Source organism: Spinacia oleracea, chromosome 1, assembly GCF_020520425.1.
Source record: "Spinacia oleracea cultivar Varoflay chromosome 1, BTI_SOV_V1, whole genome shotgun sequence".
NCBI lineage: Eukaryota > Viridiplantae > Streptophyta > Magnoliopsida > Caryophyllales > Amaranthaceae > Spinacia > Spinacia oleracea.
In genome coordinates this window covers 28,025,248-28,079,666 of record NC_079487.1, presented here as the reverse complement: position 1 = coordinate 28,079,666, position 54,419 = coordinate 28,025,248, and the positions used below count along the sequence as shown (strand labels likewise).

The window sequence follows — 54,419 nt, the reverse complement described above, 5'->3', positions numbered from 1 at the left end:
AGTCATCTTTGTGCCTTTTTAGGTACTTCAGAATGTTCTTGGCAGCAGTCCAATGCGCCTCTCCTGGGTCTGACTGGTATCTGCTCGTAGCACTGAGTGCGTACGCAACATCCGGGCGTGTACATATCATAGCATACATTATTGAACCAATCAATGATGCATATGGAATCCCACTCATTCGTCTACGCTCATCAAGTGTTTTTGGGCACTGAGTCTTGCTTAGAGTCATTCCATGAGACATGGGTAGGTAGCCTCGCTTGGAGTCCGCCATCTTGAACCTATCAAGCACCTTATTGATATAAGTGCTTTGACTAAGTCCAATCATCCTTTTAGATCTATCTCTGTAAATCTTGATGCCCAATATGTACTGTGCTTCTCCTAGATCCTTCATCGAAAAACATTTCCCAAGCCAAATCTTGACAGAGTTCAACATAGGAATGTCATTTCCGATAAGTAATATGTCGTCGACATATAATACTAGGAAAGCAATTTTGCTCCCACTGACCTTCTTGTATACACAAGATTCGTCTGCGTTCTTGATGAAACCAAAGTCACTGACTGCTTCATCAAAACGTATATTCCAGCTCCTGGATGCCTGCTTCAATCCGTAGATTGACTTCTTTAGCTTGCATACCTTTTTAGCATTCTTTGGATCCTCAAAACCTTCAGGCTGTGTCATAAACACAGTTTCTGTTAAAACGCCGTTTAAGAAAGCAGTTTTGACATCCATCTGCCATATTTCGTAATCGTAATATGCAGCGATTGCTAACATTATCCGAATAGACTTTAGCATTGCGACTGGTGAAAAAGTTTCATCGTAATCCACACCTTGGACTTGCCTGTAACCTTTTGCAACCAATCTAGCTTTGAAAACTTCAAGTTTCCCATCCTTGTCCTTTTTCAGTTTGAAAACCCATTTGCTTCCAATGGCTTGGTAGCCATCTGGCAAATCGACCAAATCCCATACTTGGTTTTCAGACATGGAGTCCAATTCAGATTGCATGGCTTCTTGCCATTGCTTGGAGCTAGGGCTCGTCATAGCTTGTTTGTAAGTCGCAGGTTCATCACTTTCAAGTAATAGAACGTCATAGCTCTCGTTCGTCAAAATACCTAAGTACCTTTCCGGTTGAGATCTATATCTTTGCGATCTACGCGGGGTAACATTTCTAGATTGACCATGATTCTCACCAGATTCTTCTAAAGATCTCTGAGTTTCATCCTGAATGTCTACTTGAGCATTCTCTAGAGTTTGTTGTTCGACTCGAATTTCTTCGAGGTCTACTTTTCTCCCACTTGTCATTTTGGAAATGTGATCTTTCTCCAAAAAGACACCATCTCGAGCAACAAACACCTTGTTCTCAGATGTATTGTAGAAGTAATACCCCTTTGTTTCCTTTGGATAGCCCACAAGGATACATTTGTCAGATTTTGGATGAAGTTTGTCTGAAATTAATCGTTTGACGTATACTTCACATCCCCAAATCTTAAGAAAAGACACATTTGGAGGCTTTCCAAACCATAATTCGTATGGAGTCTTTTCGACAGCTTTAGACGGAGCTCTATTTATAGTGAGTGCAGCTGTATTTAGTGCATGTCCCCAAAATTCTAATGGAAGTTCGGCCTGACCCATCATTGACCTGACCATGTCTAGCAAGGTTCTGTTCCTCCGTTCCGACACACCATTCCATTGTGGTGTTCCAGGAGGAGTCAATTCTGATAGAATTCCACATTCTTTCAGATGGTCATCAAATTCATAGCTCAGATATTCACCGCCTCTATCAGACCGCAATGCCTTAATCTTCTTGCCTAATTGATTCTCTACTTCACTCTGAAATTCCTTGAATTTGTCAAAGGATTCAGACTTATGCTTCATTAGGTAGACATAACCATACCTACTAGCTGAAGTCATCAGTGAAAGTGATAAAGTAGCTGAAACCACCTCTAGCATTTGTACTCATTGGTCCACATACATCTGTATGGATTAAACCCAATAGTTCATTTTCTCTTTCTCCAACTTTAGAGAAAGGTTGCTTTGTCATTTTGCCAAGTAAACATGATTCGCATTTACCATAATCCTCTAAGTCAAATGGTTCTAGAATTCCTTCCTTTTGAAGTCTTTCTAAGCGTTTCAAGTTTATATGGCCTAATCGACAATGCCACGGATAGGTGAGATCTGAATCATCCTTTTTGGCCTTTTTGGTATTTATGTTATATACTTGTTTGTCGTGATCTAATAAATAAAGTCCATTGACTAATCTAGCAGATCCATAAAACATCTCTTTAAAATAAAACGAACAACTATTGTCTTTTATTAAAAAGGAAAATCCCTTAGCATCTAAGCAAGAAACTGAAATGATGTTTTTAGTAAGACTTGGAACATGGAAACATTCTTCCAGTTCCAAAACTAGCCCGGAGGGCAACGACAAATAGTAAGTTCCTACAGCTAATGCAGCAATCCGTGCTCCATTTCCCACTCGTAGGTCGACTTCACCCTTGCTTAACTTTCTACTTCTTCTTAGTCCCTGTGGATTGGAACATAAGTGTGAGCCACAACCTGTATCTAATACCCAAGAAGTTGAATTAACAAGTATATAGTCTATAACGAAAATACCTGAAGATGGAACGACTGTTCCGTTCTTCTGATCTTCCTTTAGCTTTGGACATTCTCTTTTGTAATGGCCTATTCCATCACAATAAAGACAGCTTGATGTGGACTTGTCCTGCTTTGATTTAGCATTGCCCTTGGACTTTCCACCTTTCTTGAACGGTCTCTTTCTAGCCTTGAGTAAATCTTTGGCTTCACAGTCCAGTATTATTTCAGCCTTTCTGACAAGGTGAACAAATTCTGCAACTGTTTCTTCTCTTGGTTCACTTAGGTATAGTTGCTTGAAGCGACCAAACCCACTGTGTAGTGAATTGAGCAAGACAGAGACTGCCATCCTTTCGCTTATTGGTGTTCCTAGTAGACTTAGGCGATCAAAGTATGAACACATAAGATCCACATGGAACCTCAGTGGGACGCCTACCCTCCGTTTAGTGCGAAGGAGCTGAACATGTGTTTCTTGGACCTCCATCCTATAACACCTGTTGGGAGAACTAACCTTTAGACAAAGACATTGATTCAATCAACTCATGGACGTTCAGGTCCCTGTCCTCCGTACTTCCACGACAGATATCCCTCAGATTCTTGATGAGCGTAAAAGGTTCATAGGCTACAAACCTTTTAGCCCAATCATCAGGGATATTGTTCAGCATGAGACTCATAACCTTTTTGAGATCCGCATCCCAGGCGTAAAATCTCTCAGGGGTCATGTCTCTGGCATAGTAGCTTGGCATGGGATGTGAGAGTACATACTCAAGTCCATTGAGTTTGACTATTTCAACTAGCTTAGCTTCCCATTCAAGAAAATTTGTCAGGTTCAGCTTGACCATAAGCTCATAACCCATGATGATGTTTTGATTGTTGTTTGCCATATTAAAACTACAATTGAAAAGAATAAACAAATAAATAACCATTCACAGTTTCTCTTAATAAACTTAAATTCTAGCATACATGCATAATTCAATGTTTATTAAGCATTTTATTCAAGTTATGTGTTCCGGCAGGTGTGAATAAAATGATTCCAAGATCCTAAAATCATTGAAGAACTAAGCACAGTTTGTCGACTTAATCCTAGAACATCTTAGGTAAGCAAAAGCCTTTTGCTAATAGTCTAGAAACTATTCTTGGTTGATAGGTACGTCTAAGAACTTATTAGGTAAACCTATCGATTTTGCCACGACATAAAAGGACTCCTTACTTATATCGTTGAGTTTCACCAAAACTAACATGTACTCACAATTGTTTGTGTACCTTGCCCCTTTAGGACCAATAAGTAACACCTCGCTGAGCGAAAACTATTACTAGATTGATGTAAAGGATATCCAAGCAAGTGTATATTTTGGCATGGCACCTTTTAACTCAATTTTTAAGTTTGGAACTTAAGGCTCTTACTATGTTGGTTAGATTTTAAGTGAACTAAAATCCTTAATCATGCAACATAATCAAGCTTTTGATCTCATGCATTTTAAGACATATTTAAAAGCAATAAATAACTTAAAACATGCATAAGATTAAATGTGATCTAGTATGGCCCGACTTCATCTTGAAGCTTTGACTTCAAAGTCCGTCTTGAAAATCTCCGTGGGAGGCACCATTTTCTTCAAATAGGATAATCTATAACTAATTACAACTATTTGATGGTTCGCAGACCATATTTGAATTGAAAAATAACTTTGGTACTTTAGACCAATTACATTCAAATTAATGGTACGCAGACCATATTTTCTATCCTATTTGGGCCATACTAGTCACTTCATAACCTGCAAAACAGTACATATACAACATATATACCATTCACCCATTCATTATCATGAATGACCCACATAGCTGGTTAGTAAAACACATTATGCATCACGTAAACATTTGCAGCAATTAATCAAGGGCACCAATAATCTACCAATTATTCAGTCCTTATTAATTCTAATCAAGTTGTTTTAACCTTAAGGATTTGTAGACCTAATCAAGAGTTTATGACTAAAAAGCGCTCCCACTTAAACCAATAAATTCATATGCTTTACTAATTTTAAACATAAAAATGTATTTCTAGTCTAACCGGAAACATACAAATTTAATTAAAAATTAAAGCTCATATAAATTTATAATTGAATCCAAAAAGTTTAATTTAATTTCAGTCGTTATTTAAACTTATTCATGATTTTAATTTTAGTAAAATAATTAGAATAAATAAAATTTATTATAATTACAATATTCAAAATTAAAATCCAAGAAAATAATTTAAATTATTAATTTTAAAATTAATTAAAATTACGTGAACTGAAATTTTCAAATTAAGCATTCAAAACGATCTAATCGTAACGCAAACACCCTACGCATTGCACGCCCATGGGCCGCACGCACACAGCCATTGCTGGCCATGTGCGCGCAGCCCATGCGCTCGTCGCATAGCTGCTGCATCTCCCATCGCAAGCCATCGCACGCTGTGGTGCTCGCTGCGCGCGCCAGCGCTCATCGCACGCGAGCCATCGCTCGCAGTGCGCGCTCGCCAGCGCTCGCTGCGCGCGCTCCGTAGCTCGCTGTGCGCGCGAGCCATTGCTCGTTGTGCGCGCGAGCCATCGCTCGCTTTGCGCGCGACATCGCTCGCTGTGCGCGCGAGCAACGCTGGGCGCAGCGCTCGTGGCACGCGAGCTTGCGCTCGCTGCGCGCGAGGCTGCGCGCTCTTGCGCGAGGCAGTGCGCGTTGTGGCGCAGCTCGCTTGCTGCCCACACGCGACTGCCTTGGCTTGCCTTTCGCCCATGCCCATTTGTTCATAGCTCGTGGCCCACGACACAAGGCAGGGCTGCTGCCTTGTGCTCGTGCACCACGCCCTTGCTCACTGCATTCGTGCCGCACGGGCGACGAGCTCCCTTGCTCGTCGTCGCATGCCCGCACTATACAACACCCCTTAAGGGTAACACGAAGCGTCCATTGCTTTGTGCGTGCAAGTTATATGAACGAATCGCATAAAATTTTAAAATTTATATTTAAAATTAATGACAAATTAATAAATAATATTAATTTCATAATTTTAGGGCGAAAAAATCGAAAATTTATTATTCAATTGATTTCCGATTGTTATGGATTCAAGTCTAGGTCATAAAAATTTAAAATTTATCATAAATTTACAATTTTTATGGTGGTTTTTAATCATAGGTTTCTAATTAAATTATAATTAATTATGAAAATCAAATTAATTCTAAATTATTCTAATTTTCAACAAATTAATCATAATTACAAATTAGATTGCATAATTAACAAGGCTAGGCATTCAAACTTGTTAAACATATACAGTAGGTCAATCAAAAATTCAAGATTTATCAACAAGAATCGCAAATATTTAATTTAACATCTTAAATTTACGAAATTTTGCATTCGAAAAACTAAAACCTTCGAAAAGTCATAGTTAGGCTTCGAATTTGAGAATTCTGGGTTCGGCAGAAAAATACTAATTTTGTCAAAATTTTAGAATGCCTTTTACATGCGGAATTGACACAAATATCACTCGATTTGGATGAGTAACGAAGAAACTGCCGAAAAACTGCGTACGTATAATTAAATAAACGCAATTTGCAATTAATTAACAATTACGAAAATTAATCACCCCTTTTAATTCTTGCAAATTTGTAAAATTTAACCATGTTCATGCAAATTAGATTATGAAAATAATAAGGGGCTCGTGATACCACTGTTAGGTTATGATACATATGATATTACATAAATCATGCGGAAACAACCATTAACCCAGGAATACATATTATTTGAACATAATCATATAGCATAATTTAGATGCATACTCTTTGTTGCGTGCCTTCCCTAGCTGCGCCCGAACCGAACAAGAACAAGTCTCTAGGACTCCAAGTGTCGTCCCTCCGTAGATAGTCCACAGCACGTCCGGATCCGCCTTAAGATTGACCAACTAGAATCGCCCTTAAGGTACTAGAATTTTCGGCACTTTTGAGCAAGATGTGTGACTGAATTTTTCTCTCAAAAACTCACTTTGAATACTTTAAAACTCGTTATAAATTGTGAACCCAGGCCACATATTTATAGGGGTATGGAAAGAGAATTGGAATCCTATTAGGATACGAATTAATTAATCTTAGAATCCTACAAGAACTCTAATTAATTAATTTATCAAATAGAATTAGGAATTTAATCATTAACCGAACTCTGCACGTTTTAGGAATCGTGCATGAACACAAACACTTACGCACACACACACGGCAGCCACGATGGGCCGCCCATGCGCGTGCGTGCGAGCAGCAGCCCACGCAGCGAGGCCCACGCAGCCGCGGCCTTGGCGCGCGCTGGGCGTGCCTTGTGGTAGGCCTGGGCGCTGCCTTGGCTGGGCTTGTGGCGCGCGTTTGGCTTGCTGGGCGATGGCCTGGCTTCGAGCTGGGCCCTCGTCCGGCAGGCCTCGTCCGATGCTTATTCGTACGATACGCTTCCGATTAAATTTCCGATTCCGGAATTCATTTCCGATACGAACAATATTCAACATTTCCGATTCCGGAATTAATTTCCGTTTCGAACAAATATTTAATATTTCCGTTTCCGGAATTATTTTCCGATTGCGATAATATTTCCGATTCTGACAATATTTCCGTTTCCGGCAATATTTCCGATTCTGGCAATATTTCCATTTCCGATAATATTTTCCGATACGTACCATGTTTCCGTTTCCGGCAACATCTACGACTTGGATAATATTTATATTTCCGATACGATCCATATTTCCGTTTCCGGCAATATCATCGTTTCCGGAGTATTCATTTCTTGCCTGTGACGATCTCAGCTCCCACTGAAACCAAGATCCGTCGATTCCGAATATTCATAGATGGAGTATTTAATGCCATTAAATACTTGATCCGTTTACGCACTATTTGTGTGACCCTACGGGTTCAGTCAAGAGTAAGCTGTGGATTAATATCATTAATTCCACTTGAACTGAAGCGGCCTCTAGCTAGGCATTCAGCTCACTTGATCTCACTGAATTATTAACTTGTTAATTAATACTGAACCGCATTTATTAGACTTATCATAGAATGCATACTTGGACCAAGGGCATTATTTCCTTCAGTAAGCATTATTATAATCTTAAAAAATAAAAAAAATTAAAGAAAAAACAAACAAACAATATAAAAGAAGAAGATTTATGTTTTCCACCATAAAAATCAGTCTCAAAATTCGCTAATGGAGAATAGGGTTTGAGAAAGGGAGAAGGGGGAGGAGAGAGCAACCGTCTTTAATGGTGCGTATTAGTAACTGAATGTTTATCTCCTACCATTTTAAATAATTCCTTTTATCATAAAGTGAAATAAAAGACCAGATTAGCTAGTTGGTTTACCATTAACTAGTCTTATATACACGTGATGCGTGCTAGATTATATGAAAACTAAGCATTGATTACTCTTTTGGAATTTTGACGTTCCTTTTGTTCCGGGATGAGTGATTTTCATTTTAATATTATTTTATCCCTCATTTGCAACCTTTTGTCTTATGTACATTGATCTTCGTTTGCGTCCATCAGAAAACTCTAAAACTACACATACGTTGTATTGATTTACTGACATTATTGTAACTTCTTTTTAGAGAAATACCGTTATAACCTTATTAATATAATTTCACAAATTATTCATAAAACAAAATTTCTCTTCATACTAATATCTATTATTTTTTGGTGAGAATAAAAATATTTATTTTAGAATTCTAGGAAAAATAAGCCAAAAAACTAAAAGACCATCCTGGAATATTTCCCTTTTACTCAAATTATTAAAACGTTATTGGTAAATTAGTTTCAGTTTTTCTGGTTATTGATTTCTTATGCTACAACATTTTCATGTAATTTCAAGGTATTCAACCTCTTTAATTATTTTAAAAAAATTTACACGTTGTTTTCTTATTTTATTAATTATTGTTTTTATAGTTCTTTCCTAAAAAGTTAATCCCACATATTACGTGATTTCACTTTTTGGTGACCTAAGTACCAATTTTGCCTTTTCATTTTATTTTAAGCTAAAGTTAATATAAGTTAGTGGGGGAGTTTTATACTATTCTATAGGGGACACAAAAATGTTATTTACGATAATGACCCCATGAGTTCCCTTATAGAATAGAGAATAAATGATGACGGGGAGGAGTTGGGTGTTATAAAATAGAACATAGAAGTGTTATTATTAGTTAAAAATTACGGAGTAATTAGCATGAATTATTGGTTAATTGGTATTATTTCCAATTTTTTAGCTTAGTTATCAATTGAATAATGATCATTGACAATTATGGACATACTTGTTTTTTATAAGATTAAAAATACGTTTTTTTCATGAAATTCTACTGAGGTTTGCAAAAACGCACCAAATACCCTCGCGTTTTTTGAATCACATAATATACCCCTAAATATCCGTACTGTTCATGAGATGCACCTTGAGTTAACGGACGTTAGTCTGCCGTTAGTCGCCTTTTACTATTTTGCCCTTAATTTTGTTATGGCGTCATTTGATTCTCACCCCTTGACAAAAACTCAAAAAAAAAAATATTCTCATCTTCTTTTCTTTCTCTCTCCTCTCCCTGTTCTTCTTCAAGCTTCAACTCTACTCGAAACCTAGTAATTCTGGGTAGATCTTCATTGTTCTTGTGAAATTTTCTACGCACCTTAAAGGCGAGTTCGTGGGTGTGATTTTGGTTCATTCGCGACAAAAAAGGGAGAAAATTGAGGCGATTTACAGCGCGAGTTACTGTCATAGAGGAAGCGCCATTTTTGAAGTAGGATAATCTACTTCCAAGTAATAATCTCTTCATTGCCGTATTTTTTTGTTTGTAAAGTAGTATTTTTTCACGAAATTGATTAGGGTTAGGGATTGTGAAATTGTCAGTTATTTTTTTTGAAATTGCGCAAATCTGTTATTAGTGTTAGTGATTGTTAGTGTTTGTTTTTCCTAGAAACGTATTGTTTATTGATGAACTTGATTATTCGATTGGTTATTGATTAATTGTGGTTGTTGGAATGAAAACTCATGTTTTTTTTCTTTATTTTTTCCTTTAGGATGACTTCTATTTGGTTGTTACTGCATTATGGATCACATAGCTTTGATATTAGAGTTACAGACATGGAAAAATAAAATATCGTTTGTTGAAGTTATTTCTGGATATGTTTGAAGAATCAGTTAAGCAATATGGTTTTTTCCTAGTACCTTTACCTTGTTTATTGAGTCTCCTTGTGGTAAGGTTGATATGAATGATGATAAGACTTTAAAGCTTCTGTGGGGATGGAATTGGGGTAAAGACACTGCTGAAATTTGGGTTGAGGGAACATATAATCCTGGGTTGGTGTTTAGGACTGCTGTTGCCACAATTGAGAATCATAGGAAGGAAAAAGAGAGGAAGCTTCAGAAGAGACAAGAGGAACTGTTGAGGGCTCAAAGAGAGGAGGAAGAGGAAATGAGGAAAAAATAGGAAAGGGAGGACATTTTGAAGGAAATACATGAACAAATGGAGTTCACTGTGGCTACGGAGGTCCATGTGGTTGATTGTGAGGACTTGACCACAGAGTATGTGAGAATCATTAGCAAAGATGATACTGATGAGGTGTTTCCAGGTGCGTTTAAACCACAACCAACACAAGATTCCCCACCCCCAAAGAAAAAACATGTTGCTTCAAGGTCAAAAGCCAAGGCTAAGCCTGCTACTAAGAAACTGGCCCCAAAAAGGAGGTCATCTACATCAGCTAAACCAGCCACTCCACCACCTCACTCCACCACCACAGAAACAACCCACCCCACCACCATAACAACACACCAAACAACCCACCCCAACACCACAGAAACAACCCAAACAACCCACCCCACCACCACAACAACCCACACCACCTTACTCTTTTCATCAGTGATAGCATGAAGGTATGTACTCATCTTTACTAATTTCTTATTTTTATGCTTTATTATTCCCGAGTCGGACAATTAAAGACGTACTTGAGTAATATTAATTTACATGTTAGCATGTGTTCTGTGTAGGGAGTTGAATTGGCAGTTAGAGAAACTTTTCCTAGAGAAATTAGGAGAGTTTGACATGAACTGTAAGAACAATGGCTTCAGTGGATCTGCATGCCACAAGTTATTTTGGATAGCTGCTGATGCATACAATGAGTATGTGTATGGTAAGGCAATGGAGAATATCACTGAGTGTAATGCAAATGCAGTTGCATACTTGGACAGCTGCACTGAGCAATGGTCTAGGCATAAGTTTGATCCTACTGTTTGTTGTGATCACAACACAACAAACTTTGTGGATTCATTCAATGCATGCACAAAGCCATTCAGAGACATGCATGTCGTCTCATTATTGGAAGGTATAACTCCTCAAATCACAGTCATGCATTCCCCTGTTTTGTGTTGTTTATTGTTGTGTTGTGTTTAATGTTACTCCCTCCGTCCCACATTAGTTGTTACACTTTTCTTTTTTGTCCGTCCCAAATTAGTTGTTACACTTCTAAATAAGGAATGACCCCACAATTATTATATTGTCTCTCTCTTCCCACTAAACATTTTTTGTCCCCACCCCTCTCTCATTCAATTAAAAAAAATACCCCACTAACTCCTATCACATCCACTTTTTCAATAAAATAACAATTGATTACCAAACAACCACTTATCCCCTAAAACATTGTGCAAAGATAAGTGTAACGACTATTATGGGACGGAGGGAGTATTTTTGTTGGTATACAACAATCAGAAGTTGGTGTATACAGAGGGTAGGGGCTAGATTTGACAAGGCAGTTGACATGGAGGATGGTCAGCTCACTGCATATGCAGTAAAAGAGTTGGAGGAAAGAACAGTTGAGTCTAGGTTATGTTATGCCACACAGCCTGTGGAGGGGGTGAATTTGAGGTTAGGGATGGACATGTCAACTTCCCAACCAGGCTTGCAACAAGAAGTTGTGCATGTGGGAAGTGGCAAATCTGTGAAATCCTCTGCAAGCATGCACTGAGGGTGATATATGACCAAAGGCTGAACCCCCATGATTATATCTCTCCATGGTTCAAGGCTGCTGCATACAAGCTCACCTATGCAGAACACATTCATCCCATGACAGATCCAACTCTGTGGCCTAACTTTGGCCTCCCTACCATTCAGCCTTCAATCATCAAAAGACCAGCTGGCAGACCTGCTAAGAAAAGAAAGAGAGGGGCAAATGAACCCAGGAAGGGAAGAGGAACACCAATGTCAAATTTGGAAAGTGCAGAGAGTTTGGTCACAACTCAAGAACATGTGGAAAGTGCAGAGAGTTTGGCCACTGGATCAAGCACTTCAAAGAGGGGTGCAGTAGGTGCAGTACATCAAAGGGGGGACCAAACACATGGAAGTGGTCAAAGACAGCTGCTTGACCATCCTGAGAACATTTTTTTGTGAATTGTAGGTGCACAAAGTTAAACTAACTTGGTTAATTTAGTTAAGATTTAGTTAGATGCAGTTTTTGGAAAAAGTTCAATGCTTAGACAACCTGTTTTTGTGCAGTTTCAGTGGTGTTTGTCCACTTAGAGATCATTTTTTGGAAACAGTGAAATGCTTAGAACACCTGTTTTTGTGCAGTTTCAGTGGTGTTTGTCCACTTAAAGATCAATTTTTGTAAAGCTAATATGCTTGAACAAGTATTTATGGAACAAAGTCTCTCTTTATTTCATGAAATTTGTTACTCCCTCCGTCCCAGAATAGTTGTTACACTCTCCTGGGCACATAGTTTAATACAATAAGTAGTACTGTAGTTATTAATTGTTATTCTATTGAAAAAGTAAATGTGATAGGAGTTAGTGGGGTATTTTTTTAATTGAATGAGAGAGGGTGTGGGGAAAAAAAATAGTGGGAAGAGAGAGACAATATAATAATTGTGGGATTATTCCTAATCTAGAAGTGTAACAACTAATCGTAATTGGACGGACGAAAAAGGAAAGTGTAATAACTAATCTGGGACGGAGGGAGTACTACTCTACTTCATTTCTATCCAAATCAGAAATGCAAACATTAATACACCAATTTCAATTGCAAAATTGATCTGATGTTTCTGTTGTTTAATATTCTTCTTCAATAGCTTCAACTCTTCATGTATTCCCCCACTTTCTTCTTGCATTCCCCTGCTTTCATCAGCTCTGATTCCCTTGCTCTGAACTTCATCAAGTGTTTGCTCAAGAAAACCTTTGCACCACTTGAAATTGTCACAAGGATCACACTTGTAGTAAAGCTTTTGCGGATTTTTTGTCGTTTTCGAGCTTCCAATGGCAAATATGCTCCCGCAAGAGAAATTTTTATTTGGAACTCTAATATATGCTAAATTTGGGATGGAAGAAGATTCAGTTTTTTAATGAGAGCTCATTGCTAATTAGGAACACTAGTAGAGGGGAAAGTATGCAAGTGAAGTGAGCACTAGTAGCATTTATAGGCAGCAAGAACATAACGGCTATATTTTGCTCCCTAGGTTTAATCAAACTAGTCGTTAAATTCAAATTCCTGCAAGTTGGGTATCTGGTGCAACACTTAGTTTCAAAATAGGTGTATATTGTGCAATACGTTTGTAAATAGGGGTATTTTGTGAATTATAAACACGACTTAACGGAGGACTAACGGAAGGTCGGTTTAGGGGTATTTGGTGCAAACTTCGGAAAAAATAGGGGTATATTATGTGATTCAAAAGACGCGGGGGTATTTGGTGCGTTTTTGCAACCTCAAGGGCATTTCATGAAAAAACCGTAAAAAATAATTAGAAAGGAAGATATATTTGGACCTTGAAAATCGAACGGTATAAGTTGTGCATATATATAATTGAAAAAAGAAATTAAGTACTATAGTATTGCCGTTTAGGGTTATGGGCTTAACCAACATAGAGTTGGCTCAAGTGGTAAGCAGCTTGATGCCGCTTAAGGGAGGTCTCGGGTTCGAGCCTCGCCGTATGCAGAAACTCTTGTTGGGAGACTCACCCACCATAAGCAAGGTGTGCGATCCGGGTCGGATTCGGATGTAGTCGGAGCTAAGCTCCGGTGAACCGGGTGTGCTATGCGTAAAAAAAGGGTTATGGGCTTGAAATTAAATTTCATTTGATGAAAATATATGACACATTAGTCACATATGAATGTGTTGTTATTAAGTTTCTTCAAAAGTCACATATTATTTTGTTATTATTTATTTAGTACAAAGAGAAAATATTGAATATTCAGAATAGTAGGAATTAAAATTAAAAATAGTCGTTTTTGTAAAAGATGTACTCCCTCCGAATCTAAATGTTATTTCCGTTTCCTTTTTTAGTGTCCCAAAATAATCTTCTCATTTCTTTTATTTCCTTTTTAATCTCTTCTTTGTAATTTTAACTTTGTAATTCTATTGATTTATCAATAAAAAACCTTGTAGTCTCATTGATTGGTTTAAGTTTGGATGGATTAATGAGTTGACAATTTTATTCCTTAAATTCTATTGGTTCAACTATTTTGTTTTCTTGTGAAAATGATATCAAAAATCAACAATTCCCCATAAAACTATATTAATAATAGTTAATCTTATAATGTTTCTTTTTCCTTAATAACCGCGTAAAATGACAAACGGGAATAATATTTAGATTCGGAGGGAGTACATAATACCGGCAAATTGAACAGCATACCACACGTTGTCCACTCCAAAATGAGCATACCATGATTTGGCTCACTCCTGTGCTCTCACCGATGTAGGCAAAAATCAGTTTGCATACTTTTCTACTCCCATTCGGTTACGTCGTTGGAACAAGTCTTTCCAAATCCACACCGTGAAGTCGACAGTTCATAAAATCAACACCGTCGGACGCAAGTAATGCGACAAAGAAATTGGAGCCAATTTTACGGTCTACCAAATATGAAGAGGGATAAATACGGGATGACGGTCAAGTAGTCAAACTATGATCGATCTAAAACCACACCATATGCGTTGTATAAATTAATTTTTTCTAGTGGTAGTTATCAATATTAATCAAGAAATTATACTAACTGAGCCTATATATTAGTCTTATATGCACGCAATGCATACCAAGCTAAATAGAAAACAAACTAGTATATTACCCGTGCATCGCGCTGATGCACGGTTTACATATTTTAACTTTAAGTGTAAAGGTAAATTAATTTTGAAAAGAAACATAGAAAAATTCGTAGATTATTTTATTCCTTTTCATGCATCACCCATAATTTCATGTTTGGTATAAAAATCAGTTATCATCATATACTATGAGAATGCCAATCCTCAACTTGAACAGTTGAACCCGCTGGGTTGGTCCGATCATTTATAACACGAACCGTTAATAATCCGCAAGCTGGAACCCAAAACCCAATCTGAATATATTCAACCCAAACCGATTTACTTTATCCATACCCTACAAAATTGGTATGGGTAACACAATAAAAAAAATGAGATGGTATTTTACTTTATGCAGCTAGAGATGCCTTTGAGACGCGACAGGGGTATAAAAGAAAATGCATCTCCTCTCCATTACTCATTCGTGTATCCACACCCGCATCAAACCCACCCTTAGACCTAACTCTTGTTTTTTTTTTATTCTGATTTGAGTAAATAACAAAACATTATAATAGGTAGATTAGTAGTAAAATAATTGTTGATATACTACTCATAATCAATTAGATGAAAGATAAGTGGGGTGAGCGGGTACAATCTAAAATGTCATCATCGACCCGTCGCCCGCGACGAATACATTTTTTAACCCCATCACTTGCCAAACTTTCCTCCACCTCACTCACTTGGGCGGATTTGCAGGGGGATCTCCCAAAAAACCGCCCAATGACAATCTGACATAGATCCCTATATTCGGTGAAGAATTCGTTTTGCCTTTCATCCAACTTTTGAATATATTAACATAAGATTATTGCTAAAATTCATTGTATTAGCTAAATAATGTTGATAAAAATATATATAGTGACGTACATAATTAGGATTGAGTGGGTGTTCCCAAATCAAATAAATCCAAATCCGCCTCATCACGAAGGTGAGTACATGTTATCCTTATACAGTTATATCCGCTCACCAACACCAAATCTCTATTTATTAGTCAATATTAGTCAATCATTTATGTTTATCTTCGTTGTCAGCCCAATATAAAATATAAACTCGCCCATCATCAATGTGATGCACGGTTCACATATCAAAATGCAGATTCCAAAGTTCTCTAAGATACACTTCTTCCGTTTTTTACTTCACCATTTATCTTTTATAAAAGTTGCATAATAGTTGCACCATTTCCTATTATGGTATGTTTTCACATGCTTTTGTGTGTGTTCACACTCTAAATACCCATTTTACTCTTACTCACATTTCACATTTACCATTATTAGTTTTCATCCCTTTTGTTTGCTATCCTATATGAAATTTTGATACTTACACTTTTTCCTATTATTTATGCCCAATCCAAATCGTGCAAGTAAAAAAAAAGGGAGGAAACATGTATGTATACGCTCATCTCTAACCCTTGTCATGTCTATTTTTATATTATAAGATTTTGATTTTTATTACACATTTAAAAAAAAACAATATTAGTAAAAAAATTATAAATTCAATCTTTATCATTCTCATCCATCATTTAAGTAGCCATACCTACTTAATACTCGTTTTATGTGTCTCGGCTAATATCTCTTATCAACTGCTATCCTATATGAAATTTTGATACTTACACTTTTTCCTATTATTTATGCCCAATTCAAATCGTGCAAGTAAAAAAAAGGGAGGAAACATGTATGTATACGCTCATCTCTAACCCTTGTCATGTCTATTTTCATATTATAAGATTTTGATTTTTATTACACATTTAAAAAAAAACAATATTAGTAAAAAAAATTATAAATTCAATCTTTATCATTCTCATCCATCATTTAAGTAGCCATACCTACTTAATACTCGTTTTATGTGTCTCGGCTAATATCTCTTATCAACTGTGATTCTTTTCATAATTGTATAATAACATTCTTTTTAGTGTGTTGCCAGTGATATAAATTAAGTTTTTAATGAATGTAAATATATAACTTGCATGTGATATTAGTTGTCAAAATGGTTGATGGTCACCATATATTTGTCAAAATTATAATTTTCTAATACATGCAAAAAATCTATAAAGTATGTCATAATATTTCGATTTTATAGGCTTTGAAGTTTTGGAAATATGTATAATATACTTGATTACACTAATTAGAAAATAAAAAATCATACTACGTACGTACAATCGTACAATACAAATATTTATATACATAAAAAAAACATACTTCCTCCGTTTCATAATCATGTTTCAGTTTGTTTTTTTTCCATGTTTGACAATGCACATTTTATCTCTAGTTATACATTAGTGAAATTATAAATTGACTAATACATGGTGTAATATTTGTAATTAGTGATAATTTGTAAGATCCTATGATTCTAAATTTGACTATTGTACGGTAAATATTAACATATACCATAATAGACTATAAAAATGTACAGCTCGAGATAGTAAGTCTTTTATTTGGCTTGATGACAGTACAATTTATTTGGAATGATATTTAAGGTATTTTTATTGGACCATGGAATAAAAATGAGATATCTTAATCAGTAATAGTGAATAGTAAAATATTACTCTTGAATAACAACGGCGAGATCTAAAATAACCTTATATAATGATATTATAAATCGTGTATAAAAATCTTGAACTATATATAATACATTATCATAAAGACTAATTTTAATACTTAGTGCTTTGTAGTTATTAGTTAAGTACTCCCTCCAAAATGGAGAGGCGAATGGTTCTCATTTGTCAAAAGAGAGTCGAATGTATTGTTTGCTCCTCTAATATTTTATACCTCATATATTTTAGAAGGTGAATTTGAAAACTGCACAAATATCATATACGGAGTAAGTTTCATCTCTAAAATACAAATTGCTGACAGAATTAAATATGTGATATTTTAATTATTCTTATTTTAAGTTTAATTTATTTATATTAAAAGAGAGGTCAATCAATGAGTGACATTTGTCATCACCTCATTGATTTCCTCTCTTTTAGTATAATATATATATATATATATATATATATATAATATAATATTAATATATATATATATATATATATATATATATATATATATATATATATATATATATACACTACTAGAATTTCCGTGTTATGGCAACGCCTTTTGAGCTGATTAGCGACGCCTAAAGGCGTCGAGATAAAAGGCCTCGACGCCTGCCATCCGCGTCGAGGAATCGTTAGTCGAGAATTGGCGACACCTTATGGCGTCGAGAATGGGGACGCTCTCCGCTGTCCAGGTCATGAGTAAGGCGTCCAGAATTGCTACGCCTTACAACGTCTACTGTGTAGCGCAGCGTCGATAATGGCGACGCCTTTAGGTGTCCAGAAAATGAGAGGTGCGTCGTGATTCTCGACGCCTTAAATCGTTGTAATGGTTTTTTAGGCGTCGAGAAACATAAATTAAACCTAGATTGAAAAAATTTGTCGACGCCCTTTTGGGTCCTTATTCTAGACATCATTTGTCATCCACATTGTTCTTGACGCTTTTCTGCGACATCACAAAGAGTTATGGCGGGAAATTTAAAACATAAATAATGTAAAACAATCACAACGACATCATAACGTGTCCACAATTTTTTTGTAAGCTTTTTTCACCTGTACACATATATATATATATATATATATATATATATATATATATTGATCTTCACTTCATCGAACAATGTACGTAACATATTTTTTTGGCAAATAATAAAATTTTATTAATCACCAATATAATAAGCTAATTAAGTACGTAGTTAATATTAAAATCCATACTATATCTAGAATGTATAAATAAGTACGTTACAAATCCATAGTACGTACATTGATATTACTAATTAAGTCTAGAAAAACTAAAATTCATGGTAATTAAAAGGAAAAAAAAGCCTAAAATAACTAACTAGGATTGTTCCTAGACGATGGTTCATAGTACAGTAGATAATAAAGACTAAAATAACTAGCTAGCTATACAGACGATTGTTCGTAGTAGCTAATATGAAGCTCAAGTGTCTCAGGCTGGTTCATTCTTTTGTTGCTCCTTTATCACGTTGGACAACCTTCAAAACAAAATAAAGAATAATAATAAGTAAAAATAAAATATACCAAAGCTCATATGAGGCCCCTCCGCCCCAAATAAAGTTACAACATAATTATTAACTATAAACATATTATTTATTTATTTATTTGGTAATAAGACATACTCCGTGTTTTTATTACACATAAGCAAACGCAAAACACTAGCCAAACAACACAAAGGCAGTTAAACTGCAGTGGACACAACAGAGTACAGCAGGAGAGCACGCAGCAGAGCACATTAGTAGAGCACGCAGCAGAACACGCAGCAGGGGCTGAAGAATACAAGGCTGAAGATGATGGAAGTTCAGAACACAATGCATCTGATGACGGTTATGACGACTACTGGTAGCTAGGAAACTTGAGATTGTTAATGATTAAAAGATAATTTCAATTGTTACTGAGTCTCCTAAGTTAGAGGCCGGGGAAGTTGAAGATCTGGAATGCATTTGTTAAATTCTGTTTTTTTAGATCAATATTTATAGGTATTTTGAGATATGCTGATGTTTTCAGACTATTTAAGCTTACAATGCAGCAGATAAGCAGACACAATGCAGCAGATAAGCAAGCAGCAATGTGGATTAAGCAGTCAGCAGAGCAAGAATTTTGTTAGTAGTAGAGCACAGCAACAACAAAGATACAATGCAGCAAATAAGCAGACACAATGCAACAACTGCACTACAGGCAGAACTGCAGACCTGCAGTAAGCCCTGGCAGCTTGCACAGCAGGTACATATATGCACAAGGCGTCGAGACAACATCAAACTTTCTTGTGACTGAATGTACTCTGGATACAAATAACAATATATCTTTATGATGCAGGACAAATGCAGATGGATGCAGCCAACTTCATGACTGAATGAATGCGCGCAGGGACAAATTTTGTGCAGACTGAATGTTTGTGCATCCAAATAATTGTCTTGCCAAGCAACATATAACATGTTAAAAGAGTTCAAATGATAAGAGATTAGAATATATACCCTTTGGTGTGCCATGCCCAAGACTTGCTGTGCTAAACTTAGAGCTTCTGTAGAAGCAGTTCCTGTACGAACTTGACCTACGAATTGAGAAAATTGTCCAATAAAAGTTGTAAGCAGAAAATTATTCTCTTTCACTTGGGCTTGCAGCTTTTCATTTTCCTTCTCAAGCTTTTCATTTTTCTTGCTGAGAGCTGACACTTCTTCTTTCACACTTTCCATCACCACGGTCCTCTCTCGAACTTTCCCATACCCTTTATTCCTTAGCACACCATGCACCCCATAAACGTCGCTCTTTCGAACTCCAAGTCCGTACCCTACAGGGCGTTCGGGTATCTTTCCACCATGCATAGTGTCCTCAAAAGCTGCATTTTCAAGTTCTTGTTCAGATTTAGAAGGATCTACTGTCCTCAACGTTTCCATCTTAGCCTTTGCATCATCCTATACAACAATTTAGGATAACAGTATAAACAAATTAAGAAGCAGACCCATATTGGTTTATCAATCACCTATCTTTTTCATAACAAAAGTAGCTTAATTAATCTATTAAATTTGAATGTTTATACCACAAAATCTTCAGTGACTGTGCCTGGAAGAAAGGTCCCGTCCTTGCCGCGATGAGACTTTACCCAAAGGGCTAATAAGCTCATTTTTTTTCCATGCTCATCTTCCTATATATGAATAGCAATGTAAAAAGTATTAAAGAAAATCTGAAAAGATGTGATGCATATATTTAACCAACACAAAATATGTGAGAAGCAAAAGCATATAAGTCCATTCATACATAATCAGCTTGTTGGTTCGCATAGCTGTCAGAACCCGATCTATGAAATTGATTTTGAGATGCCCGTGCAGCTTTTCCACATTCTGATGCTCTCTGCAGTCATATTCAAAGAGATATATTAAGAAATAATCAAGTTCCAGGATCTGTAGTGCTTGTATTTTGTTGGGTTTCAAATTTGTTCTGTTACCATTGAAATCTTCTCACTCTGTACAGTATGATATTGGCTATCTTCTCAAGTGTTTTTGTTGGATTGTATGGTTCAATCGTTGTCTATCAGGTATATCAACTATACTACCAAAGTAATTTCTCTGTCAATAATATGTTATTTGCCACTGTTTTTGTTACTTGTTGATTTTTTGTCCGGAGTTCCATATATTGATCAAACTAAATTAATGGCAGCTAGGCCCCGATACAGAAAGAAATTGTGTATATGTATTTGAATAGCTAATTTGGCTACTGTTGAAAATACATAAGAAGTAAAAGACGCAGACTAAGTGAAAAGAAAAAACAGCTAGCTCCACTGCATACAAATACAGAATAAAAAAGCAGACGTAGTCAGGTTTGGAGGCAATGGTGCTACAAAATATGTTCTCTCTTAATCGAACTCCCGAAAAGTAACCAGTAAACAAAGTTGGAAATAAATCTTTCCATTTAAACAAGGTTATGTTTTACCAAGCAATACATGATCAATGATTGAAAGAAGCAATTAAGAGAAGCTCCATTAACATAAAAAGAGAATGGCTTCAAGGACATTGACAACTGACAATATAACATGTATACTTAATAAACCACTCAAAAGTTCAGTTTACCAAGTACTTTCAAAATAAGAGTAGCACAAGGAACCAAGTTTTCAACATGCCAAGAGAGAACTAAAAACAAGAATATACAAGCAGTATACTTGTTGGATTTCAAAACAAACATGCTTAGTGTAACTATGACTGATTTTAAATTCAGTATCCCAAAAAAGTGAAAAAAACTAGCACTTAAGCTCAACCAACTGTCAGGACATATACTTAAGCAGATCAATTCATGGTACTTACTTGCCCTTCATCCGAAGCCCAGTACTTAACCAACTTTCTCCATTGAGTACTGGTAATTCCATGTCTTGGCACAATATCGCACATCTCAGCAAGTGTTTTCTCATCTGGTTTGTAGTATCTCACCTTAAGAGAGTGTTTATACTGCCTCCAACTTTTATTGGCGCGCTTGAGGATTTGTTTGTTATATTCCGGATGAGCGGGAATAACAAAGCGTTCCTTCGAGAAAAGCATTTACAAAATCAGAATTTTTATGCTATTGAAATAAAATAAACTTCTAGAAAAGCGAATAAAGACTTGAACTTACTCTTATTTCTTCTACCATCTTAGCTTTTGAATCTTTGTCGATATCAGACCAATCCCCTTCTCCAAGTGGACAGTAGGTCTCTACCTTTACAATACTACCAATGAATCTGACCAACATTTGTCCACCTTTCCTAAGCGGTTGGTAAAGGTCATTGAATTCAACATAGTACTGCACGCCATTGTTACTCCAGAGGTCGATGGTTTGAATAGAACCACTCACCAGTTTAACATTTCCCTTAGCATCTGCATAAAAAAAAAGAATAAGTAACATATATACTATGTATGTGTATATATATATATATATAGAAGATTACAAGAACAAGACGTATATTCAGCAACATAAGGGCAGAATATAACATAACAGGTATACTGGTGATTCTTTTGGAAGCATTCGGTTTAGTTTTGGTGGGGTTGTATCATATTTGCATTTTTACGTCATAATAAAACGTATTCTCCGTTTCATGATATTATAATATGAACGAAGATTAATGCTGATGCAAATGATTTCAAACGAAGATTAATGCATTTCAGAACTGATGCACATGAATGAAGATTAAGGCAGATGCAACAGTTGTGAAAATGGATAAATTGCAGTTGGTACTTGCAGCCTCTGTACTGGAAGAGGTTGGTAATTGCAGCCTCTATGATTACTCATCAGTTGTGACTATGCTAAAGAAGTGTGGACTGCTGTACTGCACACACTTTCAGTCAGATAACAGTTGTGAAAATAGATAAATAGCAAGGATCGCAATACAACGTATTCTCAGTTTGAATATGAGAGAGTGAGATAAGTCAGATAATAGTTGTGAAAATGGATAAATATCAAGGATATTGCTAGTGACTTACCAATGGTCAAAACCTCCTCCTTGTCATCAAAATCTATAGTTACAGGCCAATCCGGATATGACTTCACCCTTAGGGACTTCGATTTTGTTGAGTTCTCTTTTGGTTCTTCACTATTGTTCTGCTGTTGATTGGTCTGAGAAACTCTTGAAGATGTTTTAATATGACTAGGTGGGATAATAGGTGTCATATTGGGTGGCATATAAGGTGAGATATGACTAGCAGGCGAGATATTAGGTGGGACACGACCAGAGGAAGTAGCATGATATTTTTGTGATTTTGATGTAGGGTATTTCTGTGATTTGGTTGTGTTAGAAGGTGGGATACTAGTTGGAACTTCAGGTGAAGTCTTGGATGAAATCTTGGGTTGAACTGAATCTCTAGTTGCTTCCATAAGTGAACTTGATGTTGATCCAGTAGGTGGCTTTTTCCATATAGCTCCAAGTATGTCATCGGTTTGCAGTGCACTTTTTGAAGTACTCGAACATGGAGGTGCAACCACTGATTTTACGGTACCTTGTGGAGAAAATGGTCCAAATTTGACAACGGTAGTAGGAACCTGAGATGATTGTGGTTGAGTAACATGCTTCTTGGTTGGTAGTGATGCATCTCCACTCAAAGATGAGGTATGTGCGGTAGCTGGACCACGTGTACCATCTATTTCAGCAGGTCTAACCCTCTTGCGATAAGTCATATCTATATAGCACTGCAAGACAAGTCACATAACAAAACCAAACAGGCATACTCATTAGTTGCAAACGTAATCAGATTTCAAATTTTCAAGAGCTTTGACAGTCAGCACATACTGTAAACTGGAATACAGGCAAGTAAGCTGGAAGGCATCTGAATCTAAAAAAAAAATTAAACCCGAGAATTATACTGTAAACTGGAATACAGAAAAATGCAAATACTTAGAATCCGAGCCTCTTTTAGGTTGTTGATAAGAAACCTGCATAAAACTGCTAATTCGATCTGTGAATAACTGAACATAAAAGATTAAAATCTGATGCATGTATTCCTAGTCATCTGTGAATTGAGTTTCACTCAAGGTTGATTTGTTTCTTCTATCCTGAACAGATTAAAGCATTGCATTTCCAATTTATTTTACAAATTTTTTCGGTAGATTAAAAAAATCCAGTAGGTTTTTACTGAATTGGGCTCCAATTAATCTGAATTTGGGCATCAGATTCTGGGAATTACCTGGGAAGTTGTTGGAGATTGATTACCATTGCAGTTCAACTGTCTCAGATTAATTTATACTTTTACTTTTGAAGGGGTTGTGGTCACAGATTCAAAAACCTGGTTTTATTACTACATGTAGTTATTCCTAAGCATTGTTTCACAGTTCTGTTACTAGGAGCACAAGTAGCAATAAATGTCACAACAGCACACAGGCCAACCTAAAACAGGCCAGCAGCAGGCAGCAAAGCAGAAGAGCATGGACAACAGACACTCATTGCAGACAGCACAGAACCACAATCAACGCCTCAATTACAGGTTGATAGTTCAACCACTAGCACAAAGAAGACACAAAGCAGCACAAAACAGTCAATCAAACAGCACAAAGCAGACACAAAGCAGCACAAAATAGTCTCGTTGGACTGAAAGGGGTAATAAAGTACTCACAATTCACCAAACGAGGCTAGCAATATGGTAGCATTCAGAAATTGCTCAAGGTACAAAAATAACCGAAACCAGACACAAAGCAGCAGTGTTGACAACTATAAAAAGACTAGCAAGGATCACAAATACCAACAGTATGCAAAAAAATTTTGATAGTGGTCATGAAGTAATGTTCAGATTCATTACCAAGCAGCAATTGCACTCGGTCGCTTAGCTTGTCAGGTCAGTAGGTCACTAGGGTAACAACCTCAATTTCCTGAGAAAGAAAAACGATCATGGTTATTAGCAATCACTTCTAAAAGAATATTATACTAGTACCCTGTTCATTATTTGATTCAGTGGAAATTTTATGAAACAAAATAATATGCAATATGGTAGAAGATTTAAATTACCAACCCTAAACTATTATGCTTTGTTAATGTAAAAACGCCATATACAACATGCAATATAAATATGACTTATAACCGAAATGAGTATAACTAAATGAAATCTCATATAACACGTGAATAGAAGTTTATAACTCAAATCCAAAAGAAAATAATACACATAAACTTTGATAAAGAATTCCATACACCCAAAACACTATTATCCTAGAAGCTACTCATCATCATTATCATCATCGTCGGGTATATCAAACAAGTCCCTAGGCTTAGTCTTAATAACATGAAACCATCCTTTTTGTATCTCATCCTCAATGTAAAAAACTTGTTTTGCTTGAGAAGAGAAAATGAATGGATCATCTTCCAGATTTTGACCAGTGTGCATCAACTTCGAGAAATTGACACGAACTCTGCCACTCGGGTATGTTTTGAAACCCCTACGTATATCAGCCCAATCACAACGGAACATTAGAACCTTGAAAGAACCATAATAATCAAGTTCTAATATTTCTTTAAGCTTTCCATAATACTCTTGGCCTTCAGCTTCTACCATAATTCCAGAATTTTGTGTCTTTCGAGATCTCTCACGATCCACGGTGTCAAATTTATAGCCATTAATAATAACGCTTTTCATCCTTTTGCTGCGATTGCTTAAACCACCGGCCAAGGCTTTTCTCAATTTCCCTTCTTTTGTGCTATCATCTAGGTTATTTGCCTATAATTCGAAAAAACTAAGTTAAACTCAAATGGTATATAAAATAAAAAAGGAAACTCTAGACTTAGAAGCATATAACCTGGTTTTGCAACCAATCAGAAAATTCATAGATTATCCATTGATTTTCATGACCTGCTCCGACTTGACTCTCTTGCCGTTTTTGATGTATGAAGGCACTTTAGAGATTGAGAAAATTGAGTTATTAAAATCGTAATAATTAATATGGTCAAAAAAATTAATCCATAAAGCTACTTACTCAAGCACCGGTTTCATCTCATCTGAATGAAGCAAAACATAGCGATGTGCTTGCTTTAAACTTTTGTCATCCAGACGGACATTTTCTTTCATCCCAACTACACGACCACCTGAGTAGTATAAATAGTTATTGATGTCTGGAACACCATCTTCGTTCCTCTTGGGTCTGGTTAATATGGTCTCAACACTTTCTAAGTATCTCGAACAAAATGCAATCGTCTCCCATAAAAGGTACCCTTCTGCTATAGATCCTTCTGGTTTCGCTTTATTGCTTACATGAGATTTCAAAAAGGCCAAGTACCTTGAAATATATTGAACAAAATTGTGAACGTGAAAGAATAAGACAAGTATTTTGTGATGTATTCTTATTTTAAAGTTATTAAAAAAATATTAAAGTTTAAGATATTGACCTCTCAATGGGATACATCCACCTATAGTGAACAGGTCCGCCGAGTTTGACCTCATCCACTAAATGAATTAGTAGATGCACCATGATTGTGAAAAATGTTGGCAGAAACTCTTTCTCCATCTTACAAAGAGTCAACACAAGCTTTGACTGAATGGTGTCTAATTCATTTCTATCAATAGAAGTTGAGCATATCTTCTTGAAAAAGTCTGACAATTCATCAAGCAAATCAATTACTTTTGTGGCATTCGATGCCCTTAAAGCAACAGGAAGGATATCCTGCATAAGGACATGATTGTCATGGCTTTTCAGATTAATAAGTTTACGCTGCTTCATATTCACACACTTTTGCAAATTAGATCCATATCCATCAGGAACTTTAAGCTTTTGTAGGACATTTAAAAACCGTTCTTTCTCTTCTTTAGACATGGTGTATGCAGCCGAGGGCAAATAGTCCTTAACACGATTTGGATGAGATTGAGGCCAAAGATGAGATTTTATGTTCCGTGCTTGAAGGGCCAACCTAGCATTCTTATCATCTCTACTCTTCTCCATATCTAAAAGAGTTCCTAAGAAATTGTCGCATACATTCTTCTCAATGTGCATAACATCTAAATTATGTCTAAGAGGATTATATTCCCAATATTCTAATTCAAAAAGTTTACTTTCCTTTTTCCATAGAACCTTATCAACATCATCTTGACCATCATCATCTTCTTCAATTTCATCATTGTCTAGTCTCCCTCTTTTTTTAGAAACAATTTTTGACTTTCCATAAACATACTTAACTCTTTCTTGTTGCTTCAGAATTTCTGTCCCGCTTAAAGGAACAGGAGCAAAACCATGTTCCTCTTTCCCATCAAATAAGTTGGCTTGAGAACGATAAGGATGATCAGCTGGTAACCATTTTCGAGCTACAGGGTAGACAATTTTACCACCAAAACTATACGCACAACCAGAATCGGCACAAGAAGGGCAAGCTTTATAACCTTTTGTACTCCAACCCGACAACATAGCATATGCTGGAAAGTCATTTATAGTGGAGTGCAAAGCTGCTCGCATTTTGAAACTTTTTCCGCTATGAGCATCAAAGGCATCTACACCTTCCCACAACAATTTTAGCTCATGGATTAGTGGTTGCAAGTACACATCAATATCCATACCGGGACCAGACTTACCAGGGATGATCAAAGACAAAATGAATGACGTTGACTTCATACAAAGCCATGGTGGCAAATTATAAGGAATTAGGATCACTGGCCATGTACTGTAACTAGTATTCATCAAACGATATGGATTAAAACCATCACTTGCTAGACCCAATCTTACACTACGAGGGTCTTTGGCAAATTCCTCATATCTTTGATCAAATTTTTTCCAAGCTTCACCATCTGCCGGGTGACTTATGATCTTTTCATCCTTGCGGTCAAAATGCCATCTCATGTCCTCTGCTGTTTTAGATGACATGTAAAGCCTCTTTAGTCTAGGGATGAGAGGAAAATACCGCATTACTTTAGCTGGAACGCCCTTCTTACGTGTTTTTATAACATTCTCACTTGTATCACCCTCATTTCCGTTCACATTTCTCCACCTTGATGTGTGACAGATATGACACTCATTTTTTTCTGCAAATTCACCCCAATATAAAATGCAATCATTTGGACATGCATGGATTTTCTCGTAACTCAATCCCAAATCCTTTATTATCTTCATGCCTTCATAATACGATGACGGAAACTCCATAATAATAGGAAATGCGTCTAATAGAAGCTCAAGCAACTTATTAAATGACGCAGCTGACCAATGAAACATACACTTGAGGTGAAACAAGTGCAATAGAAATGACAATTTTGAGAAAGTAGTACACCCCTCGTATAAACCCTCATCAGAAGCTTCCCTTAGTCGTTTATATTTTGCCTCTTCTTCATTGGTGTTGGTTGATGGAAACTCATCATCTTCCTCAGGATCAAAATTTAACTCTTCATGCATGTTATACGGATCTTCATCTTCAAAATTTGCTTCACTTAATGATGGGTCTTGGGATTCGTTGGTGGGTTGTGCAGTATTGTCAACCCTAAAAGTTGCTGCTAATAACCCATCAATATCATCTCGACCTACTACCTTTGCTTGATCACTAGGGATCTCTATGGTATTACTCTCTTCATCTTTACAATGGAAAACCCATTGTCTATAGTTCTTATAAAAACCGTAAAATAAAATGTGTCCTCCTACCTCTTCTAAGGGATATGAGTTATTCAACTTGCATTTATTACATGGGCATCGAGTCATTCCCTCTAAAAGAGTCTCCTTAGCAACCTCTAAAAATTTTATGCAACCATTATAATAACCGGCAGTCCCTTTTCGTAAATCAATCCAACTAGTATCCATGTCTACAAAAAAAATTAAAAAACAAAACATAATAAAAAAGGACCGTTGTAGGGAAAAAAAGCCTTTCAACCGGATTATATTGTTGGAAGTTAGTAAGCTCGCAATAAAAGGAAAGAATTCACAGGTTTTTACACGTTTTTTCAGACTTGCAGATAATAACAAAAGGTTATGTCCTATGAACGCTTTTAGTAATCTCTCTTATAAACACTTTCAAAACATACTACACCTCGCTTTGCATAATCTGCTCGAAAGTCACCTAATATTAAAATAATATTCAGCAGATAACTCCAACTACGCTTTCAAATAATACTCTCCATTGTTCATGTCAAAAGCAAATCTACTCCCACAAAAAAGTACTAAGAACAACCTTAAAACGCTAACAGCCAATAAAAAAGTGTAAGGTCTTTTCGGAAACATTAAAATTGATATTTTCTTTTACAGAGAAGGTCAAAAATTGATACTCCAAAAAGTTTTTCCCCTTTTGAAACATTAAAATTGATATTTTCTTTTACAGAGAAGGTCTACAAAGTTGAATATAGCCCAATAAGTCATTTAACAAACCTCACACATTCAGCTACGAAAACATTAAGCTCAATTGTTTTCTTAGAATTACTTAATCTCCCAAACAAATCGTTGTTTTCCTTTCAAACCGAAATATCTAATCAATACAAACAAAAATCATCAAACAACTAAATAGCAGACTACTTCATGGAAAACAACTAAATATACCTTCAAATCCTTTCGGAATCAATAACTAACTACACAGCTACCAACTTGTTCTATATTATCAGTTTATGCAACCATTCAAAAGAACACATATATTCTGCTTTGATGTGATAGTGATACATAATAATCCACAACACCAACAAATAGAGGGGCCAAATAAAATCAAGCAATAAATAATCCACAACACCAACAAATAAAATCAAGAAATTCCACGAGAAATCTTTGCAATTCCGTTTTACATAAGTCACAGGATTCTAATGTCAGATACAACAAACTGAAAATATCAATAAGAATTGGGAATGGATGCGATTGAGAAAACAGAACACGTGCAATAAATACCTTAGAAATTTCAGCACACAATTGAGCCGTACGTAAATCCCTTCGAATTATCAGCACCCGATGCGATTTTCCACTGTGACTTGTTGGATTATGATAAGAAGAAGGAGGAGAATTAAAAATTCAGATCAAGAAGAAAAACCAAGAAGAAACTACTCAAGCATAGAACGGTTTCAAATTGAAGAAAACGAATAGCATATAAATCGAACGCGAGTTTCGGAAAAACTAAGAAGTCGAAGAAGAAGAAGAAAGTATAAAATTGACAAACCTTGCTGAAAAATCAATGGCAGAGTAAAGCGGCTTCGAATTTGCAGAGGGCTGAGGATCGGAGAATGACGACGACGCGGTTTTTTTGCTGGTCACCTAATTAATTAGGGTTAATTAATTAGGGAGAGATAGAATACGTACGTGCGTGTATACGGTTTTGAGTTTTAGGGAGTTTTAGCGCTTATTTTTCGTGAATTTTCTTTTTTTTTTAATTAATAGCGCTCAATCTAATTTTCACCAAATTTGAAGCGCGGGTTGAAATTGGAAACACGTGCAAGGCACATGTTTTGCCGACGCCTAAACTCATAGCCAAATATCTCGACAGCCAATGGCGTCGACAAAAAGCTGTCGGCAATATGCACGACGCCATAAGTCGTCGCCTAAACACGGAATTGTTTTTGCCTCCCAACGCCCCCCTCTTGGCGTCGAGGCTCAAGCGTCTCCAAATAGGTTGTTTTGTAGTAGTGATATATATATATATATATATATATATATATATATATATATATATATATATATATATATATATATATAGATTATTCTCACGCCTAAACAATATGTAAAATTAATATTATGTTTTTTGTGTTTCCATTATTATAGCCTAAAAAATAGGAGAGTGGGAGTATAAAATCTCGCAGCTGCATATATTTAGATTGGGCTGTATATTTTTTCTGGAAGTTTTGTTATTTGATGCGTGATATTATTTTGTTTACAAAATATTTGTTGCTTTAATTATTTTTTTTAACATTTTTGTCAGCCGTTTTTTCTGGAAAGTTAACATTAGAATCGGAGATATTATTGTTTTGTGAAATATTTGTTGCTTTATTAAAAAAAATAAATAAATTTCGTAGCCTTTTTTTCCTGGAAGTTTAAGATCATGTGCGGTATTAGAAAGATGTTCTAAAAAGTTTATGCTTAGTTTTTTTTTTTATAATTTTATTTTTAATATTAAAAGAGAGGACCAATCATGTGGTGACATTTGTCATCACCACATTAAGTTCCTCTCTTTTAGTATAGTATATAGATTGTGATATTACATGCATTTTTTAACATTAAACAATATGTAAGGGAAAAAAATATTTCGCAAAATTCTTCTAGAGAAAGAATTATGCATCACTTTCACACCTATTTTCCTACTTTCACACCTCACTTTCCCGTGCAATTATGCATCTCCTCATATCAACTTGATGTTCTTCCCAATTTTAAGGGTTACTCTAAACTCTTGGCTCCATAATCAATTCCGTACTGCTAGAGTGAAGTAATTGAAGGAACATCTGAAGGAATTATGTCCTTAGACATTTCCGACAATTACTAAATATAAATTAATTATGAAGATAATAAGTTAATTATTTTAGTTATCATATTTGCTTGCTAGAGAATAAATGTGATTAGTAGGACAATATTGATTGGACCTACAACTAAAATATATTAATCCTATAAGGTCACACATATAAGCACTAATTGGAATGGGCCCAAAAGGTCCTATGGCAACCGGCCTGCTAAGAGAAATAAGGTTGGGCTTTGTGTTAACCTAAAAGCCCTAACATTATAATAGTTATAATGTCAGGATTCAGAAATCACGTTCATTCAATATCTGACAAAAGGAAAACACAAAACCCTAACTCTCATTCTCTGAAACGCCGTTCTTCCCAATCAAAGCAAGAGATTTATTTGATCGTTCTCTTCCGTACTAGCATACGTGGGATTCAATTCGTGCTTGTGGACTAAGTAGAGGAGCAACAAGTGGGGCTCTAAGATCTTCAAAGCTTGCATACGAACGGGAGAACACGCTACAAAGGTGATTATTCTTTCGTCTTAATCTGATCTATAAATGTCCAAATAACTTGTGTTTTCAAATAGGATTATCGAAAACGTTTTGATAATGGAACCCTATAAAGTGAACTGAAATCACAACTTATTAAGTCCCTAGTCTAAATCACTAAATTGGACATAAGTGATTTATGTGAAGACTAGCATGTAATTAATTGATAGTGCAGTTCCATGGGCTATGGAGACATAGAGATGTCTAATTGATTATATGGATGTATACTTGATGCATTGAGACTTGACCTAACTAGATTCTAAAAGTAGAATCAAACTTCTATATTTAGTGGATTCCTTAGACATGAGTATGTCTTAATAACCACGAGACAATTAGTTTAACCTTGACGCTGTTAAACGCCGCGCCGTAAAAGGAGGTTATAAAGGCAGTGATCAGGTGGGCTAAGAATTGAGTGGGAGTTATGGTCATACAAGAGTGAATAAGTCCTCCTATTTGATAGGAATGGTGTCTGGGCCTCTTGATGAGCGAGAACTGAAAATTGCATGGCCATGCAGAATGGGATTAAAAATGTTAATCTTTATTTGAACAGTTCGAACTCGGCGATCAAGAAACTAGAATTTGAGAATAACAGTGTGTTATCAAATTTTGGCATTAAGAGACTTAAGGAATTTAGCATTGCGTTCTTGTCTTCGGACAAGTGGGAGATTGAAGGAATTATGTCCTTAGACATTTCCGGCAATTACTAAATATAAATAGGAATTAATTATGAAGATAATAAGTTAATTAATTTAGTAATCATATTTGCTTGCTAGAGAATAAATGTGATTAGTAGGACAATATTGATTGGACCTACAACTAAAATATATTAATCCTATAAGGTCACACATAGAAGCACTAATTGGAATGAGTCCAAAAGGTCCTATGGCAACCGGCCTGCTAAGAGAAATAAGGTTGGGCTTTGTGTTAACCTAAAAGCCCTAACATTATAATAGTTATAATGTCAGGATTCAGAAATCACGTTCATTCAATATCTGACAAAAGGAAAACACAAAACCCTAACTCTCATTCTCTGAAACGCCGTTCTTCCCAATCAAAGCAAGAGATTGATTTGATCGTTCTCTTCCGTACTAGCATACGTGGGATTCAATTCGTGCTTGTGGACTAAGTAGAGGAGCAACAAGTGGGGCTCTAAGATCTTCAAAGCTTGCATACGAACGGGAGAACACGCTACAAAGGTGATTATTCTTTCATCTTAATCTGATCTATACTATTGTTATGCATGTGATGCTGTGATAGATGTTAGGAAATTGTTTCCTGAAATTCCGCTTTATGCATTTATATTATCCTACAACATCACCTACCCAAAACAATAAATATTCAATGTTCTTAAATTATGTAAATGTTGAGGCTTTTCTTTTTTTATTCACTCCGTCCCTTAATACTCGCCCCGCTTTCCTTATAAAGTCGTCCTTTAATACTCGTCCCGTTTTTATAAATGGCATACCTTTACTAATATTACTCCCTCCATCCCGGAATACTTAAAACCGTTTGACCAACACGGAGTTCAATTCATTATAATTGACTTCTTATTTAATTGAAAGGTACTCCCTCCGTCCCGGAATACTCGACCCGGTTTGACCGGCACAGAGTTTAAGGGACTTGAATTGACTTATTTAATTTAATAGGTGGTAGTTGATAGTGGGGTATTATTTTAATGTAATTAGTGGGAAATGTGTAAAGGGGTGGGGTAGGGGAGAGTAGGGGTTGAATTTTTAATTATTTTTTGTATGGAGTAGGGGGTAGGTGGGTTAATAGGGGTGGAGTGAGAAATAATATAATATTGTTAGAATATTTCCATTTTTAGAAACAGGTCAAGTATTAAGGGACGACCCGATAAGGAAAACAGGTCAAGTATTCCGGGATGGAGGGAGTAGTTAGTAGTGGGGTATTTTTTTAATATAGATAGTGGGATGTGGTGGGGGGTCATGAATTTTTTTATGTTTATTTGGGGTAGTAGGGTTGTTGGTGGACCCTTAGGTAAGGTGAGAAAATAATAAAATATTATGTAAAGTTTTCATTTTTAGAAGCGTTTCAAGTAATCCGGGACGACCCGATAAGGAAAGCGTTTCAAGTATTCCGGGACGGAGGGAGTATATTATTTCTCACTTAACCACTGACCCACGTATATTCTTTACTTCCTAAAAAGAAAAACATTAAAAAATTCAATTCCCACCCACCCACCCTACCCCATCCCAATCCATTTATTTGACACTTTTTCCACTAACTATATTAAAAAAATATTCCACTATCAACTACCATATAATAAATTAATAATGTCAATTAAATTGCCTAAAACTATGTGCCGGTGAAACTGGGACGAGTATTAAGGGACTCAGGGAGTACCATTCTTATGAAAATTGTACTTTATTTCTCTCTGCCATGGCCAAAGCTTAACAAAAGGTTGCGTCACCAGCTAAGTGGGGGCCAATTATAGGCTTATACAAAAACCTGGTATTTCATTTACCCTAATTAGCCAGTTAATTAAAAAATCAAGAATTAGGATGGAATTCATGTTGGATTGGTGAACAAGCATGTTGTGGATTATTGTTGAATTATTAAGCTTATGTGAACATTCATTTGTGATTTTTTATAATCGCTGAATTATGCCAAGCATGTTGTTCAAGTTTATATGCATGTATGAGTTTTAAATGCAAGGATTTTGTTTATGCTATTGTACGGGATGTCTAGCATACTTTAAGCCAAGTAGTTGTGCCGCAGTGCATTATTTATTCTACCGCCGTGTGGAATATGATTGGGAAGTTTATGTGAATTGAACTAAGGACTATTCGTGTTATGGCACACCCCGCTTGTTTACGGGCAATATCGGGTTATCTCAATGGTATATTGAGAAGGAACAATGGGAGTAATATCACTTGAGTCCTATGTTTGATCAAAAGTCTTAAAGGATTAAAATGAAGTGTCATTGTTTGGTAGCTTGTATTTTAAGACTTGTTGTTGTTTCTTGAGTTCACCTTGTGCATAAAATATTAATTAACGTAAAGTGCAATCCAAATGTGCTTCAAAACTCTTGGAACGTAGACATCTTGAGTATGAACAATGGGGGGAGACTTGCCAGAAAACTTGTACTCCTTGAATGATACAAGACGTTGTTTCATTATTTCTTTTAAGCGCGAGAATTCCGTCGGGTATGATCCGACATTCATTTACTTAATTACTCCCTCCGTCCCGGAATACTTGAAACGCTTTCCTTATCGGGCCGTCCCGGATTACTTGAAACGCTTATGAAAATGGAAACTTTACATAATATTTTATTATTTTCTCACCTTACCTAAGGGTCCACCAACAACCCTACTACCCCAAATAAACATTAAAAAATTCATGATCCCCCACCACATCCCACTATCTATATTAAAAAAAAGTACCCCACTGCCTTTCAATTAAATAAGACGTCAATTATAATAATTAAACTCTGTGCCGGTCAAACGGTTTCAAGTATTCCGGGACGGAGGGAGTATTATTTTGGTGTGTGGTTGGCTTCCAACACCCTTTTTCTTTCTTGTATGGATATTTGTATTTAACCCGTTCGAAGCTAATTCTTAACTAATCTGGGAGTCAAGAGTCGAGTCTTGTCTCCATGTTTACTTGTTTAACTAAATGGATTTTGCATGTGGATTATTATATTGTTGAGTGAAGCATGGTAGTTTAGGATTCCATTCTAGCTTGTTTGTACTCAGCTTTCGCGGACTTCGTGCTTCATGTTTCCTTCGGTCATGGCCTTTGCCTTAATGACCCTATGATGATCCATCATTGCATTTGCGTTGTTGGGGAGTAGATTTTAAATCACAGGTTTGTAGAGATAACTTGCGGGAGAAGTTATCGACATGGGATTGAGTTTGAGAGATTGTATTCTCCTCCGCATTTATAAACTCTATAATTATTTTTACAGTCATGACTACTTAAACTATTTAATTATTAGTTAATGGATTTTGATCTATTTAATGTTTTGTTTTGGGCCTTTATGGTTCCGAGTTGTACGATGGCCATTAACTATTTATTATGTTTGAAAGTTAGTTAAATTTCGCTGCGTAATTCTGGTAAATAGCCTTAGCTGTTATCACGGTGGCGGTAATATATGTAAGGATTATTTTTATGTCGTGGCAAATGGAATAGGTTTTCCTAATAAGTTATTAGACGATGTACGTATCAACCAAGAGTTGTTTCTAGACTAGCTACTAGCAACGGTTTTGCTTAAATTACCTAAAATATTTTAGAATTAAGACAAGTTAAATCATTCTTAGTTCTTTAATAATTTTGAGGATCTCGGATTCATTTTATTCACACCTAACGGAACACATAAACTTGAATAAAACGCTTAATAAATTTGAATTATGCATGTCTTCTTGAATTTAATTTATTAAGCATGTATGAATGGTTATTTATTTGTTTACTCTTTTCAATTGTAGTTTTCACTATGGCTAACAACAATTCATTCAACATTCGATCAATTCTCAAGAAAGAGAAGTTGAACGGGAAAATTCCTTGACTGGAAAAGGAACTTGCAAATAGTTCTAATGAAGGAAGAAAAGAAGTATGTCCTTTATGAGGAGATGGTCGAAGCCAATGGCGACGGGGTCAATCAGGCTACCCTCAATCGTTGGATTGATGCCAACGAGGATGTGAACTTTCTAATGCTTGCTACTATGAGCACATATCTACAATAAACATTCATCAACTCAGATGCTTTCACGATCATCAGTGAGTTAAGAAACATGTTCCAAGATCTGGCTCGAGTCGAAATATTTGAGACTCATAGGGAAATTCTTGACACCAAGCTCGAGAACGGCGAGCCTGTAAGTCCACATGTTCTCAAGATGATCGGAAAAATTGAGAAAATAAGTAGGCTGGATCAACAATTCTCTCAGGAAATGGTTGTAGAACCCATCATCCATTCTCTTCATAGCGGGTATGATCAGTTCAAACTGAATTACAACATGAATAGTTTAGGAAAAACACTCACCGACCTTCATGGTATGCTGAAAACCGCTCAAGAATGAAAAGCAGGATATGCTTATGGTGCGTGGGGTCAAGTTCAAGAAATCTGGTAAGAAGAGGAATGCTAAGAAGGGTGGCAAGAAAACTACCTAAGCATAAAGGAGGCACTGATTCTGAATAGGAAAAGTGAGCCAAACCACTTGTTAATCTGAATACTTGTACTGCAAGAAGAAGAGGCAATGGAAGAGGGATTGCTTGAAGCTAAAGGAAGATTAGAAGAACGGGATTGTTGTTCCATCTTCAGGTATTTTTTTATAGACTGTGAAATTTCTATTTCAACTTCTTGGGTATTAGATACATGTTGTGGCTCACACTTATGTTCCAATCCATAGGGACTAAGAAGAAGTAGAAGGCTTAGCACGACAGAAGTCGACCTACGAGTGGGAATGGAGCAAGGATTGCTGCATTAGAGGTAGGCACTTATTATTTGTCGTGACCCGTTGGGCTAGTCTTGGAACTTGAAGAATGTTTCCATGTTCCAACTATGACTAAAACCATCATTTATGTTTCTTTCTTGGATGCTAAGGGATTTAAATTTGAGATAAAAGACAACAGTTGCTCGTTTTATTTTAAAGAGATGTTTTATGGATTTACTAAATTAGTCAATGGACTTTATGCGCTAGATCACGGAAAATAGGTTTATAAAATAAATACTAAAAGGGGAAAAACAAATGATTCAGATCTCACCTATCTGTGGCATTGTCGATTAGGCCATATTATACATGAAACGCATGGAAAAACTTCAGAAAGAAGGAATTCTAGAGCCATTTGACTTAGAGGATTTGGGTGAATGCGAGTCATGCTTACTTGGAAAAATGACAAAGCAACTTTTCTCTAAAGTTGGAGAAAGAGAAAGTGATCTACTGAGATTAATCAATACAGATGTATATGGCCCAATGAGTTCAAATGTTAGAGGTGGTTTCAGCTACTTTATCACTTTTACTGAAGACCTCAGTAGATATGGTTATGTCTATCTAATGAAGTATAAGTCCGAGTCCTTTACCAAATTAAAGGAAATTCAAAGTTCAGTAGAGAATCAACTAGGAAAGAAGATTAAAGCACTGCGGTCAGATAGAGGCGGTGAATATCTTAGCTATGAATATTATGACCATCTGAAAGATTGCGGAATCTTGTCAGAATTGTCTCTTCCTAGAACACCACAATGGAATTGTGTGTCGGGACGGAGGAACAAGACCTTTGCTAGAAATGGTTCGATTAATGATGGGTCATGCGGAACTTCCAATAGAATTTTAGGGACATGCACTAAACACAACTGCACTCACACCGAATAGAGCTCCGTCAAAAGCTGTCGAAAACATTCCATATGAGTTGTGCACAGGAAAGCCTCCAAAACTGTGTTTTCTGAAGATTTGGGGTTGTGAAGTATACGACAAACTTCAACCGAAATCTGACAAATCTATCCTTGTGGACTAACCAAAGGAGACAAAGGGGTATTACTCCTACAATACGTCTTAGAACATGGTGTTTGTTTCTCGAGATGGTATCTTTTTGGAAAGATAACAAGTGGGCCGGGAGAAAAGTAGACCTCGAAGAACTTCAAGTCGGACAACAAACTCTAGAAAATAATCGCTAAGGTATTTAGAAGTATATTTAGAAGTATATGGTATTCATGGTATTCATGTTGAAACTTAGAGATATTTAGAAGTATATGGTGAGGTTCAAGAACCAACTGGAATTGTTACCCCGCGTAGATCGCTAAGGTATAGGTCTCACCCAGAAAGATATGTGGGTATCTTAATGTCTGAGAGCCATGAAATTCTATTCCTTGAAAGCGATGGGCATGCGGCTTACAAACAAGCTATGACGAGCCCTAGCCCCAAGCAATGGCTAGAATCCATGCAATCTGAAATAAACTCCATGTGTGAAAACAAGTTTGGGATGTGGTCAATTTGACAGATGGATACCAAGCCATGGAAAGAAAATGGGTTTTCAAGTTGAAAAAGGACAAGAACAAGAAACACGAAGTTTTCAAATCTAGATTGGTTGCAAAAGGATATAGGCAGGTTCACAGCGTGGGTTACGATGAAACCTTTTCACCAATTGCAATGTTAAAGTCTATTCGGATAATGTTAACAATCACTGCATATACGATTATGAAATAAGGAAAATGGATGTCAAAACCGATTTCTTAAATGACATTTTAACAGAAACTGTGTTTATGACACATCCTGAGGGTTTTGGGGATCCAAAGAATTCTACAAAGGTATAGAAGCTTAAGAAATCAATTTATGGATTGAAGCAAGCATCAAAGAGCTGAACATACATTTTGATGAAGTAGTCCGTGACTTTGGCTTCGTCAAGAACACAAATGAATCTTGTGTACACAAGATTTCTTTCCTATATTTCGACGGCATATTACTTCTCGGAAATGACGTTTCTATGTTGAACTTTGTAAAGATTTATCTTGGGAAACGTTTTTCGATGAAGGATCTAGGAGAAGCGAAGTACATACTAGGCATAAAGATCTACAAAGATAGATCGAAGAAGATTATTGGACTTCGTCAAAGCACTTATATCAATAAGGTGCTTGATAGGTTCAATATGGCAGACTCCAAGAGAGGACACCTACCTATGTCTCATGGAATGACTCTTAGCAAGACTTAGTGTCCGAAGACACCAGAAAAGCGAAAACGAATTAGTGGGATACCATATGCTTGATTTATTGGTTCAATAATGTGTGTTATGATATGTTCACGCCCGGATGTTTCGTACGCACTCACGCTACGAATAGATACAGCTGAGACCCAGGAGAGGCACATTGGATTGCTTCCAAGAACATTACGAAGTACCTAAAATGACACAAAGATGATTTCCCGATCTATGGTGGAGATGATGAATTAATTGTTAAATGCTATTATAGGGGGTTTTTCGTGCTCTTGATTTCCCCTACGGAAAATAGGCTTGGAACTTTGTATGTTTTTGGATTTCGAAGGAGTTGCCACTAAACAATTTTAAGGGTCCCGTTTGGAAAGACCAAAGTTGACTCTTTAGTGGATAAGGCATTGAATCTTAGAAACGGATGGGTGAGATCCGGGCAAGGGAACGAGATGCTTATTCCGCAAGCTTTAAAAATTGTATCAGAATGCATGGCATATAACATTTTCGAATAACCCTAGTCATGACACTATGTGGGTTTGAACTTAGAATTTTAGCACATAGAAATTCTACTTGTATTGTGACCACTTCTCTTTAAAGTTAATTTAAGGGAACCTAAGACCAGTTTATCCAAGAAATTATCTTTGTCCAAAAGTGTCTTAGATTTTGGACATAGAAATTGAACTTGAAATATTGAATCTTGAATATTGAACTTAGGAGTCTTGAATCTCAAAGATTAGACCTTATAATGTTTAAAAGGTTTCATCTTTGATATGCTCCATAATTTGAAATGATTCTAGTTTAAGGAAGTGATTACAAATAACCTTAAACATCATAGAATCTTGAAAATGAAACTTGTACTTGAATATTGAAATGAGGAGTCTTGAATCTCAAAGATTAGACCTTTTAATGTTAAAAAGGTTTCACCTTTGATGTGCTCCATAACTTGAAATGATTCTAGTTTAAGGAAGTGATTACAAACAACCTTAAACATCATAGAATCTTGAAAATGAAACTTGGACTTGAATGTTGAAAAGAGGAGTCTTGAATCTCAAAGATTAGACCTTTAAATATTAAAAAGGCCTCACCTTTGATTACTCCATATTTTGAAAATGATTCTAGTTTAAGGAAGTGATTACAAACAACCTTAAACATCATGGAATCCATAACTTTGTATTTGAATCATAGAAAGTGTTGATTTTGTAAAAATGTATGATTGTTGTAAGTGACACTTTTAAGAGTAAAAGTTCCAACTTTACTAATCATTTTGAAAGATAAATTATTGAAACATAGTAGATTAGGATTGGGATTCGGAATTACCTAGTTCGGTTTAGTTTAGAATTCCTCTCCGAGCTCCCAATTGCTTGAAAACTTGAGATTTGTATGAGTTTTTGTATTTGATTTGTGAGGGGGAATTTCAGAATTACGATGTTCTGATTGTAATTTAGTGCCCTAAAGTGCTTGGAAATCAGGGTTTAAATAGAAAACTAGATGGCTAAATGCCAGATGACAGTTGCGCCCAGCACAGGCTATGGCGCCTGGCGCCGCTGACGTGGCATAGAAAACGCCAAGCAAGGACGATGACACCGTCCTTGCGTTTGGCTTTTAGTGAGCGTACCTTGTACGAAATGTATGAACTTTGGAACGTATCACTTGCTTAATGGGTAAGGCTTTGATTTTGCGACTAAAAACTAGCCGTTTTCGGGTTTTTGAATTCGGTTTTACGCGACGAGGCTCGGCTTGCTCGGTTTTGTGGGTCGGCGCCCGAATTTGGATTTCTTAGTGTCATTTTGACTGGGAAATTCCTTATAAAACCAATGGAGTGGTCCATTAGGTGAGATTGTACTTGGATTTTGAAATTGATTTTCGGAAATTGAATTTTGTACCGAGTACCGTAATGGGAACCGTCTCGAGGATTGGATTTTGGATCTTGGATTAGCAATTGGGACTTCCGCATGGAGTCCTTCCCACCACCTAGCAAGGATAATTTTATCGTCATCATCCCAATGGGGAGACACGATTTAGGTGTCTATAGAAGCCCCTACTTTGACTGAGCGTCCGGTTAGGAAAGCGCAAGTCAAAGTTTTCGACTCGGGACGGAGAACGGTCAAGATGTTCTGCAATCAAGACCATTCTTTGTACGCTGGTACCTTGCAAAGAACCTGTTATCTCAACCTAAAAATGCAAGAAGATACACACCACAAGTAGATCAAAAGTGAAAACTTTGATTTCTGGGTTTAACTACAGTACGGAGAAATTACAAAACAGTAGCTTGAGGCTACTAATCTCTCAAGGGAATGACTTTAGGTCACAAGTATCTCTTTTGTTAATACCAAACACACAATGCTTTCTCTCTCTATTTTTCTCTACTACTTAGGCACTAGAATCTGCTAACTAGTACACTTCATTTAATGAGGATGCTACTGCCTTTTTTCTGTTAGTAGTAGTGGCAACGGCCTTCTTTCCCTTCCCTCTTTTCTTTGCTTGGTCTGCTCTTCTCAGTTCCTGATTGGTGTTGTTGTTGTTTTTCCTTGGCAGCTTTTTCCTCATGCTATACACCAAGGGGACACGTGGCAAGTGAGGATTATGGTTCATTACATTACCGCCCTCCCAAAGACTCACCTTGTCCTCAAGGTGGAAGTCTGGAAAGCAGTGGTGGAGTGAATCGACTTCCTCCTAGGTTGCTTCAAATGGTGGCAATTTCTTCCACTTGATCAATACTTCTGTCACCATATTTTCTCCTCTTCTTGTGTGGCGCACTGCCAACAGCTCATCAGGTTCCACAATTAGCTCGAGTTCTCTTGTCAATCGAATTGGGATAGAGGGTGATGCCTCTGAGTCCCTACAGCCCTTTGGAGTTGAGAGACATGGAATACGGGATGGATTTTGCAAGTTGGGGGTAACTTAAGCTTATATGCCACTTGGCTGATCTTCGGAATCACTTCATAGGGTCCGTAGAAGCGTGCAACCAGCTTCTCGAAGGGCCTCTTTGTTAGGTTATGACAAATATAAAACATATATTTCATGCGGAAAAACCATAAAGCCAGGAATCCAAATTAATTGCCACATAACAATTAGCATAATTTAGGATGCATACATTTGTAGCGTGACCTCCTTAGTTGCTCCCGAACCGAACAAGAACAAGTTTAGGACTCCAAGTGTAGTCCCTCCGTAGATAGTCCACAGCACGTTCGTATCCGCCTTAGATTCAATTAACTAGAATTTAGCCTAAGGTTTTATGTTATTCGATTATAATTTGTGGCAAATTATTAACTTTAGTTTTTAGCTTAAAACTATATGAATACTTTTTGATGTATTATAAATTGTGATTGCCATCACCTATTAATAGGGTAGGATTATCGGAACTAGAAAGCTACTAGGATTTAATTAACCTAATCTTATTAGAATTAGATAGTAATTAAATCTATTAAGTTAGTGTTTAATTCAACAACTAACTCTAGTAGTTTTAGGAGAATAATCTTTAATCGAACTAATCCTAAACGCTTCAGGATTCGATGCATGTACGAACTCAACGCACACACACGCACAACCCACGAAGGGCGCAAGGCGCGCGCGCGCGGAGAGCTCGGCCTAGCAGTGCTGCAGCCCACGCTTGGGCGTGCCAGCATACTGGCCTCGCTGGCATGGCCTTGCGTGTTGCTTGGCTGGGCCTTCCGGTGCTTGGCGGCATGCTTGCTTGCCATGGTGCGCGCGGGCCTTTCTAGGCGCAGGCCTGGCTTCGTGCTGGGCCTGGCGTCTCGCAAGCTCGTCCGATGTTTATTTCGTACAACACGCTTCCGGTTAATTTTCCGATTCCAGAATTAATTTCCGATTCGAACAATATTTAATATTTCCGATTACGGAATTAATTTCTGTTTCGAACAAATATTTAATATTTCCGATTCCGGAATTATTTTCCGATTCCGATAATATTTCCAATTCCGACAATATTTCCGTTTCCGACAATATTTTCGATTCCGGCAATATTTCCATTTCCAATAATATTTTCCGATACGTACCATGTTTCCGTTTCCGGCAACATCTACGACTTGGATAATATTTATATTTCCGATACGATCCATATTTCCGTTTCCGGCAATATCATCGTTTCCGGAGTATTCATAATTTTCCTTTTGACGATTTCAGCTCCCACTGGAACCGAGATCCGTCGATTCCGAATATCCATAAATGGAGTATTTAATTCACTTAAATACTTGATCCGTTCACGTACTATTTGTGTGACCCTACGGGTTCAGTCAAGAGTAAGTTATGGATTAATATTATTAATTCCACTTGTACTGAAGCGGCCTTTAGCTAGGCATACAGTTCACTTGATCTCACTGGATTATTAACTTGTATAATTAATTAATACTGAACCGCATTTATTAGACTTAGCATTGAATTCATACTTGGACCAACGACATTATTTCCTTCAGTCTCCCACCTGTCCTTTGGGACAAGTGTGCATTTCCTAATTCCTTTGTCGCTTGATGCTTGCTCATGAACATAAGGTAAGAGTTGTCATACTTATTATTTCCAGAGGTGTTTCTCGATTTCAGAGTTCAACTGATCAAATAAACAGATAATCATAGCCTATGATTCATCTGAGCACGACCATGCATTTTATAGTTTCTAGCTCTTCGAGTGGCCTTGCACAACTTTAAGCATCTCATCCCGATTTATGGGAGGACAATCCCAATCTTGCGATCTTGAGATTAGACTTCGTTTTATAGGTGATTACCCGAGCGTTGTCGTTATAGCCTCCTTTTACGGTGCGACGGTTGACAACGTCAAAGTAACCAGTTCTCAAACAAGTAATCTCAAATCACTTAGGTATTGAGGATTAGTGGCTAATAATTTTAATGAATTTTACTTATGACAGATTTTCATCTCTTACAGGAAAGTTTCATAGGTCTGTCCGATACGAGTCTTCCCAAAGTAAGTATCTATGCATATGATTGCGACATTGCCATGTCCACTTAGTTCAAGAAATAGAACTACTAGTCATCTTGCATTCTAGTCGTCTAGCGTTTTCAATGCGTCCATCTTTATAGAAAACTCCGACCAGGGACCATTTTTCAACTTCTGACATTTAAATTCACTTGATAGACATTTCTTAGTCACAGGACTGGTCCTGACAGTCTATCTTGAATATATTGTCAAATTGAAGGGACTCATCATTTAATACTAAACCAAGATTAAATGGAGTATGAAAAATACATTTCATATATGATAAATGTTCAACCCCAATGTTTTACAACCATGGGCCTCAAACCCATGTTTAAAACAGTTCGTGGAATTCAAAGCTGTGCTTGATTTCCAGTGCTACAATGTGAGTGTTGCTTCTTACTTGTTGTATAGGTTTAGTTATCATGCTTTGCCAATCTTAATATCCCTTTCATCGAATGTCTTTCGAGATAGGATGATAAGATCTTTTGAGTTTGTTTATTATGTGATCTAGTCTTTCTTACTTAAATAGTGGTTCTACGCATTTTGCAATGAAGAACCATCAAGTCAGCAAACATGTGATATACCCAAGTTTAGTGAAGAACTCTTTAACATAAACAACCCTGTTTTATTGCTTCTTGGGCAATAAGTACTTTTACTTCAACTGTATAGGTTGCTAATGATGCTTTGTTTGGATTTACTTATCCAATCAGTTCACAGATATGCAGAAGACTTTCCGACTATATCTTAGAACATAGAAATTAATATTTAATTTCCCACGCAACAACTCATGGTCTTTAATCCATGTTGCCATTTCAAAACACGATGCTCTATAGCTCGTCCTTGCCAAGGGTTAACTCCAAAGGGATCTTGCTTGATCCTTTGCTAGTGTTTATGCGTGTAGCATCAATTATTTAGCATATCTTCGTTTTCTTGAATCAAGAACTAATCCTATGTACCTTTTCTAGTGCCATAAGTTTTCCTTTAACTCAATCTAGTTGATCTTCATTTAGATCAATAGAGATTGGTATATGTTCGTCATGCCTAAAGCCATACGATACATTTTTGGCGATCCTCATATTATATCATACATGATAAATTCTTTTGCAGAATAATTCCCAATTGAATTCTATTCATGTAACTTTAGATTATCTAGTTTCAGTAGATACTAAATCAAGCTAAACTCTTTGACATATAATATAGGTTTAAGAATCTCATTTTGACTCTTTGATGTTTAACTTAGTAAATGCTTATACATAGTTCAAACATCTATTACTTATATTTATTCACATGGGTCGAATATCTCCTAAGGAGTCTTTCGTGTTTGATTTAGTAAATGCCTTTACTTAATCCAAAACAATATTCTTGAGATCTTTATAAATAGATCTTAATACCCAATATGTACTAAGTTTCGCCTTGGTCCATCATTGATGATTAATTTCAAATCTAAGTCATTAGCATTTGAATGTTATTTCACAATAGAGAGATATGTGTGCGATACACATAGGACCAATTAAGTTTTACGTACTCCCACTAAACTTCTTATATATCTATAAAAATCATGTACATTTTATGAAACTAAAATACTTATTAGTTTCATTAAAATACAATTCTAATTCCCAATTGCTTGCTTAAATCTGTACTTAGATTTCATAAGCTAGCTTTCCTTTTCAAGTATTTATTTGGATCCACAAATCCTATGACATACCATGTACATTGTTTCTTCCAACATTTGATTGAGGAAGATGTTTTGTTATCCAATTGCCATATGTACCAATATGCAATCATTGTTTGATTTATAGACTTGAGCATTACGATTTTTCATGTGGCTTTAACACAATCCACGCGGTGAATTTTCTTGTAACCTTTAGCAACTAATCTAGCTTTGTGTGAAGACACAATTTCACGTTTGATCGTTTTTATCCTTAAAAAAAACTTGCAACCAATAGGTGTGAAACTATTCTTGCAAATCAACAAAATGTCAATTTTGTCATCAAAACATTGAGTATGTTTTATGGCTTCTAACCATTTAAAATATTTGAGTCTATATATGGCCTCTAACCATTTTAGGGAATATGGGTTTCGTCATAGCTATCTTACAAGTCACAAACTCATTAATCTTCATAATAGTTTGACTGCAAGGTTTCTTCACTATCTAATAGAAGAATCTCATAGTTTCAGTGATCTGAACTCTATGTTTCTTTACTATCTAATAAAAGAATCTCATATTTTCATTGACTTGAACTCTATGTCTACTTGGGTATAGAACATCAAACAATAGAATATCAACATGCACTTTGAGAGTCCTTTGAATATTCTGTTCTCCTTGAAGCACTTGTAAAGTCTTCTAAGAGATGTCTATTCTTTAAAGCCACTTCTAAAGTCCTTAAAGAATACGTGTTCAGATTTTCTAAAGAACTTCGAAAAGACTCCGGAATGTCCGTTTATGTTTGTTGTTCGCCTCAAATACTTTCGAGGTCTATTTTCTCACACTTGTCATTTTGGAAACGAATCTCCAAAAGGACATTATTTCGAGCAAACAAACATTATGTTCTAAAAAATTCGTGGTAGAAACAATACCCTTGTGTCTCATTTGAATAAATCACAATGAAACATATATCTATACTTGGGCCTTAGTTTGTTGAATAACAAACACTAAGCTCCCACTGAGTTTAGCAACTCTTTATATATATATATATATATATATATATATATATATATATATATATATATATATATATATATATATATATATTATTGAAAAGATATTCTGAAATTACTTTTCAATAGCTTTGACGAATTTGGTTTAGTTTGGTGGCAGTTGAGCATTTTGTTTTAGAAATTATAGGAAAAGTCTTTATGATTCATCATTGATCGAATCAAATACAAATTGACTTCGATTATTCCAACTTAGATATGCCATATCTTATGGAGCTAGATCGAGACATTACAACACACAATCATTGATGATCATATTTGGTGTTAAAGTAATCATCGTCATGATCTAACCTAGATCTTTATGATTTCTTGCCATGTGGATTTTATACTTCTGAATCTTTGAACTAGCCAAACAGATTCAAACTTTTATCACATTGAGTAAATACATCCATATTTACTCAAAACCATGTGGAATAATAAGTGCATAAAATCTTTCATTAGATTTGAACTCTATTGTCTAGGTGTTCTAACAATAGTTCATATCTTTTGTTACTTTCAACAAGTAAAACTAGCTTGTCTCGAATGATCTAGAAATCAATCAACTTTCAAAAGTCCATCAAAATAGAGCTTTAGAACGTTAACTTGTTGACATGGTCTAAGCAACAATGCCAAAGATTATTGGAACTCAAATCAAGGGATTGATTTGAACCTAGTAAAGTTCTTCTTGTTAAAGAGTTGTTTCTTTTAATAAAGCATACATGACTCAACCCGTAAATGACTATTTCATTCAAATAAACAAACAATTGTTTTTGTTTTTCTTGAATGTGAGTCTTTCTGTGTTTGAAACAGAAATTTAGGTATGCTGATTATGGAACAAAATAGCCATTAAGTTCCAGCCTTGAAAGGATTTAAAACAAACTAGATGACCCTACAAATAATGTAGCATTGCCATGCTTCATTTCCCACTTGTAGGCCATTAGAGTAGCCTAGCTTCCATTATTTGAGTTATTATCGAATTAAGAACCTTAAGCGGTATATGATACCAAGGAAGATTGATTGCTATGTTACTTTTTCTTTAAACATAAACTTATAGGTAGAAACGAAATCGTAATTTTCTTTCATTTGTTCCCTGTTTTCCTATTTCTTGTACCCTTTCTCATAGTCTAAAGAATTGACTTCTAGTGTTGACTTTTATACTTTGTTAGACATGTCCAATGTCACTCCAACAAAGTTCTTACCATTTTATTTATGTTGAATATTTTGTTTCAACTAGATGATCTTACCAGAAGCTTCTAAAGTTCTCTAAGCATCGATTTATTCGAATGTCTAGGGACTAGACTCCTTCGAGAATTAAATGGACAAAGATATTAGGTTGTTAACCATTGGTAAAGCTGAGCGTTTAAACTCAATGCTTTATGATCTCAAAACTACATTGTATTTTGAATTCACAAGCACCAATCGGTTTGCCATTCGACTTTGATACTCGAAATCAACCATAAAAGTCGCTAAAAGAAACGTACAATTGCTCATTTTCTCTCATTACCGTGAATTGTTCTTGGATTCACTACCAACCGAGGAAATTTACTGTTACCTTTCTAAAAGGATTTACTGCAGTGAAAGATATTTAATTATAAACAATAATTATAACATACATTGAAGCATGCAACGTCTAAACATTTATCATGAAAAATAACTTGAAAATTAAAGCAATCACGTAATTTAAACAAGTCATTAGCATTTTATTCGAATTTATTGTTCCGGCAGGTGTGAATAAAATGATTTCAAGACCCTAAAATCATTGAAAAATTAAGCACATTATGTATTTAGACTCAATTCTAAAATATTTTAGGTAAGAAAATCCTTTGCTAATAATCTAGAAACTACTCTTGGTTGATAGGTACGTCTAAGAACTTGTTAGGTAAACCTATCGATTTTTCCACGACATAAAAGGACTCCTTACCTATATCGTTGAGTTTCACCAAAACTAACATGTACTCACAATTATTTGTGTACCTTACCCCTTTAGGATCAACAAGTAACACCTCGCTATGGCGGAAAACTATTACTAAGATTGATGTAAAGGTTATCCAAGTAAGTGTTATTTTGGCATGGCACCTTTTAACTCAATTTTTAAAGTTTGGAACTTAAGGCTCTTACTATGTTGGTTAGATTTTAAGTGAACTAAAATCCTTAATCATGCAATATAATCAAGCCTCAATCTCATGCATAATTAATACATATTTAAAGCAATAAATAACTTAAAGCATACATAAGATATAAATGTGATCTAGTATGGCCCGACTTCATCTTGAAGCTTCAACTTCAAACTCCGTCTTGAAAATGGATTGGAAACTCCGTCTTGAATTTCACCATGGGAGGCGCCATTTTTTTCAAATAGGATAAGCTATAATTTAAACTAATTACAACTATTTGATGGTACGCAGACCATATTTAAATTAAAAACTTTGGTGCATTAGACCAAATTTACATTCAAATTAATGGTACGCATACCATATCTTTTATCCTATTTGGGCCATACTAGTCACTTTTCCATAACCTGCAAAACAGTACATTTACAATATACCATTCATCCATTCATTTATCAATGAATGGCCCACATAGCTGGTTAGTAGAACATATTATGCATCACTTAAACCAATTATTCAATCCTTATTAGTTCTAATCGAGTTGTTTTAACCTTAAAGGAATGTAGACCTAATCAAGAGTTTATGACTAAAACGCTCCCACTTAAACCAAGAAATTTACATGCTTTACTAATTTTAAACATAAAATTGTATTTCCTAGTCCAACCGGAAACATACAAATTTAATTAAAATTTAAAGCTCATATAAATTTATTATTTAAATCCTTTAATTTATTTCCAGTTTATTAAATTAATTAATTTAAATTTAATCAAGGTTTTAGTTTTAGTAAAATAATTAGTATAAAAAAATTTATAATAATTAAATTATTCAAAATTAAATTCCGAGAAAAAATTAAATTACGAATTTTAAATTTAATTAAAATCGTTTTTCAACTGAAAATTAAAATTATATTAAAACGAACCAATCGGGTCAAGACGAGGCCATGAGCTCGCGCCCATGCCCTGTCGAGTCCACGTAGCAGCATCGCCCCACTCGATTGATCGCATAGCAAGGCACGAGCAACCACGCGTAGACGCAGCAAGCCGAGGCAGCCACGCCTACGCGCAGCAGCAGCTCGCTCGTTGTGGCGAGGCAGCGCTCGCAGGGCGAGGCATCCCTCGCTGCCCGCATGCAACCTGCTTGCTTCGCTTGCCTTGCTTCTCCGCCCCACCCTCCCACTCATCGCAGCACTCGACGCAAGGCAGGCTGCTGCCTTGCGCTCTCGTGCCACGCCGTTGCTCGCTGCATACGTACCGCATGGGCGACGAGCTCCCTTGCTCGTCGTCGCATGCCCGCACTATACAACACCCCTTAAGGGTAACACTTAGCGTCCATTGCTTTGTGAGTGCAAGATTCGTGAACGGATTTTAAAAAAATCAAAACTTTATTATTTAAATTTATAGACAAATTAATAAATCATATTAATTTCTTAAATTTAGGGCGAAAAATCAAAAATTTATTATTCAAATTAATTTCCGATCAAGTTTATTTTCATGGATTTAAACTAGGTCATAAAATTTTAAAATTTTAAAATTTAACAAAATTTATGGTGGTTTTTAATCATGGATTCCTAATTAAATTTCTAATTAATTATGAAAATCAAATCAAATTCTAAATTATTCAAATTTTATCAAATTAATTACAATTACAAATTAGGTTGTATAATTAACAATCTTAGGCATTAAAATTGTTAAACATATACAGTAGGTCAATCATAGATTCAAGATTTACAACCAAGAATCGCAAATATTTATTTAACATCTTAAAAATTACAAATTTTGCGTTCGAAAAACTAAAACCTCCGAAAAGTCATAGTTAGGCTTGGAATTTAGGAATTCTGGGATCGGCATCAAAACTTCGAATCTAGTCAAAATTTTAAAACGCCGTTTACATTATACGATTCCGACTACTATTGACTAAACTGACGAAAATTCTGCGAACATATAATTAAATAATCGCACGGATTTGCAATTAATTACAAAAAATCGAAATTAATCACCCCTTTAATTCATTGAAAATTTGTAAAATTTAACCATGTTAACTATAATTGATTATGGAATTAATTAGAGGCTCGTGATACCACTGTTAGGTTATGACAAATATAAAACATATATTTCATGCGGAAAAACCATAAAGCCATGAATCCAAATTAATTGCCACATAACAATTAGCATAATTTAGGATGCATACATTTGTAGCGTGCCCTCCCTAGTTGCTCCCAAACCGAACAAGAACAAGTTTAGGACTCCAAGTGTAGTCCCTCCGTAGATAGTCCACAGCACGTTCGGATCCGCCTTATATTCACTTAACTAGAATTTAGCCTAAGGTTTTATGTTCTTCGATTATAATTTGTGGCAAATTATTAACTTTATTTTTTAGCTTATAACTATATGAATACTTTTTGATGTATTATAAATTGTGATTGCCATCACCTATTAATAGGGTAGGATCATCGGAACTCGAAACCTACTTGAATTTAATTAACCTAATCTTATTAGAATTAGATAATAATTAAATCTATTAAGTTATTGTTTAATTCAACAACTAACTCTAGTAGTTTTAGGAAAATAATCTTTAATCGAACTAATCCTAAACGCTTAAGGATTCGATGCATGTACGAACTCAACGCACACACACGCAAAACCCACGAAGGGCGCTGGGCGCGTGAGCGCGGAGAGCTCGGCCCAGCAGTGCTGCAGCCCACGCTTGGGCGTGCCAGCCTGCCGGCCTCGCTGGGCTTGGCCTTGCGTGTTGCTTGGCTGGGCCTCGCTAGGCGCAGGCCTAGCTTCGTGCTGGGCCTTGCGTCTAGCAAGCTCGTCCGATGTTTATTTCGTACGACGCGCTTCCGATTTATTTTCCGATTCCGGAATTCATTTCCGATTCGAACAATATTTAATATTTTCGATTCCAGGATTTTTTTGCGTTTCGAACAAATATTTAATATTTCCAATTCCGGAATTATTTTACGATTCCGATAATATTTTTCGATTCCGACAATATTTCAGTTTCCGGCAATATTTCCGATTACGACAATATTTCCATTTCCAATAATATTTTCCGATACTTACCATGTTTCCGTTTCCGGCAACATCTATGACTTGGATAATATTTATATTTCCGATACGATCAATATTTCCGTTTCCGTCAATATCATCGTTTCCGGAGTATTCATAATTTGCCTTTTGACGATTTCAGCTCCCACTGGAACCGAGATCCGTTGATCCCGAATATCCATAAATGGAGTATTTAATTCACTTAAATACTTGATCCGTTCACGTACTATTTGTGTGACCCTACGGGTTCAGTCAAGAGTAAGCTGTGGATTAATATTATTAATTCCACTTGAAATGAAGCGACCTCTAGCTAGGCATATAGTTCACTTGATCTCACTGAATTATTAACTTGTATAATTAATTAATACTGAACCGCATTTATTAGACTTAGCATTGAATGCATACTTGGACCAAGGGCATTATTTCCTTCACTCTTGGCCAATGATTTCTGCCGATAGGGTTGGAGCTTCAAGAACACTGCATCCCCCACTTCAAATTGCTCATCTCTTCTTCGGTTATCAGCATGGTGCTTCATGATCTGCTGTGCCCTGAGCAAGTTAACCTTCAGCTCATCTAAGATGTAATCCCGCACTTGTAACATATCCTCTAAACTGCCCACTGTTGTATGGCCAGCTCCTATGCGCCACAATTTTGGCGGATCCCTGCCATATATAATCTTGAGAGGAGTCATTCCCGTTGACATATGGAATGAGGTATTGTATGAATATTCTGCCCACATCAGTCTCACCCGCAAAACATCGCAAGTACGTTTCTAACCCTTTGTTTACATTTTCAGTTTGTCCATCCGTCTGAGGATGATAGGAAGTGCTGCGCTTCAGGTCCGTCCCGTGGAGCCGGAAGAGCTCTCTCTAGAAAATACTTAAGAATACTCGATCTCTATCTTAAATAATTGATGTTGGAAAACCATGAAGTCGAACCACTTCTTTTGTGAAACTGCTGGCCACTGTAAAGGCGGTGAATTGGTGCTTAAGCCCAATAAAGTGCGCATACTTCGACAATCGATCCACAACTACTAATATTGTATCCACTCCTCATGACAAGGGTAAGCCCTCCACGAAATCCATAGTAACTTCCTCCCAAACAGCTGTTGGTAAGGGTAGTGGTTGAAGTAACCCTGCAGGACTTCTCTGTGAGTGCTTATTTCTTTGACAAACCACACACTTCTGAACATATGTTGTCACATCCTTGCGCATACCCTGCCAAAACTACTCCGATACCAACCGCAAATATGTTTTTACCTCACCTGAGTGTCCCCCCGTAGGAGAATCATGTTATTCCCGCAGGAGATCTGAGATGAATGATGAGAACTTGGGGAGCACCGTTCGACCCTTGTACATGAGTCGTCCCTCCAGAATGTAGAAACCTGTAATCTCTTTTCCTTCCTATACTTCTGTTTTGAGTTTTTGTAGGGTGTCATCTTTACTGACTTCATCTTCCAGCCCTTTCCAGTTTATCCCTTGAGAGGATATTAAGGCTCCTAATTCGCAGTTGCCTAATTCTAGCTCTCAACCTTCTTTACGGGACAAGGCATCTGCAACCCTATTGGATGTACCAGGCTTATATTGGATTTCAAAATCGAACCCAATAAGCTTTCTTACCCATCGTTGATAGTCAGCCCCGATTTCACGTTGTTGGGTGATATAACGTAAACTTTGTTGGTCTGTTCGGATCACGAACTAGCGACCCAACAAGTAGTGCTTCCTTTTTTGGACCGATAGGCACACTGCCATCAGCTCTTTCTCGTAAATAGACTTACCTCGCACCCTTGGCCCAAGGATTCTACTGTAGTATGCAATGGGTCTACCTTCCTGCATCATTACAACCCCTATACCATAACCGGATGCGTCAGTTTCGAGCACAAAAGGCTGGTGAAAGTCCGGCATTGCCAACACCGGAGCTGTAACCATAGCACCTTTGAGTTTTTCGAATGCTAAGGTGGCTGTTTCAGACCACCCAAAGGAGTCCTTGGGAAATTGGTCTTTGAGTGGTTGAGATATTTGAGCGTACCCCGCTATAAATTTTTGGTAGTAGCCCGTTAAGCCCAAAAATCCTCTTAACTCCCTCAGATTACGTGGGATGTTCCACTCCTTCATTGCCTTGATCTTTTCTTGATCCACTGACACTCCTTGCCCTGAGATTATATGACCAAGATATGCTACCTAATATTTTCCGAATTCGCACTTCTTAAAATTAGCAAATAATTGATTTTTCGCCGGTAGATTCATCACCACCCTCAAATGTGCTACATGCTCTTCCTCACAAGAACTATACACAAGTATATCATCAAAAAACACAAGAACATATTTTCTTAGATATGATCAGAATACCTCGTTCATAAGCGATTGAAACACCGCCG

General features: G+C 36.3%; 2 protein-coding genes across 2 annotated transcripts; both read right to left on the bottom strand.

The window, feature by feature from the left end:
- Positions 1-19,923: 19,923 nt before the first annotated feature.
- On the bottom strand, positions 19,924-23,901 carry LOC130463487 (uncharacterized). Its single transcript, XM_056832630.1, has 9 exons — positions 23,873-23,901; positions 23,479-23,521; positions 22,676-23,378; positions 21,831-22,072; positions 21,527-21,742; positions 20,487-20,579; positions 20,269-20,373; positions 20,047-20,143; positions 19,924-19,964 (listed from the first exon to the last, which is right to left on the bottom strand). The coding sequence occupies exons 1-9, from the start codon at positions 23,899-23,901 to the stop codon at positions 19,924-19,926; spliced, it is 1,569 nt and encodes a 522-aa protein (XP_056688608.1).
- A 991-nt stretch (positions 23,902-24,892) lies between these two features.
- Positions 24,893-52,781, bottom strand: LOC110787668 (uncharacterized). Its single transcript, XM_056832627.1, has 4 exons — positions 52,475-52,781; positions 26,056-28,441; positions 25,655-25,946; positions 24,893-25,390 (listed from the first exon to the last, which is right to left on the bottom strand). Exons 1-4 carry the CDS (start codon positions 52,779-52,781, stop codon positions 24,893-24,895), a joined length of 3,483 nt encoding a protein of 1,160 aa, XP_056688605.1.
- Positions 52,782-54,419: the final 1,638 nt, after the last annotated feature.

Excerpts from the sequence above, each read along its gene's own strand:
- LOC130463487 (XM_056832630.1), bottom strand. The coding sequence starts at position 23,901 with ATGGTAATCAATCTCCAACAACTTCCCAG. Across the intron at positions 23,522-23,872 it reads AATCTCCAACAACTTCCCAG|ATTCAGATGCCTTCCAGCTT; the intron begins GTAATTCCCAGA and ends TTTTTTTTTTAG. Across the intron at positions 20,580-21,526 it reads GGGCTTCGGATGAAGGGCAA|AGAGCATCAGAATGTGGAAA; the intron begins GTAAGTACCATG and ends ATATGACTGCAG.
- LOC110787668 (XM_056832627.1), bottom strand. The coding sequence starts at position 52,781 with ATGTGGGCAGAATATTCATACAATACCTCATTCCATATGTCAACGGGA. Across the intron at positions 28,442-52,474 it reads GCAGAAATCATTGGCCAAGA|ACATGGATACTAGTTGGATT; the intron begins GTGAAGGAAATA and ends TTTTTTTTGTAG. Across the intron at positions 25,947-26,055 it reads TGGATGTATCCCATTGAGAG|GTACTTGGCCTTTTTGAAAT; the intron begins GTCAATATCTTA and ends ATATATTTCAAG.